The sequence below is a fragment of the Saccoglossus kowalevskii genome, chromosome 17 (assembly GCF_978046115.1).
Source record: "Saccoglossus kowalevskii chromosome 17, keSacKowa6.1, whole genome shotgun sequence".
Lineage (NCBI taxonomy): Eukaryota > Metazoa > Hemichordata > Enteropneusta > Harrimaniidae > Saccoglossus > Saccoglossus kowalevskii.
In genome coordinates this window covers 25,835,442-25,907,530 of record NC_140657.1, presented here as the reverse complement: position 1 = coordinate 25,907,530, position 72,089 = coordinate 25,835,442, and the positions used below count along the sequence as shown (strand labels likewise).

At 34.6% G+C, this 72,089-nt stretch overlaps 3 protein-coding genes across 4 annotated transcripts; all 3 read right to left on the bottom strand.

Annotated features, from left to right (window-relative positions):
• Window positions 1–23,961: 23,961 nt before the first annotated feature.
• Window positions 23,962–31,726, bottom strand: LOC102804445 (mucin-2-like). The gene is made up of 6 exons (XM_006815456.3): window positions 31,578–31,726; window positions 31,070–31,121; window positions 30,150–30,455; window positions 25,394–25,638; window positions 24,615–24,907; window positions 23,962–24,212 (listed from the first exon to the last, which is right to left on the bottom strand). Exons 1-6 carry the CDS (start codon window positions 31,647–31,649, stop codon window positions 24,203–24,205), a joined length of 978 nt encoding a protein of 325 aa, XP_006815519.2. The 5' UTR covers window positions 31,650–31,726; the 3' UTR covers window positions 23,962–24,202.
• Window positions 31,727–41,557: 9,831 nt separating this feature from the next.
• On the bottom strand, window positions 41,558–44,746 carry LOC146732775 (von Willebrand factor-like). The gene is made up of 6 exons (XM_085492537.1): window positions 44,566–44,746; window positions 43,815–43,872; window positions 43,278–43,580; window positions 42,850–43,094; window positions 42,280–42,572; window positions 41,558–42,153 (listed from the first exon to the last, which is right to left on the bottom strand). Exons 1-6 carry the CDS (start codon window positions 44,635–44,637, stop codon window positions 42,144–42,146), a joined length of 981 nt encoding a protein of 326 aa, XP_085348663.1. The 5' UTR covers window positions 44,638–44,746; the 3' UTR covers window positions 41,558–42,143.
• Window positions 44,747–49,784: 5,038 nt separating this feature from the next.
• On the bottom strand, window positions 49,785–59,365 carry LOC100375024 (zeta-crystallin-like). Of its 2 annotated transcripts, none has more exons than XM_085491766.1 (9): window positions 59,346–59,365; window positions 56,835–56,963; window positions 56,337–56,489; window positions 55,806–55,969; window positions 55,428–55,479; window positions 54,282–54,431; window positions 53,490–53,591; window positions 50,638–50,733; window positions 49,785–50,001 (listed from the first exon to the last, which is right to left on the bottom strand). In XM_085491766.1, exons 2-9 carry the CDS (start codon window positions 56,958–56,960, stop codon window positions 49,837–49,839), a joined length of 1,008 nt encoding a protein of 335 aa, XP_085347892.1. In that variant the 5' UTR covers window positions 56,961–56,963; window positions 59,346–59,365; the 3' UTR covers window positions 49,785–49,836. The 2 variants fall into 2 exon arrangements, with proteins under 2 accessions (XP_085347892.1, XP_002733966.1); XM_002733920.4 differs by having other exon boundaries at window positions 59,284–59,360.
• Between the last annotated feature and the right edge of the window lie 12,724 nt (window positions 59,366–72,089).

Here is a 72,089-nt window from a genome sequence, read left to right as displayed (position 1 = left end):
GCAAAGGTATGTAGTCAGTTAGTAGTCATGTATTTAATCTGTTTGAGCCAGATTAAAATAATAAATAAACCATTTAATAAAAGATGCGTTTCCTAGCAACGACGTTTCCAATGACGTGACTGGGTTTAAATGACACCATTCACATAATATCTGTCTATCTGTAATCACTTGTCACTAGTAATACGAATTTTACTGATGAACGACTTTTGTTTATTTGAATAACGTTGCCTAAACCTGTTTGCGTTTGTGTTATTAAACACTATAACGAACCCCGATTACGTGAAAGGCTTAAAAAGACGCCATTCACAGGGGCGTTATCTGTTTATCTGTAATCGTGCGTCACTAATAATCCGAATTTTGACGTAGAGCTATATATAGCTCACTGACAAATGTGTTTATTTGAATAATGTTGCTTACACCTGCTTACGTTACTTTGACATGTTGTCGTTTTATCAGAACGATGTACGATGATTAAGGTTTGATAACGCGCGCGTAATTATGTTTGTGGTCTGTCAGTATATCCAAGCTGAGAACAAAATGTAATCAGGTGTAACAAATGTTAGATTAATATCATGCCACACTATGAACCAACTAGGCATCAAACCACAAACTTGTTCTGTGATTAACGTGTAATGACTCAAAAGCCTTTAACTCATTTAACCCTGGTCCATTATTCTTAATCTAAATATGGAGTATTTCTTAATAAACTTGTTATTATAATATCCTTTGATTTGAATTATTAGATCCCAGCTGAATATATGAATGCGCATTTGGAAACTGAACTCCCTGACCACCAACAATATTTGCTGAAGGCATATCTAAAAACAAAAGCGTTGGTTGAAGATACAAGGGAAAATAAGAAAGTGGTGCAGAAATTGTTAGAGAAGTGTGAAACACAGGTGGAAAATATAAAAAAGATTGAGAAGAGTTGCTCAAAGCTAGAAACCAACATACCACAAATAATGCAAAATTCACATCGAGGCAGCTCAGCTTGTGATGAATTTGACAAGGAACAAATAATGATTGTAGAGATGAATAACAAGCTAACCACACTCAGTACTGAATTCGTCGCACACGAGGGGAGTATTGCTGTACTCAATGGTCAAATTGAAAGAGATGCACATGTTGTACAGGCCACGGAGAGAGAACGCAATAAAACCAGAAGTCGGATAGAGTCTCTCGAAAGAAAAATCAAATCCAAAGACCGTATCATTGCGCTGAAAGATGTAACTCTAGCTGAGCAAGATCTGCGAATACAGTCTCTGGACATGGTTTCATACGATGGTGTATTGGTATGGAAAATTTCCGACTTCAATCGCAAGAGAAACGACGCTATATCTGGGCGTACTACATCCATCTATTCGCCTTGCTTCTTTACCAGTCGCCAAGGTTACAAGATGTGTGCCCGGATATATCTGAATGGAGATGGAATGGGCAAAGGAAATCATGTTTCTCTTTTCTTTGTCATCATGCGGGGAGAATATGATGGGATGCTGAGATGGCCATTCAGGCAAAAGGTTAGATAGAACCTAATAATATCCCTCATACACCCCTTGTTGGGCCATTTTCAGCTATGGAGCATGGTCGAGGTTAGGGTTTACAATATGGAAAACGAACTACCCGTTCTTTTATTGCTATAGGCGTTACCTTTGATAAGAGTTGCTGAATATAATCAGATGAGGGTTTTCTCATGAAATGCTATGTCTAATTAAGATACTGAATTTCACCAATTTGACTTCAATATATGAATACAGACTAATACACTAACTTTGAATAACAATGGTATCCGATTTCTTAAGGGGATCACTTCACTTACAGATTGCACATTATAAGCACATCCACCGGAGGCTTAATGAGTCAGTGTGCCTGTGTGTGTTTTACATCTCTCGTCGTTCTTCTTAAATTACAGTTACAGTCGATTAAAGTTATACGTATATCATTGGACTTGTCATCATGTACTTCTTGGGAACAAAATTATAGATATTGATTCATCATAGTATACATACATAAGTATGGTGGATGTTGTAAACGCTTCTAATCATTGAAATGTTCTTCTTGATAGTTAATCTTAATTTTTAACATATCAATAATATTTTAAAAATCAGTAAAATTAGGGTAGATATATTTCAATATACAATACAGGTACCTTATTTAGTTTATTACAATACTATGTGAAAAAGGAGAAGTGAAACACAATTCAATGCCCCAGTTTCAATGCCTTCAATGAAATTAATGTCTGAAAAATAACACAAAGGGTCACATTTGTTGATGCAACAATGCACATTTGTTGATTTGTTGTTATCGCGACTAAAAAAAGAGGTATTGTGATGCATAAATCGCATCATTTTAAACAGTAAAATACGTTTTGTAACCCAGTGACACGAATCTTCACTAGGCTAGTCTTGCACCAAATTTTGTAGCTTGTAATCGAATTACTCCTGCATCTGATTCAGGAACAGGGTCTGTGTTCGCGGGTAATTCCGGCAAATTGAAATTGCCGCCAGTCCTACCACTTTGTTTTCTTTTAAAAACTGAGTGCATCATCTTATATATGTACGAATATGATTTGACTTTCATGACAGGCCTAGCCACCCAGTATTTTCTGTTCTTGGGGAAAACGATGTAATATCTCAGTTGCCCATCATTTTCGCCAGATTTAACTGATGCCTGTTTTCTTTCCCAGAATTAGGTTCCTTATCTAATGCATTCGCGCCACCATCCCGTAAGCGATACACATGGAAACAATTAGCATGAATATAAATAACTGAGATTGACATACTGACAAAGTTAATATATGTGTAACTAAATAAAAACAATTTGATACACACATAACTAAAAATTCACAATAATTTTTAAATTGAAATACAAACTGGTTTGCTATGAAGAATGTTGACGCTTGGGGCAGTATTTTGTTAACAAAGAATGACATACTTTCAGGTTTCCGATGTGGCAGAATTCTGTCAGCTTTCCCGCTGCTTCCAATGTATTTTTGTCCATCGCCACATCCTTCAGTGATGCGTGGACATTTATGAAAGTTTCCCACTCGATTCCCATTTGCTGTGTGGTTCAAAACTAATATCTACTTCTCTTTGAGTACTTCCTCGCATTTGTAACACGAAGCCGTCAGGTTATGGATATCGATTGGACCCATCAAGATTTTAACAGTGTTATCTTCCTACTAAAATCCCAAAGTTTTTTTACCCCTGATTTTGCTAAATGTCAAATTGGTGCGATATTTTTGGGTAATATTTCTTCATTGGCTTTAATTTGAATGTGGCAATCAGTTTAGTTAGTGTTCATATTTATGTTGTGATGAACGATTATATCCAGGGTTGACACGAAACTTCATAGCGACGGAATTTGCTACTCGTGTTATCTGGGTAACAGTAAAGTCAACGATGTTGTCACTGTCGATGTCCATAAAACTATAAGCGCTGTATTTGTCGCTAAATCCTGAATCACAATGACTATCACCTGCAAGTTTCACAATGTCGTTCTTCCCTATTTCGTATTTCATGCGATGTGATTCATTTTACCAGAAATAGTTGATAAAAGGAAACAAATATTTGCGCTGAATGCTGAAATATGTTTTTCACTCATAACCAGAAGTCATTTTGCCAAACGAGCTGTAATATACCCGGAACTTTGTTATCAAGCACTGCTTCTCATATTTTTGGCATCTATGTAAACATTTTGACAATACAAGCTTTGAAAACCATGATTTTCAGTTGTTGTTGAATGTTGATAGTTGTATTCATCTCAAAATCATCGTACTCACCTTCAGTCTGTGTATCTGTCTCATCGCGGAATTTCCTGTCACACACGTCAAAATGATTTGACAAGGATGTAATGAGTTCGTCGTCGTGTCAAATTGTATCGTCATCACTTTCCGCCATTATAAGATGCACATTCCTCTGTGAAGTCTTTACTATATTTCATGACGTGCAAATCATGAATCGGGGCATCATTCTCTATTTTCATTGACATATTTCCAGTTTCTACCATCCGAGTTTACTTTGATTGAATATCCTACATGTTGTAGACTAGATGCCATATATGATGGAAAGACTTTGAAAAGTCCTCGAATATTAGATATAAAAACATTCAGTATAAACGTGGTGGTGTTACTAACTGTAACTAACCAATCAGTGACGACACACAACCATGCGCCAATAGTTGCATACCAATTCACTAGTCCGTTCTTGGGTATACGCGGAATGGCTGGATTCCAGGCTAAACATGTTGCAGCCTGGAAGTAAACTAGCGGTCCCGGTATGTATACCGTAATGTGTATTGTTAGCTCATTGACCTAATTATACCACAATGTTATCAGTTCACATTGTAAATGTTGAACTCAATAACAATACCAGTGCCTTGCACAACCACCTGACTACCCCACTCATACTTGATGGTTGATATCTTGGTGAAGTAATCACGGTTGTTGTGTCGCATATCCTCATTTGTCAACAGTACTTGGTGAGTTTACGGTGTTTTATTATAAAATTATCGATGATTATATTATTCAAGCACAACAATATAAAACGTAGTTTACAGATCACTGTTTATAAACACACACAAAGTGTTAATGTAGGTTTCTTAAGCGACCACGGAACACGTCGTTAGGTTATACAGTTTTTGTTTTCGGATATGTCGGAAATAAATTTTAACAATGGAGAAAGCTCATCAGCCTTTGTTCAGCGTCTGTAGTGTTGGTCAACAAGATCACCGTTTTCGAGGTAGTCCGTTTGATACGTTCAGTTTAAATAGCGGAAATCTGCTGTCGTTCTTTCGCTGAACTTAAAGAACTGATATACTAAGTTGCCCCGTGTTATACTTTCGGCGTAAATTGACGAGCATCTCAGAGGTTGTTGTTGTTTTACGTTCAATTTGCACCTGCCCAATAGAGAGTCTGGCCGAAATTTTCTACTTGAAAGCTCGGTACAAGTCGAATTCACAGATTCAAAATTCAAAAGAACATATTGTTATGAACAGTGCGTAGTGTTTAAGGAACTTTGACTCGCTTGGCTGATAACATTTACAAACAGAGATACCAGTGAATAGTTTTTATGTCACGATATTATTGACTGTATGGCATAACAAGCGCGTAACCAACGTACGACGATGAAGCTGAGTAGCGTCTATACGGACATATATCACTAGCCAAATGCGGCGGCACGAAATGTTACATTGAGGGACGAGATCTGCTCACCAACCTTGCACCAAAGGCACGACGTTACTAGGGGGTCCGGGGGTATGCTCCCCCTTAAACATTTTGAAATCCAGATGATGTGAAACGCCATTTCCTGCATTTCGAGGGGCAAATTTTGTGACACAAAGGGTTTCAGCTCGATTTTGGAATGGAAGGGCGACGCCCCCTAACATTTTTTCGAGGGAGCGCCGCCCCTGTGCCGCCGCCACAGCTAGCTTAATAACACTGCAAAAAGAGCAACAATGATAATATGTTTTCTGAATTTGTCTTTCTGTGATATACGGACCAGTTGTCACTGTAAATCAACAGGTCCATAGTACGTGTTTTTGTATTGATTTTTCTACTAAACTACACATTCAAGATTTGATCGGACTTTGATCGCAGCTATGTTAGAAGCTGGCTATAGAATGACGAGAATGACAAAACTCTACAGAACGCTGTGAAAACAACAGTAGAATATTTCACAAAACTGTTCTTAGGGTCTGCGTTTAGACGAACTGTTGAGATTTTTCTGAACAGTCTAAAAGTATAGGTCCATGAATGAGCTGTTGAACTTATTAATAGTATTTAGTTGAATAATGCCTATTGTGATGTCATGATAACAGAAATAAACAAATTCGATTTTAAATGGCTCGCTGGTTTCCGACGTCCTTTGTGAAAGACAAGTTTGATAATTATAGGAGGTTGGAATAACATATGTTTTAAAATCATCGAAACTTAAGATATTCAAAACTTGATAATAATGATAAAACTCTTGCACGTTTAAATTTACGGTGTTTACGGGAAAAAACGCGACACTGCGCAAATATTGGTGGTCTTAAAACCTATTGGTCATTTTCTATTTAGGATAGTCACCAGCTCCTAACATTGTTAAACTGCCTTCCTGGGTAGAGAAATAACAATTTGATTCCCTTTGTGACGCAAATAAAAGTTAGATATAAAATACCGATCGTCCCAATCAACGCATTGTTCGAAACAAAACATGAAAACAAATTATTGCTAAAATAAGATGAAGTAAAGAAGATATTACTGAACTGAATACCTGTGCACGTAATAAGCTAATCACGGTAACATATGACTTATTGGAGTGTATCTAAAAGGGTGATGGTTGGCGTCATTCCAGTGAACCAGTGCCAACGTTTACATGCACACAGTTGATTAACAATTAGTACTCAACCTCGGCATCGACTTTCACGTTCAGCAAACATAAAACTGCCCGTGAACAACGATCATGATGATGAAGATTTTTTCTCAATTTAACATATAACGGTTATCTTTAAGGAAAGTTTCCTAGTGGCTCATGAGTAAACGCACTAATTCCAGTGTTGTTCACACCTGGTGCTCATTATAACATTATTCTTTTGCATTCGATTATTTTATTTCATCGAAACTAAATCGTGCGTCATGACTAATTATATGATTCCCTAATAGTAGGATTTTTTCTCATGTAATCGATTGATTTAAGCATGCACACATTTGTTATTCCCAATTAAATGAACGATCGCAAGCAACGAATTATTATCATGGGTTACTACACAAATATGAACGAATTGTTGGCAGTATATTTGCAGTTATTTGTTCTTAGCTAGAAAGGCAGATTAGGGAAAACAGTGTCGTCCAAATGTCTTATAATTCACAAGTACATCACGTGACAGATAGTGGTAAAACACAGTGTTTTCAATAGCCGGAATTGACAAATTGGAATTCAAATTGACCGTCAGGTAATTCCCGAGACAAACATTGGTCCGGTATATGCACTACCGTATTCAACTATATCTCAGGTTGGTCCTCCAGCCACGTCGTAACTTCCTAAATCAAGGTTGCATCATCTGGGAAACGCTTTCCTTTCAAAAACAACTTCATGGTTGGGAAGAGATGAAAGTCAGAGGGTGCAAGGTCAAAAAATTAAGTAGGATGGGGGAAGATTTCATAGTCACACGCCCGTGCTCCTGATCTGGCGACATGCGAGTTGTGGACCGGAGCATTGTCCTGCAGGAGGAGGATACCTTTGCTGATCTTGCCCCGCCTCTTGATTTTCTTAATTTCATCAAAAGAAAATCTGTCATCACTACTCCGTCCTGGTCCCAGAAGACTGTGAGCATGACCTTGCCAATGGCGGGCTGCACCCTTGCCTTCTTTGGAGGTGGTGGGTCCAAGTGCTTCTACTGCATTGAATGGGCTTTGGTCTCTGGATCATATTGATGAATCCAAATTTCACCCTGTGTAATCAGGCTTTTTTAAAAACTTTGACTCCTCTTCTTGGCACATCTACAAATTCATCCTCGAGCACTCGACGCGTTCCTGCTTCTGGAAAGGTGTGAGCAACCTGGGAATCCATCTGGCGGACGCCTATGCAAATTTGGCGAACAGTAATGCGTCGATTTTCGAAAATGGCTGCCTCAACTTGACGGACAGATGCCTCATCAATGGCAGAAGAGGGACGACCAGATCTTGGAGCTGTTTCCACAGACTTCCGACGTTTTACAAGGTCATATGACGGGGCATCAACACCATAAGTTTCTTTCATTTCATCAAAAGTCTAATTTGGTGTGCGTTCTTTCAAATACAAAAACCGGATCACTGCGCGACACTCAACTGGTTCCATTTCACATCTGACTCAGTTCAAACAACTGTAAATCAGAAACCACAATTAGTTCAGAGCTGTTTTTGCAACATAACCCATAGAGATGTAAATCATTACACATTTACCTAACATTTAAACGAACTAGTTTATCCACTTCAATGAATACCACCGGGGCCAAAAAGAAAGTTCACGGTGAACAGGTTTATCTGTGCTCCGATCATAACATAATCCAGCATGATTCAATGTCCCTACATTCCATTACATGATATAATAACACTAGTGTTTATATCAAATCGTATCCACTAATTGTAAAATATAATGTGTATTGAAGGTGTTTAATATCAAGTGTGTCATATCAAATTATTATATTCACTATCAATTCATATTTCTTAGGCTACCAGTTTATTATCTCATGTTTTTGTCATTCTTTACAGTGAGATATTTCCCATTTATTGACGGTTCTTTTGTTTATACCTGTATTATTTGTGTTTCTTACATATTTCTCTGTGACCGTTGAAACGCCATAAATGAAATAGGTGGTATGCAAAATAATCAAATTCTATCATTATAATGTTATTGTTAAGTTTTCTATATTTTCTTTGCTTTTCCTTAGCTAAACTACCATCAATTTCAAGATGACTGGCTATTCGAAACTTATTTTTAGGAATCCAATTAGCGACAAATACGTGTGCACATACTGCAAATTGATATTACGTGATGCAGTGCAAACATTCTGTGGCCATCGATACTGTAACGGTTGTGTGGAAGATATTTTAAGGTGATAGTCTTTTTTGCGGGTAACATATTTGTTGTGGTTGTTTACAATAAAAACAGGAACAATTCATTAACGTTTTGTTAATATAGTAGTGTGTTTTTTAGAAAAAAAAAACGGCTCACAAATTGTAGCTGTAGTGTGTGTACAGCTATATATAGTTAATCGAATGCTATAACTTTACGTTAATGCATGCATGCAAATGTTGTCTTGGTAAAATGATAACAAGTGTAGAAACACATGTAATATTGCTTGGTATCTAAATTAGTAAATTTCTTCGCTCTGTTTTATTTTCTCAGCAAGCCTGGAAACCATGGCTGTCAGGCATGTAGTGATGAGCACGACGAGAACTATGTAATAACATCAGAAGAGGTTATATGAATAATATATCTAATCACACTGGATTTGCATTGCCTAAGAATGATTTAAATTTATTATTATCAAATGATAATGATTAGATATTAGTCGCGGCTGCACAGAGATAAATGTGGTGTCTCAGAGATGTGAATGATCGATAATATCACGAGTAGTATTTCTGAAATTTCTAATACTATTACGTATTGATTCAAAAATATTTAAGCTAGTTTATGGAAAGCAATGCCACCTTTCGTTTACATGGCAACGCGAATATAGCGTAGTACTTCGGTGTAAACTTCTATTATAGAACTTAACACGCCAATCATTCAATGTTATTTAGTAACTTTTTTGCGACAAAACGTTTCCTTGTATTTTTCCTATAAAATTGTGTCGTTTAACCAGATATATTGAAATTAAATCGTTAATTAATTGTTTTCACCCAAATCGATTTAACTCGTTAGATCTTTCGAGACAGAGCAATCAAGCGTGAATTAAGTACCATGTATGTGGAGTGTTACAATGATAAATGCATGTGGAAAGGCAACTTTGCAGATTATGAGGTATGATGTATTCTCTGTTTATTGGGTACGGTGTATTGTCTGTTCAGTTGCGAGTCTTGATATTCCTACTACTGTTTTACTATGAAAAATAAATATCCATATTTAACATATCAATCGTTAGTTAAATTAGAACATGTTATCCTTGAACCTAATTAAATTACATGGTAAAAAATTATACTTACGGTCATCTCACTTAGAATCATTTCGAGGTGTGTGACTGGCAGTTTATTTTGTGTTTCAATCGTGAATGCGCCGTGATGGTTATTAGAAGTAATTTAGCCAGTCATCTTGAAAATGAGTGTTTGATGCGTATTGTACTCTGCCAATACTGCAAAGAGGAGACTGTTTTCAAGAAGCTCGAAGTAAGTATATACATCCACAAATTACATTGAATCATAGTTTAGTACAATACTGCAACTTAAGAGTTGAATTTAAATTTCATTTTACTCAGTTGTTAATGAAGTCAGATTGTTGAGGTAAACTACTACTTTCTGTAATTTGGTGTCATATCCACTGTAAGCCACATTTCGTATTTTACGTTTAGTAATGTGTTTGTGATGCAAATCCATAGAATAATCACTACGTACATTTCTATAAATACTAACGCCAATGGTTGTTATTTTTGTGACGAAAATGCTAATGCGTGACAGGATGTTTTCTAATTCATGCGTTACATGCGTTTTCCATTTTCAATATAGCGATCTAGCTATTTTTTCTGCTGATATGCACTGGCTCGGAAGATGAATTCTGATTGGCTAAAAAAAACAAAAGACTTGTGGCGTTGAATGCACGTTCATTCTCAGTAATGTTATGCAAATTAGAAATTCAAACTAGCTAATCATTTACAACCTTCCGAGCCAGTGCAGATTAGCCCTATTTTTTTGTAAACGCATTTTCAAGAGTTTATTTCATTGTGTGATGTCATTAGGTGAAGTATGTTCGAATAATACTCACATAAAACTGAGTGTACGAGGTTGTCAACTAAATATTACTTGTCCGTGCGAGGGGAACGCCTTGTACTTGAAATCGGCAGAAAGATATTTGTTGATAATACTAGTTATTTTCATAGCACAATGTGAAAAATTTTCTTTTGTTTTAATTTGAACTTGAGTGATCATAATATGGTTAGGAGAGAGATTTTTAAGTTGTTATGTTATGTATTGGAATGATAATAACAATGATTACATACAACCATGAATTGTTTTTTTAGAAACATCACATGAATGAGTGTCCGCAATATTCTGTAAAATGTCAGCATTGTGGACTTGCTGATTTTTTGCGAGAAGAGGTGAGACCAAGGAGTGCATTCAACAATCCCACAGACTTGATTTGAAATTATGTCAATTTAGAAAGGATAGCCTTAATAACTATATGTATAATTTTATTCTGTAGTCATTTGAAATATATTGTACTGATTATTTGACAAACTGCGGATAAACTGTGTAAAAACACTGATTATTACTTTGGTTATTGTTATTTTTCATAGTTAAAACAACATCAAGACCCAACTAATGGAGACTGTGAAATGAAAATAATACCTTGCACTTACAACGCCATCGGATGTGAAGCAATGGTATGTAGTCATTCCACAGTAGGTGTTTAACTTCAGTATGACATAAACATGTTAATTATAGTTATTCGAATCAAATACATAATGTTAGGGTGATGACTGACTTTTTTCCCCGGAATTCCACAACTCGGTAAGTTCACACTTCTTTTGCAACAATTAATACACCGTCTCTAATAGTAGCGCTCCCTGGTAACAAAGAACGTATATGGTTTAAAAAACATCATTGACACAGACGATATTTGTTTTTCTGTAATCGCCCGCCATTAATAATCCGAATTTTGAAATAGAGCTATTTATAGCTTACGGGCAAACGACAATAGTAAGGTATGTTAGCATATCCATGTTAAAAACAAACAGCGGGTGTAACAAATATTGGATGTTAATCATGCTACAATACAAACAAGATAGGCATCATATCACAAAACTGTTCTGTGATTCACGTGTGATAACCCAAAAGATCCTGGTTAATCATGCATACATCAAAATCTGGAAATAGTTACTAAACTTGTTATCATAATATTATTTACATTTATGATTTACATTTTTAGATTCCAGCTGAATGTATGAATGCGCATCTGGAAACTGAACAGCCTGATCACCAACAATATTTGCTGAAGGCATATCTAAAAACAAATGCATTGGTTAAAGATACAAGAGAAAATACAAAAGTGGTGCAGCAACTGTTAGAGAAGTGTGAAACACAGGTGGAAAAAATAGAAAAGATTGAGAAGAGTTGCTCAAAGCTAGAAACCGACATACCACAAATTCTGCAAAATGCATATCGAGGCAGCTCGGTTCGAGGTGAATTTGACAAGGAACAAATAAAACAGAAAGATAGGATGATTGTAGAGATAAATAACAAGCTAACCACACTCAGCACTGAATTTGTCGCAAACGAGGCGAATATCGCTGTACTCAATGGTCAAATTGAAACAGATGCACATGTTGTACAGGCCATGGAGAGAGAACGCAATAAAACCAAAGATCGGATAGAGTCTCTCGAAAGAAAAATCAAATCCCAAGACCGTATCATTGCACTGAAAGATGTAACTCTAGCTGAGCAAGATCTGCGAATACAGTCACTAGAGATGGCTTCATACGATGGTGTATTGGTATGGAAAATTTCCGACTTCAATCGCAAGAGAAACGCCGCCATATCTGGGCGTACTACATCTATCTATTCGCCTTGCTTCTTTACCAGTCGCCAAGGTTACAAGATGTGTGCTCGAATATATCTGAATGGAGATGGAATGGGCAAAGGAAACCATGTGTCCCTTTTCTTTGTCATCATGCGGGGAGAATATGATCAGTTGCTAAGATGGCCATTCAGGCAAAAGGTCAGTTAAAAGTTAAAAATATCCCTCATATCCATCTTGTTGGGTCATTTGCAGGTATGGAGCATGGTCGTGGTTAGGGTTTACAATATGGAAAACGAACTAACCAGTCTGTCATTGCTGTGTAAACTATTTTTTTAGATTTCTGACTATGATCAGATGATGAGGGTTTTCCCTGAAATATTCTGTCAAATTAAGATACTGAATTTCACCAATTTGACCTCAATTTTATTAATACAGAAGAGGGTTAAACTAATAACATTTAATAACAATGGTATCCGATCCGCAATGATTTCACAAGGGGGTTAATTTCCTTACAGATTGCACATTAGATGCAAATCTATCAGTGTACCTGTGTGGGTTTCACATCTCTCACCGTCTTTTACAGTAATGTGTGTGTTACAGTCGATTAAAGTTATATGTATATCATTGGACTTATCATCTCGCACTTCTTGGAAACAAAAATAGTTTTAAAACACAAGTTGTCAATCTTCATTTGGGAACGCTTCATAGAACCACAGGACACATTCAGTGTTTTGTGTTTTTAATAGTTTCAACAATATATTAATTTACAGCGTAAACTTCTAGGTCACAATATATATTTGAACATATCTATCTAACCTATTTATGAATATGTATAGACTTTGAATCATCATAGTATACATCCATAAGTATGGTCGATGTGTAAACGCTTGTAAATATTGAAATGTCTTTCTAAGTAGTAATCTCAATTTTTAACATATCAATCATATTTAATCATAAGTAAAAATTAGTAATTTAAAGCCGTTGGGTAGATATATGTCAATATAGAACACTGGTACCTTATTTAGTATATTACAATACTGTGTGAAGAACCAGAAGTGCAATACAATTCAATGCCCCAGCTTCAAGGAAATTAATGTCTGAAAAATAACACAAAGATCCACATTTGTTGATGAAATTCATTTACATTATATGACAAGTACTGTGAATAATGAATGGCATGTCGGTCATTACTGAATGAAATATAAATTCGTTTTAACATAAATACCGTTCACTATTTTGTTCAATTTTATGAAACAGTCCCAATCATAATTTTCATTTGTGGAAAGTTAGAGCTTCAATGCCCCGGCTGAACAACTTCATCAGAAAATATATATTTGTAACCAAATGCTAGCATGTGTGTATGTTATGTTTACAAGAATGGGCACACGTGTTGCACTATCCCCGAATAGGAAAATTATCTAATTCACTGCATTTTCTTCTTCTGTTTCCATTTTTTCACGCAGGTGACTTTAATGCTGCTTGACCAGAATCACAGAGAGCATGTTATTGATGCATTCCGCCCTGATCCGACTTCAAACAGCTTCAAGAAACCTACTGGTGACATGAACATCGCTAGTGGATGTCCTCTGTTTATGCCGCTTAGTCAGCTGAATAGTTGTCGCCATTCCTATGTCAAAGATGATTGTATGTTCATAAAGATTATCGTGGATACCGTAGATATAAATTGACTTTGATTTGCATAGTGTTACAATTTTTTGTCCAGCACATTACGATTTTGATTTTGCTTTGTGGTTTTATTATACGGAACAGACTAGTTTTTTTCACATCATTCGAAATCTTGTTTACATAATTACTACACTAGTTACAATGCCCACATTTGTAATCTTGATTAAGGCAGATATTTGGGTCACTTTTACGGTACTAGTTTTTGAATCAAAAGCCATAGTCAAAAATATACCTTACTAATCAGATGACTAGATTCATACTGAACGTGTATATATAATACATCGTTTTATGTGCAAATAATTAGATGTGAAATAATACAGTTGTAATTGTTTCATCACCATGGCATCATTATTATGGACGATGTAAGATACGATTACCCGATGTAAGATACGATTTAGTTTAATGTATCGATTGTGTCACATTGTATTACCCACATTTAATTGTTTACTGCAAGTTGGGAATGTAAACCATTATTTTGTAATAGATAATAATGTGACTTGCGTCAATCAATTAATTAACTACACCAGTAACTAACTCTGTAGTTGCATATTTCTCTTAATATTTTTTTTGATTAAGGTAGTAATTTGAAACTCAGATTTTTTTCACATGGATAATTAAATTATATAAATGTAAAATATATGTAGATATGTGAAAAATATTCAGTGGTAAACAATGTATGATTTGCATAAACTGGTGTATTATGTTAGCCAGAAATTGTGTCTGAACTTCACTAACGTGATACCGCTCAATATATTAAATTAATTGTTTGACATTTCTTTTTTCTCATTTATGTCTACAGTTCAGTGCTTACATTTCAAATGTAAGATCATTGTATAGTCGCTTTAAAATAATTAATTTTACAATTATATAAATAATTTATGAATAAATTAACCTGATATAATTTAACCTGTATTATTGCCATTACCTTTAAATACATTGTCTTTGAATATATCAACAAATATATTATTGTTGATGCATGTAGAATTAGGATCGGTGACTTAATTCACATTACCTTTACCTAACTGGCGGCGATATGCAATTCATTATGATAACAAAAAACATTTTAGTCTGCAGATCTTTGCTGTATGTGAACAGCATTTATAGAATGCAATCTACCATATCAATGAGCACATCTATTTTAATCTACTAGTAGATTCAAATCACTTAACAGGCAAATAAAAGTGCATGGCACATATGAGCGTTTTGATATTTAGGGCAGTATTTTAGTATTTTAGTATTTTAATTAGTATCGATTAGTTGATATACGCATTACCATTCAACGTACGATTCACGATGAGCTGTGCAATCCGTTACTGTCAGATCATTTGCTAATCGAGTGAGACATATAAAGGTGACATCATTCAATCTCACTTTTCAGAAATATTGGTAATGTATGCTCTATAAGCAATCCTTCCATCAATAATAATTGTCTAGGATATTTCCACCTGAACTTTAAATAAAGAAAAAAACAGAATCTTCTGTCTAAAATCTTGATGTTCTTTTCCGACTATTTAATTTATATTAACGGTTGGGTAAGTCAGTGTTTTTTTAAAACACGCTTAGTGCGAACATTCAAAGATACTGATTATACCAGTGTGAATTGGAACTGCCGCATGTATTATTATACAAATGTAAATTATTTTCTATACGGACACAATTTTACCTTACATTCATAAACGTGTTTGAATATCGGGAAAATGGTACTGTATAAATGTATTGCATATGCTCTTGCGCATTCTCCAAATATCTAAATTGCCATTCCACAGACCATATTCCCACCGTCATCGTCCAGAATATTAGCATGTTATATGAGTTAATATTTAGGGACATGACCCCAAACATCACTCCAGAGATTGGATATATCAGGACTACATCTCAGGTGCGAACATTACCGCGAATTAGATTTTTGTCGCTTGTGTAAGCCTTAGCGCAATACCTCATTAGTCATGTGATTGATGTATTTGTCTGCACTGTTTGCTGATATTATTCACGGAATTTCCCAAGCTGCATTTCAAATTAAGAGGATAACTATTTGAGACTTATTCATTATGCATATGGAGTACAGCACTCAATTTTCAAAACAAATTGACAGAAAAGCAAATTTGAATGAATCATAATTATTGTTAGAAATGTATTCACGAGTCCAGGCTTAAAGGTATCTTACCGTCGATTAATTTAGTACGTAATAGCATTAAAATAATAACACGAATAAAAATGCACTGACGAAATAACCAAATAAGTGGAAACATTTTAATGTTTGAACCCTGTTGTTACTTTGCAGGTGAAAACAAAGTCTGTATGGCTTTTCTTTTCTATTGTCAATGTAATAAATTATGTTTTAGTATATTACAAAAAGGAAGATTCCTGAATAAATAAATACAAATAAAGACGATCAAATAAAAATTATTTAAAACTTATTTAACACTTTTTAAGAGCTGTGGTAATCATGATCAGTGCCAGCGTTTCACAACTAGTGCAATAAATTATGCCATACATGGCATTTTCTATGCGATACCATGAAAACCGTACCAAAATGTTCATCCGGGCAACTGGCGATCGGCGGATCATTTTATGAGCTCAGAGGTCTTACATCATCCAATAGGCCTGGTTATTGCAGTATATCACTCGGACAGTAGTGTTATTAATTTGTTTATATTGTGTTGATGAGGCTATTATAGGTTTAACAAATTGATATTGATGACACGTGGTGATAAAATGTTAACGATCTTGTCTACTGAATGCTACAACATGAATCAAATTCAACGAATACGAGCCAGGTAGTCAACTAACTAAAAATGAGAATGTCTTAAAGTTCTAATAAAGGCAGCGTAATAGTTGGTGCCTTGTTTTAAGTTCTTTTTAGTAGTAAATGGCAAATAAATTATCAGTTTGTTTCACGTCTGTATCAACCACTGATAAAACTGCTATTGTTATACAAACAATGTGTAAATGTTTAACTTATAATATCAGTGCCTTACACGAGCTCCCTTCTATCTCAGTCACACCTGACGAGTGGCATCCACAGATGCTGTGTCGTATCTCCTGATTTGCCAACAGTTAACATAATTGGTGAGTTAGATTGTTTGTACCATACGAGTATCGATGGGTATAAGCTTAACACCAATGTAAAACGTATTTTAACATTACCAATCATTGCGTATTAATGTCGGTTCCAAATGGCGTGTAAATATCGCGAATCAACTAGCGTAAGCCGATTCTCTGACGCCAGAAACAATTCCATACTTATACAGGCATGAAGTCATAATCAGCAAGTTTATAAAAATTATCATGGATATAAATTGACTTTGATTTGCATAGTCTTATAATTCTAAAAAACCTTTGTTTGTCTAGCATATGATGATTTGAATTCATATGATGTAATTTACCTGTACTTATTGCAAATATTTCATGGGCCTGTTAGGTCATACAAGAGAGCTCTGGTCGCCATGTTGATTTGTTCCCTTGTAAATTAATGCTATAAAACACGGGTGAACTTTGAGTTCTCGTAAAATCAATACTTTAAGGCTATTTGAACAAGAATTCGGTTCGGGCAACTTGTGATCGTCCTATAGGCCCAATTAACATTACGAATCATTGCTTATTAGTACTAACGTAAGTGTCATTAGCGGTGATGTCGGCTCCAAATGGCGTGTAAATATCGCAAACTAACTAGCGTAAACCGATTCTCTGACACCGGATGTAAGTTCATACTCATAAAGGCATGGAGTCATAATCAGCAAGTTTATAATATATCATGGATACCGTGGATATAAATTGACTTCGATTTGCATAGTCTTACAACTCTAAAAACCAGACAGACTAGCTTTTTTGACATCATTCGAATTTTCTTATACATTCTAAGTATTAATAATCAGTACTAATATTGCAATACGTTTCAGAGTTATGAACAGTTGATCATACTCATATCATTCATAATTAGCAGTGCTCACATTTGTGTAATCTCGATTAAGGTAGATATTTGGGCCACTGTTGCAGTACTCAGATTTATAATCAAAAATCATCACCGAAAGTGTTTACGACCTTGCTAAATCAGATGGCTACATTCATACTGAACGTGTTATAATAATTAGAAACACAATAGACATGACGGAAATTAATGTTCAGTTCATTTTAGTCAACATAATCAGATGTGAAATTATACAATTGTAATTGATTTATGACACTGCAACAGCTGGGATATAACAGTGCCTACATTTTGGGTGTGAACATTACAGCCAATTAGATATTTGTCGCTTGTGTAAACCTTGACAAACTACCTCAGTGGCTGATGTATTTGTATGCACTGTATGCTGATATTATTCACTGAATTTCCCAAGCTGCATTGCAAGTTGTTAAATTAAAAAAAAATAAACATATTGGCTACGCATTTGGGAATGAACAGCCCTCGTTTAATTAATTTCCCCCATTGCAAGTTGTTAAAGAGAATAAATGTCTTGACAAATATACCACAAATAGATTTACCATATATTGTAAATTGTTCTTAATTTCTCCCATTACTGGTTGTGAAATCAACCTAATGGTTGTGCCGGTGATCTTGGATTTTTGATTGAAATGGGAGAATTCCTAAAATGATGTTAACTGCTGAATTCGAATTCTCAATCATCAATTACACGGACAGACTCACTACGCCAAACTTATGGCAAAACTAAATTTGACTTCTGTTTCTTCCTTGTAATGAACTGTTTAATTCGTCACACTTTTTTTTATTTATTTAGCAGGGTGACGTTTTTTTAGCTTAAATTGATTTGAGTTTTTTATGGTAGCTCTGGGCGGACATCGAACCCCCTTCCATTGCAAGCTATTTGTTAACCTCGATAGCACGCTTGTGGTCCTCGAAACAAAGTTGGTCGCAGAATAGTGTTTATTGTGCGCTTCAATGTCCCATCATTGACTAAAATAAGAAAGTCAAAATGATTAGATTTGTTTTGGTGAATGTTTATTTAGTGTGATTCGAAAACATCAGCGTTTAAATTGGGTGACTGTGTGCCACGACGTAATACATGTCACCGTTTAACTGTACACGTTAACTTAAAGTTAAATTATATGATAATTAAATTTACGGTTACCTCACTTTGTGTTTAGAATCATTTCGATGTGTGTCCATCATGAATGCGATGAGATGGTTATCAGGAGTAACTTAGCCAGTCATCTTGAAAATGAGTGTTTGATGCGTATTGTACTATGCCAATACTGCAAAAAGGAGATTGTTTTCAAGGTGCTCGAAGTAAGTAAAACATATACATCCACAAATTACATTGATTCATAGTAGTTTAATACAAATATTGCAACTTAAGAGTTGACATTTTTTTAGTCAGTTGTTAATGAAGTCAGGGTGCTGAGGTCAATTACTATTTGATGTAATATCTACTGTAAGCCGTATTTTGGTATTTTGCTTTTAGTAATTACTTGAAATACTGACGCCAATGGTTGTTATTTTGGGGGAAATTTTTTTTATTGCATTGTGTGGTATCAATAGTTAAATTATATTCGATTATTGCGCGCATGAAACCGAAGCAGCTTAGCTCGTGATGGATTTGACAAGGAACAAATAAAACAGCAAGATAGAATGATTGTAGAAATGAATATCAAGCTAATCACACTCAGCACTAAATTCGTCGCACACGAGGGGAGTATTGCTGTACTCAATAGTCAAATTGAAAGGAATAAACACGGTGTACAGGCCATGGAGAGAGAACGCAAACAAGGTAGAGGTCTGATAGATTATCTTCAAAGCGAAATCAAATCTCAAGAACGTGTCATATCGCTGAAAGATGCAACTTTAGCTGTGTGTATTTGTATGGAAAATTGCCGACTTCAATCTCAAGAAAAAGGGCCATATTTGGACGTACTACATCTATCTATTCGCCTTGCTTCTTTACCAGTCGCCAAGGTTACAAGATGTGTGCCCGAATATATCTGGATGGAGATGTGATGGGCAAGGGAAGCCATGTGTCTCTTTCTTTGTCATCATGCGGGGAGCATGTGATGGGATGCTGAGATGGCCATTCAGACAAAAGGTTAGTTAAAAGCTTAGTATATCCCTCATAACCCTCTTTTCGGACCATTTTCAATTTGCCAATTTGACTTTAATTTGATAAATAAAAAGGAGGGCTAAACTAATAGCACTGAATAACCATGGTATCCGATCCGATTTCGCAAGTGGGTTACTTCCCTTACAGATTGCACATTAGAAGCGAAACTACCAGAGGCTCAATGAACCAGTGTACCTGTGTGGGATTTACATCTCTCGACGTCCTTTTTAAATTACTATTACATTCGATTACAGTTATATGTGAATCATTGGTCTTACCATCTCGTTATTTTTAAAACTTTATTTGGGAATGCTTCATAGAATCACGGGACACATTTGGTGTTTTGCGATTTTAAAAGTTTCAACAATATATTAATTCACAGCGTAAACTTCTAGGTCACAAGATATATTTGAACATATCTATTGCAACCTATTTAAGATTATTTATAGATATTGAATCATGATAATATACATTACATAGGTATGGCCGATGCTGTAAACGCTTTTAAATATTGAAATGTCTTTCTAGAAAGTAATTTTAATTTATAAAATATCAATGCGATGTTTATGTACGAATCAATAAACAGACTGCTTCTAGAAGACAGTTCACATTTCTTGGAATTCGTACTGCGAATAATAATAATATTACTGCGACTTATTGATCAGAACTGAATAAAATATAAATTCGTTTTAACATGGATACTGATCACACTCTTGTTCATTGTTATGGAACAATCTCGATGTTAATATTATACGTCCACCTTCAATGTCATTATAACTAACAGTCCTGCTCAGTACATGCTACCCACTGGGTACTTCAATGCCCCTGAACAACTTCATAAGAAAATATACGCTTATGGCCAAATGCTAGCATATGCGTATGTCATCGTTGCAATAGCTGGTTTACAAGAATGCGCACATGTGTTGCATTATCCCCAATCGGAAAATGATCTAATTCACTGCATTTCATTTCTTCTGTTTCTATTTTTCACGCAGGTGACTTTAATGCTGCTTGACTAAAATCACGGAGAGCATGTGATTGGTGCATTTCGCCCTGACCCGACTTCAAACAGCTTTAAGAAGCCTACTGGTGACATGAACATCGCTAGTGGACGTCCTCTGTTTATGCCGCTTAGCCAGCTGGATAATAGCCGCTACTCCTATGTTGAAGATGATTGCATGTTTATAAAAATTATTGTGGATACCGTGGATAAAAATTGACTTTCATTTGTTTAGTGTTACAATTCAAAAAACATTTGTTTGTTTAGCATATGATGATTTCAATTTTGATTGGAGGTTGTATTTTAACGGGAGAGACTACGTTTTTCACATCATTCGAAATATTTCAATAATAATTATTACTAATATTGCAATACTTGTTGATCGTGTCCATAACATTCCTAATGAACATTGCCCACATTTGTGTAATCTCGATTAAGGTAAATAATTGTGCCACTCAATCAAGTCATAATCAAAGGTCTTAAACCTTGCTAATCAGATGGCTAGATTCAAACTGAACATAATACATAATTTATTTAGTGAAAATAATCAGATGTGAAATAATACAATTGTAATTGGTTTATCACAAGGCATCCACCAACACGCTTCATTATTATGGACTGCTTTCAACACGATGTAATATATGATTTATTTTAATGTGTCGACTTTGTCATCTTGTATTACCTGTTTATTGCAAGTTGGGAATCTGAAGTATTATTCTATAGATTCAATGTGGCTTGCATCAATCAATCAATCGACTACACCTGTAACTCTGTAGTTGCATATTTCTCTTAAGCACTTTGTATGATTAACGTAGTAATCTAAAACTCAGTTTTGCAAACCATATGTGATTTTTCACACGGACAATCAAACTATATTATAGTGAAAGATATTTAGATGAATGTGTGATTTTCATAAACTATTATATTATATTAGCCAGCAATTTTGTCTGAACTTCACTAACGCCATACCGCTTCATATATTAAATTTATTGTTTGACATTTCTTTTTTCTCATTTATTCTACAGATTAGTGCTTACATTTCAAATGTAAGACCATTTGTATTATTAGTATTTGTGATCAGTATAGTTGCATTAAAATAATTAATTGTACCATTATATGAATAACTTTAATACAATGATATAATTTAACCTATAAATTATTATTCCCACTATAACCTTTAAATACGTTATTATAGAATATATCAAAAACCCATATTGTTTCTTGGTGTGTGTAGAATTATTGGTTTAAGATCGGTGACTTGATTCACATTACTTTTATTTAACTGGCGACGGTATGCAATTCAATACGAGTTTTGATGTATGTGAACAACATTTATGAAATGCAAGTTACCATATCACTGAGTCAGTGTATTAATAATCAATTCACTGTATTTTTTCTCTCTATTTTATCATTTGTCACTTCTGGATTTACCCTTCTTTATATTTACATTGGAGTATATGGACGACTAATTGTTTTGAATGGTATTTGTTTCTATGAAAGCGGCGATACATTTATTTATTAGATTGTTCTGTATTCTGTGATTGAAGAATGTAATGTCTATAACTTTGAGTATGTTTGAACATGTTTTGTCAGCTTACGGTATAGATACAGGTTCGTGGGCTTATTCTTTTCATACCCAGTCTAGTCTAATATTCACGCAAAACATGGGCACATTTTGTTTGTTCTCTTGGTGCCGATATGCCATATATTTTTCGCATTGTGGTCGAAACTAAAAAAACAAAACGTTTTCACACTTATTTGAAAGGCATTTCAAGACTGAAGTAAACGATTTTTTTTTTGCTATACGGAAATGTAATGCTACGATCACCGTAATATTGCCAGCTGATTACAGCTATGCAATGCGAAAACACTGCTACTGTCGCTATGATCGGAACCTTATTTTTCAGTGTCAAAATTAAAATATATCCTGGAAATTATATCAAATGTGGCAAGTAGATGCTGTTTTTAAACATTGCGGAAAAAATAATTCACCTAAGCATGTAACGGTCGCGATGTCAAAAAGTGTGTTGCACTACCGTCGTCATATTTCTATGGATTCGTCTCATTTTATCGGCCCTTTCGTCTGTAGTTGAATGAAAGCTACCGCAATGTATAGTATCTTTCAAGCGACTTCAATTCGAATTTATTTTGTGTTTGTTATAATGGTTCAGTAGTAAAAACTGCGAATAACCGCTGTGTAGTAAACAATCCTAAAATATGCTGTAAAACACATTGAACTTTATTGCATTTTGCTTCACTTTTATAGGATCTCGCTCCGGCTCATTTCAGTCTGACTGAAATGAAATAATGTTGAACTTTGCAAGGTCTGTTGCACTGGGTATGCAAAAAATAGTCTGATTTATAAATAAACCGTGGCGATCGCTATGTTTATATAACCATATTGCTATCACATCGAATTTACGTAATCCCCTAAACCCTCCCCTCAATAGCATTGATAGCACGACGCCATTACAGTTTTAATTTCGCAGATGATTTTTTGTTTTTTTTCTCTCACATTGTAAATATTTAACTTTTTTTGTATTTACGTGACGATTGAACATCAACAAGCGTTGTGTTCAGTCGTAATGTGATGCACATAAAAACAAACTCAAAATAGCGTGTAATGAGCATAACCCCACAGTGACTAGTTGTAAATGTCATATACACAGTACGCACATTATAAAACAACATACATACGAACCTATATGAAATGTTTATGGTCCAATACAAACCATACACAATTAAGATTGTCCTCGAAGCAATTTATCCAGCAAAGACAATCACTGTGTAGAATTGAATATTATTACAGACAACGAATATACATAATTAAAACGCTAAACATGGAACTCGATCTCATTGCTATGGCAAGCGCCTTGCTAATGCAGACATACATACTCCTCTTCCAGTCACTGTCCTAACGGAAACAGTTCCAATTAGCTTGTACTAACCCGTCTCCTTGGTCGTGGTAATATAAACTGTACATGATTAGATATTAAATGTTTGTAATACACGTAATATACAAGACAAGTGGTATTTTTAGCATTTGCATTTAATAATGAATATATTATATTAGTTATACAAGCATAGCCAGTTGAATAGGATATTTCGAATAAAACAAGTAAAGCCTACTCCCTAAAGGTTTAAATAGTTCTGGACATATCGTTCATACTTATATTTGCTAAGATGCGTATTGTTATTCGTCGGCCATCCGTACTTATGTAAATAAATTATCACCGTGTGGTTCCATAACGGTTTCATTGTTCTTTATCGATCTATGGACAGCTGAAAAGGAATGGAAAATAACTTTAGTTTATTGTTCTAAGGCGCTTTAAAATACAACCGGTTCCCCGTACGAAACAAATGCAAATTGACTAGTAGTTCATTCGAATGCTGGTTCTAATGAAATGAAAAGGTAATTTGAAAAATTATGATTCTGTATTTATTCCAGCGTTTTCTCTCAGGTGTTTTATATTGTTTAAGGCTGAATATGTATCAACTAACAAGAATGCAATGGCACATAGAACAAAATTGGCAACAATCATCCAAATTCATCGGTTATTAAGTTCAGGGTTAAGGTATCTATCCCAACGGTTGCATAGACCGTTTGTGATAGTTGGTTGGAAATTATAGACCAATGTCATTGTGTTGTTTTATTTGGTTAACCGTAATAACGCCTGTGCTTACCTTCCCCCAACTGCCCAGCTATTACCAAACTCAACAACGTCTGATGTGCTCTTACCATCGGGCATGACAAAGTCGTTGTTTGGGTCACCATCAGCGTTGCCAAGCATTCCACACACGTTGCTAAACAGGTCTACATTTTCCAACCCAATAGTTATGCCGTGTAGACGTCTATTCCAGTTTAGCGATACAGAAGGCTGAGTCAAATATATTGTCACGTTACTACCACTGCGCGATACGAATCCTTCATTGTCACCAATGCGAGCGCTATGAGTAGTAAAGGCCTTTCCCTTTATCTGTAAAGAAAACAGCAATCGTGCCAGTTGTCAAAACTAGTAATATGCTTTATATCAATGTTTGTGTGTCATTGTGCCATACTTGATGTGTACGATACAATGACAAACAAGCACAATCATACACATACTTCCAAAATATTGTCAGCCTTATGTACGTTTACATTGACCTGATCAACTAAGGATTACATTAATGTGAACAGGAAATGTTATCCAGTAACCGAATTATGCATGATTTTAAAACTGTATATACTGTATATAACGTACTATTTCCCAAATACGACATAGGAATTAATTGGCACAGGATGTGCTCATATTTTTAACAGAAGTGTTCGAGTTGAACCTCATGAATGTGTATGAATTGTAGTTTGTGTCATTATTATGATCGTTTCATTGAGTTATATAATAAAGCAGTGAAAGAAAGAACACAAATATTTACAATGCAGGTGAAACTGGTGTTGATTTAGTCTGTGAATATGTTAAACTCACCAATACAGAATTGTCTTCATTTATACGAATCACTTGTGTTCCATAGTTAGTTATATTGAACGCTACCATCCTCGTTGGTGGTTCATACGGTGTGCTAGGATTTCTACCTCGGAAATCGGCGGTGACTTGAAAAGACGGGGCGTCCTTGTCGCATTCCTGTGTTAGCACATATGAACAGTGTCCATTGAAGTCAAATTTATGGCCATCAAATGTCACCATATGTGGGTCCCCGCTGCCTTGACCGCCTGAAAAGAAAAAGAAAAGTAATTCGGCACTGTATTTCAAAAGAATGTGAAAAAAACGGTGAAAAAAACATAGGTGTTACTAATGTATAGTATAAAGAGAACATTTAATGATTACATTATCATATTTTATTGAACAGCGTTCAATAACTCTCGTACTGTAGGTCTACACATTTGATAACCTGTATATCCCTGGTATCCATGTTGCAGCTTCTAAGAACGAAACCTCGGGAAGTAATTTGTCTGCCTGTCTTCAATACATCGCAGAGCGTTCCGGTTAAAATGCACAAAACATTGCTGTTTACGAACTACGGTGAACCTTTAGTTTACCATATTACAAATGACAATTTTTTTTCAAGGGCCATTGCAATATTCACTCTTCTGAGAGAATGTTGGAAACATAAGTGTTAATGTTGGTGTCAATTCCATGACCATCACAGGACGTATGGAGAAGCACATTTCTGTGTTCGAAGATGTTGGGGTTGGGAGTATTCAAAATACAAGAATAATCCCCGTTAAATGTTTGAAAGTTATCTTTGTGGTCGTCATATTAAAACAGAGGGGTTGTCGCGAGCGTGTCTTTGAAACTTGAGTCCCAAGTGGCAAACACAACAGATTCGAACACGTGTTGCGTGACAACCCCTCCGGTTTAAGACATAGCAAAGAAAAACATAGATCACAAGTGAAAGTAAAACAAATTGAGGTGCATGTCTATGTTATTGCACTCGCTAAAATTGCTTAAAGTATGTTCAAGAAAATGCAAGTCTGATGATCGGAATGAGGCACTAAAATCACATTACCATCCATCTCATGAATATGAATGCTTGTGGTGCCCTACAATAAATCTTTACATGGGACTTATAATTTTAACATATGTGTAATGTCCGAATTTGAGATTCTGTGATCATAGGCCTGATTCAAAAATGTCTAAGCATGTTCAAGTTATCACATTTTAAAAAAATACGATAGCCGCCCGTCAGCCATATTTGATCAAATTTCAAATTGAACTGACACGTACATGTATCCATTTATGACATGCCAAATATCAATGAAAATGATACATGGGTGACAGAGATATAGTAATATGGCCAAAACTAAAAACAGCCGTTATTCGGCCATCTTTGATCTGATTATGAAGCAAACTGACATGTATGATTTATGTGGCAAATACGAATGAAAATGGTACATAAATCTTGAAAATATAGTAGTAAGGCCAACAAGTCAGATGGATATCAATCGGCCATCCTTGATTCGATTTTTAAACAAATTGTCATGGTCATGTATTCTAACATTTATAAAGTATGTGCCAAATTTGAATGAAAACTGACAAAACATGTCCAAGATACAACATTTAAAAACAAAAGATGCCTGCCAGTCGGCCATCTTTGATCCAATTGCGAAAGAAATTGTCATGGACATGTATCCTCGCAAGTACCATGTTTGAATGAAAACTGACAAAGCATGTCCAAAGTACATCGTTTTCAAAAAACAAGATGGCTGCCAGTCGGCCATTTTGAATCGAATTGCTAAACCACTGAATGTGCATATATCCACATAAAGTACTAGACACATGCAAAGAATGAACGGAATCGCTCAGAAGAATTATGAAATATGACTCCAGACAGACGGACGCACAGACGAACGAACGTACGGCGACCGAATTATAAGTCCCCGTTTTCGGACTTCGTCCGAACGGAATCTAATTATACCTCTCAATAATATTTCAAGAAATATTGTGTAAAATGATGAACATCATAGGATAATGGCGTATTTTTTGTGATAGGAAAGGTTGATTTTGACCAATCAGATTGCCGGGATTGTTAATGCACAGTATAGATATAGCAACAATTATTATACGCCTTGCTCAGTAACCAGTGACACAGAGCAATACAATTATTTACGTTATTGCTATTGCTTGACCCTTGACCTCATCGCCTCGTCACCTGATAAATGAAATTACAGACTAAATAATCACGGAGTATAACAAAAAATAACCCCCAAAATGGTATCCTTACAATAAAACTAACATTGGAGTTATTTCAATGATGATGCATCACGAAATATCGTTTACATTATATTTGTTCAAGCTGGAATTTAATTTTCGTCTGACAAATTTTACCGCGGAAGATAGTATGCTTTCGTGAAATTTCTGTGTACTACAAATTTTGGTTGTTTCTGTATTTAGTCGAAATAAAAATCACGAAAATTAAACGAGGATGACAAGCATTACGGTTTGGTCTCTCTGCAATAGTTACAGCATTTTAATTCTAAATTGTATTACACAATTGATGTCACAGGAGAGGAAGAAACTCGTTACGTTATCCGCTGAGATGAAAGAACTACCGTCTACAAATACCGTAACTCAACTACCGACTACAACAACACAACATCACGACGAAGACGACGACGTTACTGAAGAAGTAATCAATATATTTCTAGTTGAACAGAACAAGTAGAACATCAAAAAAGAATAAGTATGTCGTACAAAGATTTTAACAATGGTTCGAAAACAGAAATGAGCTACGTCAGTGTTTTTAAATACCAGCAGTTGACCTGACTTCTACTTGCATTAGCATTTTATTACAATACAATTACACAAGACATTATTACATATGTACTGTAGTTTATTTTGATTTGTGTAGAAAATCAAAATCTTTGTTTCCACACGCCATATGCGGTGTATTCTGCTGTACTTTCAATCGCTTCGCTCGAAAAAGTACGGCCGCAGGATATATCGCATCACTCGCGAAAATAACTTCCATACGCAACGAAAGCCACGAGGGGGGTCTGGGGTTCTGTCATAATACGAAAGTGTGATGGATAACAATACGAGCCAGACACGTTTTCAACATCCGGAAATGCATTGAAAGACACCCAAGCAAGAGCAGTCGTTATATGCATTCGATAGCAAGAAACCCACAGCCGTTCTCGCAATTGTATGGCTAGCTCCAAAGCGAACGGATCTAAAAAACAAGGCAAGGGAAACGAGCCGAATAGATCAGATGCACTAAGCGAGACGGACAGAAATAAGTGGCGTGACAGTGGGTAACTCAATACAGGGCTCTACTTAATTTAAAGCATTAAACAGTCTTTTGGGGATATAAGTGGATGTGATGAACACCATTAGATGAGATGCGAACTCAAACAAACATGAAGCGAGAAAACAACACATTCAATACATCGAGTGGGACAATAAAACGCGCTCGGGACGAGTGAACATTCATTGGGCTTTTCCGCCAAAGCTATTCGCACTACCCCAAAATCCTGAAAAACACCTGGTCAATGGCAAGATGTAGCAGGGTAGACACTTAAAAAACAGCTGCCCCCCCCCCCTTCTATATCCAAATCTACAGTTCAAGGTAGTCCGAGGGCGAATTGTGGTTCAAGAAAACAGGCTCTTAGTGTTCACAGGATCCTGACCGGATCTTAAAGAGCTGAAATTAACGGGGGGGGGGGGACGAATCATAACGCCCATAAAACAATGTTACAGCATTACTACACTCAGTTTTCCCTTCAGCTCAAGCAAAACTAGCCGCAATGGCTACATCACTGCATGAAATAAGCAACAAAAACAAATTTCGGACATGATAACATGCGAGGGCCGCAATGAAGCCACCGTCATCACATCTTGGTTCTATCACGAATAAAAAAGATGTAAAGTCGACCAACGACAGGGGCGGATTTAAAGGGGCCGAGGGCCCTCCCCCCTATTTTTAACACCCCCCCCCACGGCATGGGTTTCGCGTCATCGGCGCTCGCTAACTAGGCCTTCGGCCAACTTATTGGCCCCACTATTCCAGAATCCTAGATCCGCCCCTGAACGAGTAATTTATTAAGAATTCATTACATTCATTTATGTGTCGTAGCGGGGGCAAATATATCCGACGTAATTGTACTGACACTGTCAATGATGCGCAGTTATCAACACTTACCGTAACCTCTGCTATAACAAAACGAAAGAGACTTTTCGTAATTTACGACGACGACAATAGAGGAATTTTGATTGTTTTCATTGAATATTTACTGTTCGTTCGTATTTGTGTGTTATTTTTCAGTTCTGGTATAAAAAATTAGTATTTATGGTTTTGCGTGTTAGCTTTCTCCATGACATTCTACCTGTTCAGTCGGGGTGTATATGAATCATGATCAGTGAAATATTTGTAAAGTTCTGACAACAGCAAATAAAGCTTTGATTATCGGTAATCTGGACCATCATGACCTCGTACATTGAAACAGCTGACTGTAGCCGGGGAAGCCGAGACGGCGGCATTATACTAGTATGCCAATCGGAGTTATATATTTGTGCCAATATCACGCGCAGACAAAAAAACGTGCATACCTAACTTTAGAGCGCTCTGTTCCGTGTGTTTTTTACGAATCCATAAAGACATCTTAAATGACTAAGAGTGATGCACGGAATGGCTACCAGCGCTATACATAGGTTAGCCAAAACAGCAAATAATTATAAATTTATGTAAAAACCTGGTAATAAATAGATGAGCATACTGACTTACATCTTCCAAGTAATTCATGGTTCAAAATTAATGAGAATGGATCTGTATAGATTATTCCAAACAAGGTGTTGGCATTGCCCGGAAGGGAGATTGTTTGACTAGACTCAAAAAAGCTTCCAGCGTGCAGCGTCAACTCTCCAGACCATAGAACTACGCCAGGATTACTCTCTGATTCGATTTCAGTAGATATTACAAGATCTGTTTCCAACGGTGCGCCCGTGTCAGTCACAATAAATACTAGTATCCGGATGACAACTTGCACGGCAGTGCATTGTAACCATTCAGGCACACAATGGAAGGTATAACCTGCAACAGATAATATAGTATTAGAATAACTCATTGCTTGGTCTAAAGAAAAAACTTCATTGCATTATTGAATGTCAAAACGATTAAGTTAGAATATGATATATAGTGTGTAAATGTGATAACGATATAAATCATTATATCTATAGATTGATATAAGGATATTGCCATGTCGAAAATGGGGGTCATCAAACTAATACAGTAATGACACAATGTTGTATGTTTTGTAACGTTTTTAATAATCGATGTATACCCCAATTTGGGTGTGGTAATTCATTCTTCTTTGGGTTTTTTCGATGTTTCAAATTCAGTATGTATATATACTTTGACTCGAATTTAACTGTATTCATAAATTATTCATAAAATCCTGGTTTTGGAAATAGTAGAACAAAGTAATGATTCATATTTTTTTTCAGTTGAAACTTGTGTATATTATTTAGTACATATTGTTCTGTATCTACGCAACAGAATATCTCAATATAGATTTATATACTAATTCCGACTTTAAATTACTTCTACTATTCCCAAAATTGCTATTAGACATCCACACAAGCGTTAATTATCATTTTAATAAAATATGTTTGACATATCTGTTCTAAACTGACTCATTAACTAACCTGCTCGTTTTTCTACTTGATGGGACTTCTGCGCCGTGAGTTCATTTTCTGCCTATATAATAATAATAAATTTATTCATAATACTGTAGGCCCCCGGCCTCAAGGAATACTCATTGTAATTACATAACATTGTAATTGTATATAATACAAAAGAAACGAGAGGATTCATAAATATAAGCTTACTTATACATAAATCTATGTAATTTTATTAAAGTAATCTAACTTTAACTTCAACAATATTTCTGTAACAATTACCCCGTACTTACCTTTGCATCCATAAAAGTAATTACAAAAGACACATACAAAACTGCTAAGTCTATACGTATATAAAAATAACAAAATAACAAAAGATGCACTGAATACAATATTAATCATTTCAATGTGTTCTGAAATAAACCAACTAGTTTGTAATCACATTACCTATGTTCAGTACTCAGCTACGCATTATACTGGCTTTACAATAAAATGCTTTAAAATAGACTTACTATACTTACTTATATATACTTACCTTGACATAGGCTGTTGCGAAACTATAGAGTAGTGCAAAAGCTAGAACTGCTAAAAAGCTTCGAAACAACATCTTGATTAGAAGAAAATCTTGCAATGTCTGGGATATTACCAGAAGCACGTACTTTCGAAAGGGTGATACTGCAAATTGCATGGGTATACTCGTTATATTGCACTCGGTGACAATAATTACTGTAACAGCTGCGCAAAACATGTGAATGTGTTAATTCTTGTATCAATAAATATATTTAAGCTGATACAGAATGTCAGTCATAATTTTGTTTTACGGTCTTGTGGGAACCTGACATAAATAGTCTTGGAATATACATTACAGTCTTATAGAGACTGTCACAAAATAATATGTGAGGTTGTATTTTCAAAAGTACAGAAACATTAGCTTTCCGTAATAAAGCAACTAAACTAAGGTAATTATTTCAATAACCAGCGTTTACGCGTGTCTATTAGAAATGTGAAAATGTAGTATATTTACAAAGCTCCGGTCTGCTGTTACCAATAACGAGAACTGATGTGCTTTCTTGCTGTTACTAAAAACACAGTTTCAATCAAACTGTAAAAATATATACTGTCATTTTAATAACAGTCCACTATGTTTTCAGCTACAGTAACATCCTCACTAACAACATTTACAGACATTTGTTTCACCATTTTAAATGGTCACTGCATTGACGAGACATATATTGTTATTATTACATCTAGTAGTTCTGATATTTAAAACATATTTGCTTCTAGTGTGCATGAGACATTCATGTAAATTCTAAATAAAGATGCATGAATTACTTTTCAATCAATTATTATAATACATTCTAAAAAACGACTTAGATAGGGAGCAAGAATTACAAAACCAAATACGCCAACTGACATTAAATATATAATTGCATTAAATACACAATATGAGAAACGACTGATACAGATGTATTATTTTAAAATATAAATCTATATTAGTGTTACCATTTGTATTCATACCTTACTATCGCATGTGACATAATATTCCTATGAATATAACTACACATTAGATATTTTCAAGCAAAATGAATGCGACACTTGAAATAACAAAGTGTGTTAAAGATAACATTACCTGAACAGGTTCCATAAATTGTGACCGCGTCCAACCTTTGTGCAAATAATGATGACATCAGATGGCTGTTCGATTTATTCCTTTTTTATCTTTCTGACTAAGAGGAATAATTCCTCTGACTTGATTTACAATGAATACTGAGGAATGGCATTGGGTATCTTAAACTATTCATGGCTTCATTTATTAAAGAAACGAATATATGAAGCCTGGAATAATTTAAAATCCCTTTGGTTATATATACCTTACCAATTATATACTAGATAAACGTGTTCCTCTTGTGTACAGACAATAGGAATTTTGACAGAAAAGGGTGTCTTGCTCGTCTCCATGGTAACATTATTCATGATATAAAGAAGTACCCTTGACTATGTAAGAACATTCAATATCGTATAATTTTGTTTTGAAGCGAGAAACCAAAACTGAAAATTAGGAAAAGATAACAAGCTGACTACGACACCAGATACCACACTAAGCAATATCTAAACAAATTACGTCACAGTTGTTCGCAATCACAGCCTGATTGTGTATGTTACTCCCAGCAGTTATTGCGATCTGCTTGATTGTCCTCTGGATGCGGTAGTTTCATGTTGTTGGAGCATATCTCACGATCACTGCATTTTTCACCGACGTACCACCCTAGAACTGCCATGACATCCAGGAGGAAATATGTAAGACAAAGATCTTATTTAAGAAGTGTTTCATGCGCGCGTTACTCAACCGTAATTATAGACAATGGCCCCACAAAATGAAGTGAGAAGATTCAATGTGCGTAGGAGAAGGAGTTAGTAGAAACAGAAACAACCTGTGATGAATGGTACTTCTGACTCACGGGTATTTCTAGATGTGTATGTAACGTTGAATATCGCTCTTGTTATATACATTTATATTATACATTCTTGTTAGAGATCAGTTCACATACTGTACAATGTGTGAGTAAACATGAGAGATTAGAAGAATATATGTTACTGAGCATTTGTTATTTAGCCTAACGACACGTTAATATATGTTGTTAATACGACTACAGAAAAAGAAATCTGTGTTGAGCGAAAATGATGCTGCAAATGAATCATGAATTACATAAGTGTTTTGCAGTTGGTTGAATTTGTTTTTGCGACATCGAAGGTGTTATCAAATATTATTATTTATTAATATTATTATTATACGATTTATTTCTTGTCATACTTTTCATGTCTTGATTCTCTCATTTCGAATTTATTCCACTGTCATGTAAAGTTTGTTGTCGGTTTATCAAGATATACATGGCATTTGTTTGAGCCGTTTTGGGATTTCCAAAATTATTCTAGTCATTCGCATAGCAACTAGCTTAACCGCGGCTCTTGGTGTAAGATAAAGTAAAGATGGCCGACAGATATAAATGACACTCAAGCGTGGTACATCAAGCGTGATAGTTCTCCCCCCGCGAAATATTTCTTTTCGACAATCAGGTGCGGTATTTATTTTGGCCATACATAACCATGAATGAATGAAGTTAGGTGAGATTTCATCGTAATTTCCAAGTAATTGTTAAAAGTGCCCAAAATGACTGTCAGTCATGGGTTTATGCAAAATCAAAGTATTACTCGAGATGCACGTCCAATCTATAGGTGTATTTATGTAAGGACTGTGAAAATATATACAACTTGGCCACAATGCAATACATTAGCGCGAATAAATCGTTATATGCGTTGATTTGTTATGGCGAACGCTCCTTTTAAAGCTTTATATTATGAAAATCAACACAGACATAATTGCAGTGTGTGCACACACGAAGACACAAGTGGTTTGGTCAGTGGCAACGGGGTGGAACGCCGTACTGAAGGGTGAATCCATAAACAAAGTTTCAATAGGGAACAACGAAATAGTGTTCACCGCGCCTGGTTGGCGTTGTAGTAGTAATGATGAACTACACTCAAGCAACACAGTCGAATTACAAATACAATTTCGCAATTTCACTGGCGCGCCAAAACTGTGAAAATCTAAAACTAAAATATTGTTTAATATAAAATAAAAAATAGTCCCGTTGTTGAGGGACTGTAGCTTAAGCAAGACATATATACATATGTTTTAAATGCAAATAGTCAATTGTTAAATGTCGCCGTGGCAGCACGCTTGCAAAAGCTGCGACAACGCCATTAGTGAGTGTATCCTGATTACCATAATTGGCAGATGTGATCACAAGGATGCATTATGTACAGGAAAAGATTCAACACTCTTCGAAGCATAACAATTAGAGCAGGTTTGTGATGAGCAATGTTCCATCTTTTCATCTGATTTCCCCCTGAACAATTATTGTTACTGTAAATGTAGATCTTAGTTATCTGTGTGACGATATGCAAACTACTTTAAAAATGGTGTATGGTGATGACAGGGTTTGTGTTTTTCATCATTTATTACATCCATACATTGTACAAAAAACGTGATGTAGCAAATATGCATGCTTATCTTTTGGCACTCGACGTGTAATTAAATTTAAAATAGTTACTACATCCGATTTGATTCTAAAATGTCCAATACATCTGGGGGCGTCCTTGTCAGATTTGTGTCAACAACAAGTAATGTTGTAAGAGTAATGTAACGTAATGATTTTTTGCAAAATAGCAAATTATTGTTTGTTACGGGACTGTTATCGCATTGAGTGAATACATGCTTTGTAACATAATAACATCTGATAACACTGCCCCGAGGTAAAAATGTGTTTCAACAGCTATATAATTCTGCAAGATTTCTGAGCAGTCGAACGGATATACTAATATTCAATGCATTCAATTTTAGCCACAACAAAACAACAGCCACTATCATAAATATTGGCCTTTAAATGTCACAGCGCCCACCCATAACTGTAAACAGTATAAACAATAACACATTAAAAGTTTACTTTAGAGGGCGCTGATTATTCCACCTCACAGAGCGCTTACACATGGCTTTACAGTTATATATGCATTCAGCAAATCACAATAGAGGGCGCTGACATAGCGCACTAATTGGTCCATAAAAAGGTAGGTAACCGCGATATTTTTCTAGGCGGTTCATTTATTTGTATTGTATAACTTTAAGTATTTAAAAAACAAATTACTGGAATAAGAATTCATTCGTTTTTATATCATGAACACTACTCATTATTCACCAGAAAATGACCAGTATTATTGTAAGGCGTCTGACTACAGGAATTATTGTTACTGTAAATGTAGGTTTTAATGAGCTGTGTGACGATATGCAAACTACTTTGAAAATGGTGTATGGCGATGACTGGGTTTGTGTTTTTTACCATTTATTTCAGTCACAATAAGCCTATAAACGTGTAATATGTTTCGTAATGAATGTATCACTGACCTATATGCGAACTGGCAAAAATGTTTGGTGACGTCTTTTACACATATTGTATTATTTTTAGTCACATTTGGAATCACAATATTCACTGATGGTAATGCGGCTGATATGCATATATTCATTATACAACATTCTAAATGATGTTTAATGACATCATATGAAGCCAACAACACTTTTTCCAAATTCATTATTTGTTTAGCAAATCTTGAGTCAGTGATCATTAATATTAGAGATGTAGTTAGATTAAGGAATTGCCCGGCCCATGTAAATCAAAATGAACATTGTATAACAATTTCAGAGGTCTATCATAAACGAAACATACTTTAAAAAAGTAGTCACTAGTAACAACCCGCATTGTCATGGTGACTGAATTTAGATAATCAATACAGCAACATTTAAATAATAAGTACAGCAATCTCACTATTCATATATCGATATGTTTCGTCTTAGCCTCGGTCAATGGTGCTCTCTTCGGTCGTCAAATCTATCTATTAACATTGGCCCGTATTCATATTTCTATATTAGTATATACGTATATTCATAAATTACATATAACTACATGCGTGTGATATGGTACCGGACTACTTTCAGAATCTACACGGTCAGGTTTGGTGCCACTGTACACAACTTGGTAATGTTTTGAAACATGTACAATATGGTATGGTACACAATTAAAAAGATACATTTAATGAGTAAAATTACTAATATTTTTTCAATGTTGCACAATTTGTGCATTTTTGTACGCCGAGATTTCCAGTACAGCCTTTCCCATCGTGTGCCGCCAGTTTGGCTACTCTGGTTCCTTGGTATGAGTTGTACTATCGTCAATAGAAATAATGACATAGCCAAAGAGTACACGATGGTGTTATTAGCAATTTGATTACATCGCTAAATCGTTTACACACAAAGCAATTGAAACGAATATACATGCAGTACACATAGAAAAGGCTGTATTTCTCAACAATCGATAGTTTTCGCATTGGATTGTGAAATTATAGAAGGTTAACGAAACAATTCAAAACATTACATTTGTGGAAATCTTCGTGGGTCACGTGACTAATGAAATTTACCTAACAGCACTAAGATTTGTATGTACAAGACTAGAGTCTCCAAATTAAGTTTGTAGGCTTGTATAAACTATTCCATCCACATGGACAAAGATATGAGAAATGCCAAGCTCCCAGCAGATCATTTCCAGAAGATCAATGTACACCTTACACAAAGGATAATCAGGAGTCTCATTGGTCGTGGGTTGGTATTTCAGAACACACTTTGTTGTATTTAAATCTGAAATACAGTCCATATTCGATGTAATTGAAGAAACTCGTGATTTCCCATGTCTTGATTTTTTAAGCAACTTATTTTTTTGGCTATTTCGATGGCCCACATCGATTTCTTAAAGTGTACCCAAGAACATCCCACACTTGCATTTGAAGCTCAGACTCAAATTGTAGTGATAACTCTGAGCCTTCTGCAATAATATGCTATGTGCATCTTTTAGGAGCTCAAATACAGTATGATTAGTGCAGTGAGTTGCTAACTCATCATCTTGAGCGTGTAAAATATCACATCGCACGTTTCTGGAAGAGGCCCCAGGTCTAAGTGGCTGTATATCTCTTTACTTAAACATGGCTAATGTTTGCTCCATCTTTCTGTGATTCAACTTTGTGTCTGACCATCCGACCACAGACTTGTGCAAGATTTTCACCAATTAGACAATAGCCATGAAGAGTAACTTTGGCATATTTACAAGGATTGTTGTCAGCTGCATGAATTATAATGCTAATGGAAACTAAATTCATCTATAAGTCTTCTTATGTCAGGGTTTTTTGAATTATTGTTGAATGATTTTTCCAGAAAAAAACCCTAACACATATGCACCACAAATTTGAGAAAGAAATGCATGTCACGAATGATTTTCGTTTATAATAAAGTAGTGTGTTTCTTTTTGGAATGTATATCTTTGATTGAATTTGCGCAATGCTGATAGCTGAATGATAGCAAACCGTAGGTAGGCTTGGTGATAATACACATCAACAGCGGAAATAACATGTGACACAACACGTAGCATCATAAAATCAGTAAGGTTTTTCTGCAATATATTTAGATCCTTGTTCTGGAATTCGTTCAGCTGCAATAATACCAGAACAACAATCATGTCTCCCTTGATTGTGTGTTTTTGCGTAGAGTGAAATTGCAGGAAACCTCGGAAAAGTTGAAATTGGCAGTAACCAAAATTAAAAAAAAATAAGTTAGGGTTAGGGTTAGTGCAAGGGCTAACCCTAACCCTTTCCTCCAATGTCGTTCATGATTGCAATGTAAGGCGAAACCCAGCCTCTTGGGGGCGTCAAATGCCATAGAAAGTCAAAATGGCCGCTGACGATATTTTATCATCCGCTGATTGGCTGATTTTATCACCTGACCACATGACCTTTGCTAACGAGTCAAGCGAGTATCCCGTATTTTCTCAATTTCGTTTGTAGAAAGGTCTTGAATCTTTCAATGATTTAAATTTTTGAATTGATTGAATTTGAATTAGATCGTATAACTTTTCATGCTCCCGAGGTTTCCATACTTTCCGAGGTTTTCATGTTTCCGAAGTTTCCGGCAATTGCACTCTACGGTTTTTTTTGTCTTCCATTCCATGTTATGCGAAACAGATAACGTACTTTTCTTTCACGTCACATCTTACTTATTATAATATTACACACAAGACTACATTTCTCTACAAAACAACTGCTAATGTTTTCAAACAATGTTCTGCAATGTTTACGAACTTTTACAGACGCCTGAAAAATACCTCTGTGAATCTGTGTGCACGCTCTGTGATAGGGAACACGATATTGCTCCACTTTACCTCATTGTCTTTGAATTTAATCTAACCAATGATAGTTAAAGTATTTCCAACATATTATTTTAGTTGCAAATAAAACATAAGATTTGTCTATGTGCCTTTTTGAACTAAAATTCTGTCAGACAGTGGTGTTGCCATAGCTTGGTATACCTGAAAGTGTACAAAGATCATGTTTGTTTGCTAATACAATATTATTGTAATTATTTTTAAGGACATTACCAAAGAGAGATAGGTTAACAGATAACTGGACTAGCTACTCAAAATACCCCCGACAATCAAACATTCGAGTTTTACTCAGTGATTCATGTATTATCATTTTTAAATTCTAATAAACTAAATTATAAAAGACTTCTTCTATATTACAAAAATGTGTTCTAAACTCGTTTTATACATTCACAGTACGATATCATGAACAAAAGTGTAAACAACTTATATTGCAATAATAGCTAATCCCTGATTGACAGTATTAATATTTTCACGAACCCTTTTTATAACTCTTCCTTCTGTTAGATCTATTAGTGAATAAAGTGTATATATGTTAGGTCACATATGTCACATAAAAATGCCAAAAAGGCTGCTCAAATTATATATATATCAAGTATATATACATCCCCTTAAACAATTAACCTTACGTGAATAAGATAAATGTAATTATAGAAAGAATTTTTACACGTTAAACATAATATGCACACCCGATACGGCTGGCGACACTGAATGATGGTAAGCGGTACACTTTAGGAGGTTGTTCCGAGCCCCAAAAAATTAATACAAAAACATTGTATCGGGATAATGACACATTAAAAGGCCTACAATACCAGATAATTGGTAAGCGTTTATATGCAGTACTGTGAACTTTAGCAGCACAGAATACCAGGTTCCATTTTAAATATAATGACGCCATCTCCCGTCAATACTAGCAACTTATACTGTAACAGCAAGGTACAAATGTTTTTGTGAGTCGCAATGGTTTCATTAGTTGTTTATTTCAGACCAACTGTCTGACTATTTCAGGGCAGTCACTGTAACGGTTCTCATTTTGGTCGTCCCATATGAGCTTGTGTTTAAATTATGAGAAGTATGAGGTTATTACGAAGATACCTCAATGTATGCACGAAGAAAGCACAGCAAGAGTATTGACCGACGCGCAGCGGAGGTCGACGCGACGCGTACTGTCTGATGAGTACTTTGTCGTCGTACTCCGTTTCCAAATAACTAAAACGGGATTTCCTGGCATTTGACATGTAATATAGTTAACAATACAGGTTGTATATGTATCAATATAGAAATCGGGGATGTATGTGTTTTCAGTCTTCTCGTGGAAGCAGGGATTATGTGGCAGTTGTGTATTTTACACGACTTGTGCTGGGGTTGCCAATGACTGGTACATTATTACTATGAAATTATATTTTCACCCCATTTCGTTGCTGAACGAGCCAGAATTAGCGCTAATTGCGTATTTCACGACGGGAACCACTCCATAGAATATACCAAAAAATAATAGTAATTTAAAATTTACTCAGGCCTTTACTGATATGTACAATAATTTTGTTCAGTTTAAATTCATGAATGAGAATGGGAATAATCTATATTCAGGGGTCAACTTATATTTGATAATTCACCCCGGTTTAAGAAGTTTAAAAGCGGGCGATATTTGCCTGGATATTGGGGCTGATGGTGTGAAATATTGTTCTGTAGTTGATCTCACAGATTAAATTATCTTACAGCTGATATTGTTTTCTTTCCATGTAATAACTTGTTTAAAATAAATGTTTGTTTTTTTTATTTTGGTTAAAATACCGAATAAACTGTCTTATAAATTATGCATATTTGCCCGATTATATGTATGAACACTTATAAATCATTTCCAGTGTAAATCAGACTAGAACACAGATACTCAACCACTCAGTCTTAATAGCACATGTCACAAGTTATGATATTCGTAACGTACTACTAAACAGAAAACTTGGCACGAATCGAAATCAAAGGAATATTGGCGAAGTTATACAGTGGCGTTTGACTGTGCGTTCAGTAAATAGTGCTTAACAAGATTTTGCGTTAGTCAAGTAGTCCCATCATTTCTTCGATAACAGGCAAAACAATCCTCCTAGAAATTTGTCTACGCTTCAAAAACTGTGCCTACGAGTATGATATGTATAATTCCCCGGTATACCACAGTTGCGAATCCACGTTTAATAGTATCCTTCTCTACCTAAGGCTCGGACGGATACGGCCGCTACAAAACAATCACATTTACTACGTAATATCATGCTATCCAGTCGGGAGTACTTTATTTTTCAATCGTGAAATGTTGTGATTGTGACAAATTCGGACACACCAAGAGTTCGTAATTATTTACCAACCCATTTAGTTTTATGTTTTAACCTTTTTTAACATCCATAGGACGAACTGATTCAATAATCGTTATTACTTTTTATGATCTACGAAGAAGCGCCACAAATTGGAAATTGAAGTCCCATTTGATTTAAATAACGTGGACATTGTTGGTTATGCAAATGAAGTAGTCCCGACGAATCCCATCTGAGTATGCACACAACCTACGTTCGGTTGCGTTCAGTCTGTCTTTATGACAGTGCAACGTCAGCCTCGTAAATCTGACAAAGAAAATAGTTAAAAAAATGGGAACACAAATCATAAAAAGAAAACCTATTTTAGCATGTTACCTAATGCGAACAAAAAATGCAAATTTCACGTATACCAGCAAGTTAAATTTAATATTAAATAAACATATACGTAATATTAATTACATAAACAGAAGTAGTTAATTCAGTACTAAGATTTGAAACAAAAATGTAGACATATTAAACCCGAAGTTAGTAATAAGTTACAGATAAATTACAGATTATGTCAAAATACTTGTTCGTGTGTTAAACAGTTAAGATTTGAGTTGCAGTAGAAAGTAATCAATTATTTATTTCTTATCCTTGACTCCCGAGTTATGTAATCACTATAAATTATCTGTGAAGTACCCTTGGATTGAAATGTTGTGTCACATGAAATATTTGCACCATATACGTATAGCAATGTATAACCATAATAGTGTATATGTCTTTAAGTTCTATCGAAAACTATAACGTAAATGGTTGAGATTAAATGAAGAAAACAATAACAATAACAACAGTAAAGCCCACTACGTAATAATTGCATTCGTCGGTGGGTATGTGTCGTTATATATCAAAGAAAGTTAAATTAACACCATCTAGAAATCTAAATATCTGTAATTGTATATCCAAGGTTTGGTTCCATAATGGTTGATTCATGACATATTTGTTCTATGGACAGCTAAAAAATAAAAGGACAATAATATTAGTACATTGCTTCAGGCGCTCTGAGATTGAACTAGTTTTTCATATGGTTCACTGATAGTCCAATAGATGTCACATTATGAATAAGAGGTGTTATGCTTACCTTCCTTTGACTTCCCAGCTATTACCAAACATATCAACATCGGATGTTCTGAATCCGTCTGGCATGACAAAATCGTTATGTGGATCGCCATCCGCATTTCCGAGCAGACCACATACGTTGCCAAACAAGTCGGCATCATCCAAGCCAATAGTTATACCGTGTATAACTCTGTTCCAATTCAGTGATACGGAAGGTTGGGTCAAGTATATTGTAACGTTACTACCACTACGCGATACAAATCCTTCATTGTCACCAATACGACCGCTATGAGTAGTCAAAGCTTTTCCCTTAATCTATGAAGAGAATTACTATCGTTTACATTTACGCTTCAGGTGTGTAAACTATTAAAAAAACTACTTATCGATCTTAGCGCTTTGTGTTATTATGTTAATGACAATTTCAAGGGATAATTGTAATATATCAATGTATCAAACGGTGTATGACATCCATATAGTATATTCCTCATGTTCAATACAAAACAACAGCAGCGGTGTTACTGTAACAGTAGAATGTTTAAGAAACACGTAGAAGTAGTATGAAGGGAAAGCTTATCCAAATATCAAAACTCACCAATACGGAATTGTCTTCATTTATACGAACCAATTGCTTTCCATAGTTAGTTATATTAAATGCTACCATTCTCGTCGGTGGCTCATATGGTGTATTAGGATTTTTACCTCGGAAATCGGCTGTGACTTGAAAAGACGGGTCGATATTGCCACACTCCTCTGATAGCACATAGGAGCAGTGACCATTGAAGGTAAATTTACGTCCATCAAATGTCATCATATGTGGATCGCCGGTGCCATGGCCACCTAAACAACATTTATAGATAAATTAAAAAGTACATTCAAAGAATGCAAATGGGAGACTTGATGTAACGGACATTCAGCGCCTTTTAAACATCACAGAATGTACATTGGGGATACAAAATAAATTCAAATTAAGATTAATCGAAAGCTTATTTATTTCTACACTTTTATAGTATACTGACTTACATTTCCCAAGAATTTCGTGGATTGCTTTGTGAAGAAATGGGTCAATAAAGTCAAGTCCAAACACAGTGCTGATTGTGCTCGTCAGATCGATGATGGGGGTACTGGCAGACATCTCGCCAGCAGGCAATACCATATCTCCGCTCCATAGAACTGTGTTATCACTCTCGTCGTCGATAGTGTACGGTGTAACAAGGTCATGTGTCAATGGTTCATCGTTGGCAGACGTAATGTATATTATAATCTGTATTGCAATGCGTATTTTAGTGCATTCTATCCATTCGATTTTACAGTTATAAGTGTCTCCTACAAATGATAATATAGTATGGGGACAAATCAGTCATTAGACATTCATATTGAACACAATAAACAACAAATTCGATGTGACCAAAACATGTTGTATTGGAAACAGTTTAAGCTATAGTTGACTTTCAATATAACGAATAACTCAAATCCAGTTTACCGAGCAGGACGCCTATTATTAATAAGTATAAAACAACACATTCAATGTGGAGGATAATGGTAAAATGACTAGCTGACCTGTCCGTTTTGCTACATGGTGGGCCCCATTCTCCGCAATTTCAGTTGACGGTGCCGTCTGTAAGTATGATACAAACTCAATAAAGACTGGTTTTGAGTTGGGTGAATATATGGTTACAATTTTACATAAATCATTTACAATTAGCAAAACTTTGTTGAACTTTAACGTTCAAATTCGTTGTATAACATACTGTAAAAGGATTAATTATTCACTGTGTTTTAATTTTGTTTATTTCGCTGACTGGAAAATGCGCTAAATTAAAACCCAGTGAATATGTAAAATTTAATATAGAATACATAATCATTAAAACCCACTGAATATGCCTGAAATGGTAAATCAGCAAAAAATAAACCCAGTAAAAATTACTCATTTTACAGTGGTTAACCAAAGTTCTTTATAGTATTTCTTAAGTGTTGGTGGTTCGTTTCACAAAACCCATCGTGGTTGTTTATGTCTCTTCTTTTGCGCAGATTAGCAGTGGGTCGATGATCAGTTCTGAAAACACGATCCGGATAAATACATGCAACAAGCATGTTTAATCACGGGCCACTCGTTGCCTTAACAATTCCTTGTAAATTATACTCTGACTAAAACTCATATCTATATGGGTTCATATAGCCACACTTTCTCGCAATGATTCTAACACACATTGTGTATGTAAAGTAGGTATTTACTAATTGTACGCACTGTTTCAGACGGGACTTTCAAGTTATACTTACTTTCAAACTGGACTTTCAAGTGTATACTTACCTTAACGGGAACAGTCGCCATACAAATCATTAGCGCAAATACAAGCAGCACAAAACAGCAACGGAACCACATCTTAATTGGAAATAAATCGTACAGCCACCGATCTATTAAGTGAACTACGCTCGAAAAAGTAATCGACACACGGTATTCCGAATGAGTGCTCGACACACGGTATTTTGAAAGAGTGAAAAAACTAACAGTATAGTCCTCATTATATTGCATTCGTCGTTTGCAAAATAACAAAGAAACATCTGCAAAAAACAAGTGGATTTAAAATATGCAAACAGATTATACTTAAGCTAGTTCCGCATTCTCGTCATTTCATTCATACTTTAACGGTACGCGTAATATTATTATAACATCTTTCCAAGCGTTCACGCGACATAAAACATAAACACAACACACAACAGTTTTGAAGACAAAATACCGATCTGCCGTATCATTGATACATATTGTCATTGTTAAGAAGTAAGGCGAAATTGCGATTCACAAGGATAAAAAATAGACATCGAACACTACTAAGAATACTGAAAATAGGCCACAAATATTGAATATGCTGAATATCTATGAAAAAAAATTATATTATTTCAGACGTACATATTCTTCTTTCACTGTAACATCTGGTATGAGACTTATTTCATCTATACGACTGTGAATACATTTAAATGTGCTCCAGCAAAATAGATATTATACATGAAAAAACAAAGTTTGCTTATGCTAAAATCCCCTAAACATGTGTCGCAACTATGACGACGTGCACAATTTTCTTTACAGCACATTTATTTATTAGTTTCAGTGTTAGTAAAGAAGACCTAATATAAATCAATTAATTACATTGCACTAGTTTATAGTAAACCTTCCAAAAGATTTTTTTTTTAAAAAAGCTTATTAATATTTTCTAAATTGGTTGAATTAGTGCGATACATCATAAGAGTACGAAGCGGTAATTGTCTAGGAAACGACGAACGTGAGATTAAATATAATCAATACGACTCGGCAAACGAGGAGATCGATTTTTGAAACCAGATTAAAAGCAAATTTATCAATTTAAAAATGGCAAAAAGCTGATGTTTATCCGAGAATTATAAGCATTGACGTGGGTGTGCAAACTGTAAATGGAGAGTCTACAGTCAATGCGAAGCTACTTACAAGATGTTGTATGATTGGCTACTCAAATCTAACACATAACAGTCGGCCAAACAGCGAGAAGCTGCAATTTCGTATATATACAAGGCAAAATTTGATACGTCGAAAAAAAACTGTTGACAAACAAAAATGACGCTACCAATATAGCCCGTGTAATATAAACAAATTGTATGGACTCAATGTAGATAACTTGCAAGCATAGATGATGGTAGATGAAATAAATTATCATATCTGGTTTAAAAAGGAGAATACTGTTTCGGAGTTTAACAATTGTTAAAATAACACGTTTTGTCTCGAAATAATACACAGAGCACCGCCTGTTGAATCTTGTGTTGACTGTATAGATGTTTGTGTTGACGTTTCTGCAAACAGTGCACTAATAAAAAAAAATACAGCCGTGTGGTAAAATTAATCTGTTAAATTCTAGCGAAATGGTTTATTAAATCGATTTGTGTTGAATTATTTCGAGTGACAACCTTTCAGCTAGCATGTGTTACTGTTTGTACACCCGACACAATGGTAGTGTCTCTATAAAATTATTAAACAAACAAAATTAGAAAAGGGGCTCGATTTTACTAGCACATTGTTCAGATGCAGTAACGGAATATTTCGACCTATATTTCAACAGTGCGTAGTTTGCACGCCTGTTTGCCATTGTCTCCTAATATCCTCCATACTGACGAACTTATACCGTACAAATTATTGAGTGTTAAGTGATGGTTCACGACACGGTTCTGGTATCAAAACTATTTATATATATATATATATGTAGAAAACGGTTATTATATAGGTTATATTTATAGTGTAATCACGTTTGAAAAAAATAAGATATATCGCCACCAAACTCCGAAATAAACGAAGCTATTCAGTGATCCCGACAAGAAATAAAATACTGGACTGTACGCTGACAATCATATTTCACAAAGCTGCTGTGTGGATTTCCATAAGAAACTCCAAGAAACCCACATCATTTACCGTGCACTTTCTTATCTCCCAGTACAATGGATGTGGCACGGCCATGTCTGATCTATGTCATTATTATAGCAGGAGAAGCAGGGTCACAAGAAGTCCTTTTTTTTCAGTAATACGTAACTATTCTCCAGCGGTCAACTAATCAATTAAGAATAGTATTACGCATAAATGCTAAGATGTATTGATTATATGTTGGTTTCATTAACATTGCAAAAATAATGAAAACACTCAATGCATCAGTATGCAATCCATTTTTACAATTACCTAATTACTCGTGTAATTACTATGAAAACATGATGTTAGGTCATTGTGTACTCGCTCCGTTGGCGATGTCACACGTCAATAGCGCTAAAATAGCTAAATCCAACGAAATACCATCATGATTGGCGATCTTTCGATTGGAGTGTGTTGTTGAACAGTGTGCGAGATACTCTCATCATTGTTTTTTTAATGACAAATTCCATTGATCATACTAATGAAAATTATTTCCAAAGTCAGCAGCATATTTATTTATTAATTAAGTTTAAACAACTTGTTGCACCTAAACCAATTAGCTTCGAATTATTGACAAATAAACACTATTCTTGGCGTATGAGAAATTATACCATAAAATCACTGATTATTTACTATTCTCACTATACTTACAATATCACGTAGCGAAGTGTCATCAGAACACATATGTTACGATCAATCAATTACAAGTATTCCATCTTTTACCGATAACTGTCAAGTTTAATTTCGAAGTATGCTTTTTTCTGCTGAATATCAATATGTAACTAGTTACTTGTAATTTTTCTAGAAATTCAATATACTGGACTATCTGGCTGAATATTTTAAATATCGTAGTCAAATATATTGTACCATATGAGGTGTATCAGATACGTAACCCTGATATTATTTTGGCCAGTGGAAATATTGTCGTACATGCTGATAGAAGAGATATATGACTGACTGCATGAATCAGCCTAGAAATGACAAAACCAATTATGGGGTTATACACAAAGACCTAACTACCGATGATTGGATTGTTAAAGATGTATAACTGTACGTATCGAATATATTACGTTGCATTTATTAATTTAGTTGAGTGTCATATGATCACCATATTTAATTGTGTAGGTAAATGTATCGTCGGCCGCATTGTAAATCTACGAGAACACGTACAATTATTGAATTGTACCACAAAAAAGTAAAAGTGAGAATTAAAAAAATCACTGTATATTTGCATATTAATCGTTAACCGCAGCATCTGTGTTTGTTATCTATGCAAGTACACTATCTAATTTGTAGATGCGTTGTGTAGTGCACTCAATGTATAGTTATTGGTGAATACAGCAGTTTCGTCAAATTTCCACGTGCTACTAAGATGTGTGTACAAGTCATTTCGATTCGGTCTATTTGACATTTCTGAAACAGATCATACCCATGAAATTAAACGAGTATATTAGATATAATATTTTCACATACTGGTAATTTCAAGAAGGGGATCGTAAAACATATCAACGAGCACGCGACAAATGAACGTACATATTAGTGTCTAGGGAAAAGATGTGCATATGCGTGTTCAGTTTGTTTTATTATTATTCTGGCCGTGTCACTTCGTTGAAGTATATGGAACATTGAGTCGTTTCGGACCAACACATTCTGGCAAGGTGAGTAAATAAATTGAGTTGAATAACTCGTACATGTTGTGTATCTTTCAAATCGCAAACAAATGTGAAATACCTATTTATGAATTGCAAACGTGCCATCACTGTATACTGTATAATTATGTTGATGTATTCCTATCATTCTCTTTTAGGTTTTTGCAGCGATGATTCGATAAAGGAGCGCAGGGTCAAATGGTATTTGCAATGACCATTATATAAGTACAATCAGTGCAAAAGTCATATCAAAGCACTACACGCAGTGTTATGATATTCTATTTTTGCTGTAAAATAAATGTATTTTGATAATGCCCAATTAGCTAGTGAGGCTTGCCCAGCTGCGGAATTAGAATAGACAGCATGTATTGTCATTGCTAATTAATATTCTTTTGTTCGTGCTTGTGCAAGACGAACGTGAACACGAATTCAGTCAGTTGTCACCCAGCTCCCGACCCGACCAGCCCAGCTCCCGCCCAGCCCAGCCCAGCCCAGCCCAGCTCCCGCCCAGCCCAGCCCAGCCCCGCCCCGCCCCGCCCCGCCCAGCCCCGCCCAGCCCCGCCCAGCCCCGCCCCGCCCCGCCCAGCCCCGCCCAGCCCCGATATAATTATAATGTGATGATATAATTTTTCTATTTTTAGCAAATATTTTTTGTCGTTTTTAGTCTAAAATTGTATTTTCAATTTCTGTGATAACAATTAATAGAATGGTGGTGACATAGCCATGATGGTGATATAGCAAAACCACCGAGATTAGAATATACTTATATCAGCTGTCACATTCAGCTAATTTACAATATCAATTTATTTTGCCGCATGCTTAGAGAGAGAATAGTTTGACTGCCAAGTCCTAGTCCACTACTTCAGTTATGTCTATTCTTGTGATAATTTTTATATTTGTATGCTTCCCCCAACATTCAAAACTTGTGAACTTTATGGATTTGGTTGCATGTTACAAGGTGTCAACCCTTAGCGAGTGTGCTGTAAACTCAATTTTATGAAATTGCATGCCTTCAGACTACACTTGTGATGGCACAATAGCATGTCAGTTAATACAGATCCAAATATGTTATGTTTCTCTGAATCATGCTCACTTTCTAAGGAAAATAAAATAATCCAAACCAAAAATCACCTTTATCTATGATTGATAATGGAGAAGGGCAATCTTAAATGTGAACTATATGAAAACGTGTCTCGCCTGAAGCTATAAACATGACCAACATCTACTGATTCTAAAGGTTCTAGCAACAGGATATATTTTACATGTATAATTCACACATCAAATTTTCATTGCATGATTTTTAGAGTTATACACTCATGTGGACTTTCAAGTTATACTGTGTACCAATCACTTGCAAGTCACTACTGAATGTAAAACATCAAGTCAAGTGTGGCAAGTCATGTTGAGTAACTAATGAGTAACTATCCTATCAGAGTAAATACAGACTTTAAAAACTGATTCTTGGTTATGTAAATTGATATCTGTATTTCTCATTGAATATTGGTGTTGATTACATGTTTAGAACGATTTTCCCATGTGATCCTTCTTTATGTTCGATGACTTCATGATGAGCTTCTACTACTTTCTCAAGTGGATATTCTTTACCTACCACAGGCTGTAAATATCCCTTGACAAACCCAGCATGCATTGCAGCTGTTATCTCTTTAAACTCCTCCTGTTAATACAAATGTAGCAAGTCACCAGAAGAGAAAAATAATATAATCTCAGAATTCAACATTTTGCAATACAATATGTCTAATAAGTATGAATAAATGTTCAATACATTAAAGTAAGTTTTATTGTTGATATCTGATCAAATATCTGTATCTATCGAATTTAATACTGATTAACAAGTGTTGCGCGTAATCTAAACAAAATTGTCAGATTTAAAGCTGGGGAGTCGTCATCTGTGCATGCGTCATATGGCCGTAGCGTGTCATCGTTTACAAACAAGCGTCTACCCATGAGCCTTTGCGTTTTAGCGTGTGTTGTTATAGTTGCTTGGGACTCAATTCCCGCACATGCGCAGGTGACGACCCTCCCGCTTTAAGGCGAATAGTTATTACCACATTTGATCTTGCACTTGGTCATGGATAATGAGTCAGTTCCACAACAACAGCGACAAGACAGCAATTTTTCATTACAAATTGGAACAAATTCATTTGAACATGTATGATATGAGGTATGTATAAAGTTTGATTGCAATCAGTAAAAAAAACGTCAAGGATATGGCTCCAAGACAACATTTTTTTAAATAAGATTTTTTCAAATTGATTAATATTTAACAATACAATTTAACATATTCACTAACCTTTGTAGTACTTCCTAAACTAACACCTATAATAGACGTTTCCTTTGTCATGGTTAGTCTGGCATCAATCTCAGTAGGTGCACGGTTACCAATTACCTAAATTAAATATATTACCTAAATCTATAAATGTATATGAACAGCCAAACTGAGTCACTATTGTTCAAATGAAATGATATAAGAATTTATAGGATGACGATTTGCAACTGTGATATTTATGTATAGTGATATCTGATAAAATATGTATTTATAAGATGAGGGTATGCAACTCTGGCATCTATGTATGGTTATAACGATATATTAAGAATTTAAGAGATATGGGTATGCAACTCTGGTATCTATGTATGGTGATGGGATATATCAAGGATTTACGAGATGACCTTACAATAGCCCCTTTGTAGATTATTATATTTCTCAAAACTAAGTTGAATTCATTGGGTTATACCGAAGGTTTCTGCATACCAAGTACAAGAGCAATTGTTAAAGTGAATGCTAAAAAATACCTTTTTTTACTAAAAATGACAAAAATATGCTCAACAAATAGAGATATTGGCACAAAATGAACAAATCTGATAGAAGATATGATTTATTATAAAAAAAATTATATTCATTAAATAGACAGTTTAAGACATTGTCATGAAATAAAACAATTTCTAAGAGGTGTTACATACTAAGAACCAAAGCAATCAAAAAGAAGTAATTGATTTCAAAAGTTGATGAATTCAAGAAGGAAGGCATTGGAAAATCACTTATATATGAACAGCTTAGATAGCGGCATTCAATGACTAAAAACTAGTACCAGCAGGTCTGTGCACTACCCGAGGGCATCCATGTACCAAGTTTTATTGAAATCTGACAAGTGGATCTGGTGGTCTTGGTGAAACAGACATGTACATATGTACTTACACATGTACATAGTAACCACAATGACTCCCAACTGAGTTTGTGCACAGGAATAATTTCAGACTGTGCAAATATGCTAGTAATAAATCTATAATCCAAGTATCAGCATATACTCGTAAGAAAACAAGTCATTGAAAATGACACAGTCTCTGTTAAATTTTTGAAAGTTCTCTTTGTGCTCGTCATATTAGAGCGGAGAGCTTGTCGCGAGCGTGTCCTTGAAACTTGAGTTCCAAGTGGCGTATACAACAGATTGTTTATTTACATCAAAACATGTGTTCCATGTTGTAGTAATATGGCCAAAAATGAAAACAGCCATTATTCGGCCACTTTTGATCTGATTATGAAACACACTGATATGTATGATGTATGTGCCAAATACGAATGAAAATGGTACATAAATTGTGGAAATATAGTAGTAAAGCCAAAATGTCAGATGGCTGTCAATCGGCCATCCTTGACCAGATTTTGAAACAAATTGTCATGGACATGCATCCTAACATGTATAAAATACATGTATGTGCCAAATTTGAATAAAAATTGACAGAGCACGTCCAAGATACCGCGTAAAAAATAAAAAACAAGATGCCTGCCAGTCGATCATCTTTGATCCAATTGTGAAATAAATCGTCATGGACATGTATCCTAACATGTATAATCTATGTACCAAGTTTGAATGACAACTGACAAAGCATGTCCAAAATACAACATTTTCAAAAAACAAGATGGCTGTCAGTCGTCCATTTTGAATCGAATCGCTGTACCACTGCATGTGCATATGTCCCATATAAGGTACTAGGCACATGCAAAGAATGAACGGAATCAGTCCACAGGATTCTGAAATATGACTCTGGACAGACTGACGCACTGACGGACAGACACACGGACGGACAGACTCAGGAACTCACAGACGATCGAGACATGTATCCTAACATGTATGATCTATGTACTAAATTTGAATGGAAACTGACAAAGCATGTTCAAAATACGACATTTTCAAAAAACAAGATGGCTGCCAGTCGGCCATCTTTGATCCAATTGTGAAATAAATCGTCATGAACATGTATCCTAACATGTATAATCTATGTCCCAAGTTTGAATGAAAACTGACAAAGCATGTCCAAAATACAACATTTTCAAAAAACAAGATGACTGCCAGTCAGCCATTTTGAATTGAATCGCTAAACCACTGCATGTGCATATGTCCCACATAAAGTACTAGGCACATGCAAAGAATGAACGGAATCGGCCCAAGAGGTTCTGAGATATGACTCTGGACGCACAGACGCACGAACAGAGACCGAATTATAAGTCCCCGTTTTCGGACTTCGTCCGAACGGGTACTAACTAGAATCTTGTATCATTAAGAGCAATACAAAGGCGGCGGCACAAAATCTTGCATGGGGAGGGCGAAATCTGCTCACAAACCTTGTGCCGAAGCGCGACCTTACTAGGGGGTCTGGGGGCATGCTTCAACTTCAAAATTTTGAAATCTAGACTGTCTGAAAGCTATTCCCTGCATTCTGAGGGACAAATTTGCTGACACAAAGGGTAAGGCCCCCGCCAACAGTTTTTTTTAAGGGGCGACCACCCATCTAACACCCACCCACGTGCCCCACCACTGCAATATCATCTAAATATAGTAATACCATACATCTAAACAATCCAAGTTTGAAGATAAGTACTGAAACAGAATATATTTACGTTTGTTAATTTGTGTAATGAATTGGTTATTTTCTCAGCCCAAGAAAACCCCAAAACATTTGTTTTCTCAAAATGTTCACCTCCAAAAACCTCAGCTAAATATTTAAAAAGCAAACTGGTTGAAATATTGTTGATTTAATGATAAGCCACACAATTACTACCTACACATATAAATTGGAGACGTTTCATTACATGAATACAATTTTGTTTACACAGATTTACAAGTAGAATTAACACTGATAACTTACGAGGACTCTCCCTTTGGGTGCCAGCATCTGTAAATCTTTCTGTAAATTGACATTAGCTAGCATTTCCAGGATGACATTCACTCCTTCTCCTTCAGTTTCATCCTACATATACATATACATATAGAAGAGAAATGATATATCATATTAACCAATATAATATATATATTATCTGATTATTGGAACTTATCTGAATCGGGAGACAACAGTACTTAAGCAAAGTTGATATGCAAATTAACTAATTATTATGCATGCATCTTGTAGTTTTTAAATACAGTGTCTGAATATTGAGGTTGTGTCATGAATTTATCAGCATGAAGTTTCCAAATCAGTTAATCAGTTTGTGGAATGTTGGTGCAACAAATGTGCATACACAGTTATAGGATTTTGACAAAATAACATCAAATAATTTAATGTAAGTGTAAGTAATAATTAAAGAAATTTGTCGCTAGTATTAATGGACTAATGCAGTGGAACTACTGGCTGAAAACTTAGGTGTCAACAAATTCAGACAATTTCACTGTACACTCAAGGAAATTTAATAATATAATCACACATTTTATCACCTGATTCCATTCAGCTTGTTATCTATCTTGTAAGTTTGTTTTTGGTGGCAACATTACAACTTTTGCAAACAAGCATTTATATCTATCTTTCATACTAACAAAGTATATAAAAAGACTTATGCAACAAAATATGGCAAGAGGTGGGATGGGGGGAGGGGTTATACATGGGCTGCAAGTTTTAAATATTGTTGGCCCAAAATAAACAATATTCTATGCGTTATAAGCTCACCATTATTTTCTGGACATAGTCTTTGTCATTGTGGTTGAAAGCCTTCATTGCACCGTGTTCCTTTATTAGTTTCAAACCATCAGCCGTTCCTGCAGTTCCAAATAAGTTCAAACCATAGGCACTGCCAAGTTGTAAAGCAGCAATGCCAACCTAATAGAGAGAAGTGGGGTATATGTGATAATATTTTAAATGGTGAAAAAATTTAAAATAGGATAAAAAAATAAGTTATGATTTCTGAGTCAATATAAATACTGAAAATATATGATGCACTAGTGTGTGTTACTGAATTAAGCATGACAGAATATCTAGCATCAATCTTAGACCAAAGTAGACATACAGTGTAATCAAAATATTACTATGGCCCTACCAGAAGTATTATGTGTTTTTTTTTATTATTATTTTATTGCTATTATACATCTGTCACCGTAACTCCATAAGTTACAGCGTGCCATAATTTCGCGGTATTGCACCGAGTATTTTCATCCTACTATAATAGGAAATACAAATTCCAAATATGGAACCATGATTACGTGTGTAAGCGTCCTCTAATAATAATACAAACAAACAGGGCTGCCCAAGCGCAAAGTTCTGTTTCCATATTCCCATGATGTATTTCTGAAGGAAGAGATGTATAATAAAAAGATTTATTATGAGGATACTGCAAAGTATGCACTCAGACAGTATGCGGTCGCTGTGTTGCGGCCTATACTCCTGCTACACTGTCTTTGAGCATACTTTGCGGTATCCTCGTATTAAGCTCATATTATTAATTATATTTATTATGGAAATGCAGCCTCTGATGAAATGAAATTCAAGCCTTCATATGTAACAATACCACAGCAATGGCTCTATCTCTTCATGTACTGTAAAGGACACACATACAAGTTAAGTGTAATTTCCCTTTTTTTTCGCTGATTGTTAAATGCGCTAAATCTTAGTGAATATGCAAAGTTACCCATTAAATATATTGTTTTCTTAATAAACCAGTGATTTTAAGACCTAGAAGATATGCTGGTAGTATACAAATATTTCTCAGTATTAAAGACTGTAGCTGTAGCAATGAGTAAGATACTTTTTGTCCATGAGCACACACTCTAATTGCATAATTCTCTGTTTCTTCATATAGAAAATAATGTTTGTACTTACAGCACCACTAGCACCATGTACAAGAACTGTTTCACTAGCCTTACAGTTGCCCCTGTAAAATAAGACGAGTGAAATTAGATTAGTATAAATATTCTTTTACCAGAAAAAAAATCATATATGTTCTGTTATTTCTGTGAGGGCTGAGAACAAAAACAGTTCTTCCTGAAAAACATTGGCTGAAAAACAAACTGCACCAACAAACTATCTAGTGACTATTATATTGACTTGCTGATTAATATGATTATCCCGAATTGGGTTTTGTGCATTCATTATTCACAATTATACCAAATCTTTTCACAACTACTTAAAATGTAGTCATATTATTTGCACACACATTATAACCTTACAATCCCTAACATATAATGATTCAGTCCTTACCGCTGAAAGAGTGACCTGAATGCTGTATAGTATGGGACCCCTATTGACGCTCCTTGTTGAAAACTAAGAGTATCGGCGAGTACGTGAACATCATCCTCTGCGGCTACTCCATACTCTGCGTAAGAGCCACTGCTACATTTTGATGTGTAAACTCGGGTTCCGGACTGAAATGAAATGGATTGATATATATATATATATATATATATGTATATATATATTATTTATTTATTTTATTATTTAGTTATTTATTTATATGTAGTAGATTTTAGATATCTAACTTGTTATGTTTATTTTAACACCTTTATTACATTTCATAAACCAAAATAGATATGTAATTCATTCTATAAGGTTGTAATAAAGAATTATCTTATCTTATATAGTGAAATATGATACAGAAGATGAATACTCATATATTTAATAGTATGGACAATTTTTTTAGCAGTTCCCTGAAATAATACACATAAAAGAAACAATTTCTAGTTTTCAATTTTATACAATACAGTTTTAAACAAAATGAGTTAAGTTTAGCACCTTAAATTTTGTGGCTTCGGGTCCAGTTTTCTCAATGATACCTGATGCATCACTGCCCGGTGTAAAAGGCAATGTTAAAAGGAGAGGATAGTTACCAGAACGTCTATATGTGTCCACAGGATTGACACCAGCAGATGCAATCTTAATCAGAACCTGTATTTAAAAATGTAATTAGCAATTAATTAGGCAAATATATTAGAATAACAGTTTTCTGGGGGAGAGAGAATAAAAGACATAAAATATCTTATTGACATTTATTGAAACAAACCATACTGACCAGAAAACAACATCCAGTTGTGCATGAAATGTTTTTTGTGTTGTAATTATTATAGTAGAAGCAGGCAGTAGGAAATAAATCTTTCCAAGTTCACTTATTTGTCTATTTCAGTTCCTGGTAAATATATTATTATAATGGCCTCTGGCGAGTTAATTAACAATGTATGATTTGATCATCATGTACTTCTTAAATTATTATCTTTTCAAATGAATGGTTCAAACCTGTTTTCCTGTAGGAACTGGGATTGCTACATCACTGAGCACTTTCAGTACCTCTGGAGCACCAAACTCAGAAACTTTCACAGCACGCATAATTCTACCAACACCACTAGCAGCAGCTTTAGACATTTGCTATAAATAAAACAAGAAATTACATTACAAAATCCTTGTGAGCTCGCAAGTTTAAGAAATATATAAAGCTGGAACATGAGCAGTAAAGAGCTTGTCAAAGGTGTTGCTTGAGAACAGGATTCACTTAAAAAAAAAATGTCCATCAGTCAGCCATTTTGATCTGACAAAAAAAAAAATGTGCATTAAAGTCCCATAAATTTCAATGTACAAACTAAGTTTCATCAAAATTTGTCTGTGCAAGACTGAGATCAGATCTGGAATTGCAGAAAAGCTTGATTTGGATGAATTTGTCACATTAAAATCAACAGCCATCTTGAATCACCACATGATTATATGAGCATTATGATGCATGGTCGATGTATATCCAAAATGATTGGTCGCGGAATATCTGATATATAGCTTTGGAACTGAATTTGTCAGGTAGCCATTTTAAATCTGATTTGAAAAATATAATGTGCATCAAGGTTCCATAATGTCTAATGTTTTTACTAAGTTCCTATGAATTCTATCCAAACCGGACCATGACCCAGTATACTCAAATCATATCACAAAATCTATAGACATGTGTAAGTATACATGATGTATTTATGAGTTTTGAATGCAATCGGTCAAGGCATGTATGAGAAATAGGTGGAAACTATTTATATATATATATATGCCAAAAACTTTATTTTTCAATTTTGTTTCTTGATACAAAGAACCAACAACTTGTATATAGTTGATGACCAAACTGAATTATAATAATTTATCATAAAATTAAAAATTAGTTTTTTGCAGCACACATTACACTTACAGTATTCATTCAATGAAAAACGCATGTGATAACAATCAGTGCACATGCATATTTAAATCATTTCATTGTTTTATTGAATGAATATCTTGTTTGCTGCAAAAATTTTATTTTTAATTCATGATGAATCATAATCAACAATTAACAGAGTATGAAATAACTGTATTAAAAATTACATAGTATAACACAATGTTACAGTTGGTAAAAATAAATGACAGAATATTTTCAAGGTCAAGATCCAGTTTAATAAGATCTGATCAACAAATGTCCCAACAACGGAGGTACTAAGGACAAACGTAATTCACATTTGTTTTTTGCAAACCTGGTGTTAAAAGAATAAGGGAGCCGCAGACATAATGGAGATTTCATTTCATTCATTCATTCATTACGTGTTTAGAAATTTGCAGCATTTTACATTTTGTTTGATTTTTACAGTGTCAGTGATTAGTTATTTTTCAGAATGTATTACTTTATTGTACTTTTCATCAAAACCTCAAATAAAAGGTACGATAGCGATAAACATTCTATTCTATTCTATTCTATTCTATTCTATTCTATTCTATTCTATTCTATTCTATCTGTATATTATATTATCACATAACCATTGTGTAAACCCAGCAATGTGTACATCAGCCTGTGTGCTGGGAAAAAGCTCCTTAAGCCACACCCCCCCCCCACCCCAATCCCTAATCTAAACCATATAATCTTAACACTGCAGCCCACTGATACAATTTCATATGCCCCTCCAGATAACAATAAATCTCATGAAGAGAGGCATATACAATTAAAATACAGTTATGGGTGAGGGGACTCCGGGGGTGGGGGGTGGGGGGGTCTACTTCCATAGAAGTGCAATACGGGTACGGTATGACTGGGGTGTCATTCATTTCACGTTATTTTGTTTAGAAGTGGGTAGCCATTTATCAATGGTTTGGTTTAGAAATGTGTAGCATTTATTTACTTTTTCACAGATCCTTATATTCAAAGCCAAATACTGGAAAAGGCTGAATAAAATGCATTGCCCAAATGCACTCACTGGTTGCAGAAGTTGTGAGCTGGGTGTTTTTTTTCGCTGAAAGCACTTGTGATTAGAAGTGGGTATATAAATAGAAAAAAAAATGGTTTAGAAGTGAGTATGGTTTTCGAGAGGTGGGCTTCACACCTATACCCACTTAATGTGAAAGTAGCCCCCCCCCCCCCCGGGGGGACTCTACTAAGACACTCTTGCCCGTCAAACAGTTCTGTGGCCAAGAGATGAATATACACATTGTGCTATTGGAAATGCAAATGACTCTAGCATTTAATATGATTGAGGAGTGTGGCCAATCAAAATAAATAACATACTAAGTCAGTTATGAATGTAATACGGCTGAACTTTGATTCTATACAAACACTGAAACAGTTACAATTTCAATTTTAGCGATTGATAAACTTTGACCTGACGTTTCTCATTTTATTCAGCCACGCTTCTGGATTATTTAGAGTAACACTAGCAATTAGCGGGTCAGGCGATCATCGATACAAACTTACGGTAGCGGGTCCAAGTCCAAGTGCATTGCAGCACTCGTGCAGCAACACCAATACACACTCACCTTTAAACTCTAGTGGACGTGTGCCCTCTATCGGTGAACTTTGTTGGTGAACGTACTCACTGAGGGCGCTTTATCCCAATCCGTCGTACTTCCACGGAGGTATTATAATACCTCCATGGTATTACCAACACAACAAACTCATTATATTTATATATATAAATCAAGTGCGTTAGGCAAAAGTGCTGGATCAGTGATACATTCTGCTTTGAAAGACTTAAAAAATAATATTCATATTAAATATACACACACTAGACACTACGCCATTATATCTATATGTAATTTCCTTACCAATATGACACGTATTAGATAAATTGAGAAAGTCGTAAGTTATCAATAACACATGAGTACAAGAGAGTTGTAAAACATATTTAACAGCGCCGCCATCGATGAATTATGCGCGCTTCCACTTCGCGATTGCGTGCGCGTCTGTGTTCCGCTATAAATGAGAAACTTCCGCTAAACTATAAAATAGACGTCTTCGTTTTATTTACTATGTTTTGGAATAACATTTTTATTTATGTTTAATGGTCTCAATTGTCGTGATTGGAATGATATTATTCAATGTTCTGGTATTTCAAGTTTACAGTCGTTCTGAGAATTATTCGGACAGTCAGTTAGCAAAATGACTTGCAACTTTGCAAAACACTTTCGTCTTTGCCCAATCTAGACTTGTCGGCGCCACTTGATTGACGGGCGCGTGGTATGGGATTACTATTTCATAGGGGTTGTCGGCAGGGTGATTTGCAAGTATTATCTAGCTTGCGTTTACAGCAACCATTCTTTATTTTTTATATTTAAATTGTAATTATTTTCAGTAATTTTAAAAATCACAAGTTAGGTGTTACGGTAATTAAATTTGTCGAAAAATGTCAACCCCTCGCTCATTTTAGTCAGTTGAAAAAGTGATTAGCTCAAGGAAGGCACTTTTGATTTGACAAAGTCCATCAAACCGGTATAATCGAGTTTTTCGTCCGTGTATCCCTGACGTACTCTCCCACTTTGGTATAAAATTTGAATTGGATACATAATGCACCAGTAATGTAAAAATAACTTTTAGTTTGGCCTAAAACTGTCGCGAAACTGCAGCAAGTCCAGCTAAAAAACTTTACTTTGAGCCTTCCCGCCAACGACGAGTTCATTGATACGTGGGGTTACTCAACACTTGGGAGTTGTTTGTAAATGGTCAGATGGTTATAAAAATTTAAAATAATACTTTGAATGCATATACAACATATGACCTGTTAATATGTGGTAACTAGCGCGTGTCGTTTTGAGAACAGCGTTTTACCCGCATCTAGCAAGATAATGGAATGATCCCAATTGTGGGCGTGTCAATACAACGACGCCAAGTCTAGATTGGAAAAGACCCAAGTGTTTTGCAAAGTTCCAAGATATATTGCTAACTGACTGTCCGAATAATTCTCAGATTCTCTGTAAATATAAATTTGGGGAGCTCTCGAGTCAATCATTATTAAATTTTAGATCTGTCTGAAGACGACTGTTGTTTTGCATTACTTCAATGATGAAGTTTTATTTTAGCTTGAAACTATAATACAGAGAAAATTGTGGTAAGTACACAATCTCTTAATGGAGAAATGTTTACTATGTGCCAAGAAACCTATGCAGGATTAAAGGAAACAAGTATTGAGTACTAGATGTGATATTAGATGAGATACAAAGTCACATGCCACACTTAAACAACGCTGCGTATGGTTTCAAAACGAAGTAGACGCATAACTCCAAATCTGAGGTGCCCTCAAACATACTGCATTTCTGATTTTCCTATGTTTTGCAAAATATTTGCTTCCCATCATGTTTCCTCCAAATGTAGATATTACAGTACGCAACAAATGTAGACGAAAATAACCCATTTTGTACAGCAAATTTTTCTGTAGATGAATGTAGACTATTGTAGTTTACATGACCAAAAAGAATGCTTGTAAATGACATGGGCAATGTACATATGTATATACGTATATTGTAGTGACAACCCCGAAATTACATACTGTGAACATTAGACAACTAGTGGTATATGCAGGTCATGCAAACATTAGCTGATCAATTAGGGACTGGACATAAGTTTCAGGGTCATTTTATGTACGCATGCAAGCACCTCAATACCGCCAATTGCGCTCTAAACGATTTTCAGTTTATCTGTATGCAATAACAAATGAAAACAAATATAGGGGTTTGTACTCGAAGACATCTCATTCTTGGACAGAACTGTGTGAAAGAGTATATGGAATTGTTTTGAAAAAAAAAATGTGCGTCATGCATTTCATTAACAACCAAGAACATAGTTGCTGGTCTAATGAACTAGGTAAACAGCACTATCAAAATTCACGAAAGAGAAATTAAACTTAAAAAACTTTCCAACTTTGTGAAATATTGAGATATTAAACATGTTAGAAGATCCCTCGCTCTAGGAACAGACTAACACTCATTCACACGGGTTCCGTTTGAAGTGCTGTCATATATGACTTAAATGATATACATGGTTTGTGTTGATTGATTGCTTATGCAGTAAAAGAATGAAATCACTGCATCTGAAATTGAGACAAAGCATCAGCAATGTTATTACTTGTGCCCATGGTGCGAGTGACCAGGATATGGAAAATGCAGCTTTATGACAAATGTCATGAAAGGGATGTTGGTTACATTTCTCACTATCGCCATCAAATAGAACCCTATTGCCATGACATGAATCCCACCAAACTAAACTCGCGAAAAGTATTCAAATCATTTACCCGACGCAGGGCAACATTTTAACCAAAAGATTTTATCAAAGGTAATGAACATAGCGAAACCCAGTGAGCCCCTTGATAAGTGTTTTAATGCAATTGTCCTCTGCAATGTTCTTACCCAAACTAATAGACAACACCGTGTTGATCTGATATTCCCCAATCTGGTTGGTGCTTTTTTATTAGTATTATCTATGTGGCAGAGAAAAGCTATCAGTTGACATAGAAGGAAGGTACCAGTGGCTCCTGTATAACTGATTTGAAACTTGAGCATGGTATTAGCTGGCCCTTCTGAAAAGCCATGGCTCAGTCTGCGCATGAGCATACCTTATAGACATGAAGATTGAGATATTTTTTTTTAAAATCAATGCAGTGTATTGGTGTAGTATATACCATATGATACCACATGTTGTTTAGCGATATTAAAGAATATAATGGAGAACTTCTCGCTTGCACACCAACTGAAATTACAACTTAATTTGTTATGTTATCACGCCATTAGCAAATTTTAACTCCTGACCCAAAACATTTAGCATCTCATTAGTGGCTGTACACACTTACTATGAACCAATACGTAACAAGATTTGTTAGTATTAAATATTGCGTCAATTTGACCAAACCATTTTGATCACAAGGGTGACAGGACGTACTTTCACTTGAATGTTTTTCAAATCAATTCCTTTGCTATAAGCATAACAAATTACTAATCAGATACTTTACAGAACATACCTCTCCAAAAATTGTCCAAACCTATTTGAATACCCCATTCAAAAAGTATATGATTTGACAGAATACAATACATATGTTACTTTTATCCAATCATGTGCATCGTTTCAAAAACAACTATCATGTCACTCTTGCGACACATTTTTGATAGAGGGCGCAAGTCGAAAAACGCATACAGGGCCTGTTTCTTTAATAATCAAACAGAGTCTTGCCCCTGTGAATGTAGGTTAATTATGTGAGCACCCTCCCCCCGCGTGTGTTCAACCCATCTGACAAAATGAATGGTGAGGGTGGAATGGAAGGATCCTAACCACCAGGTAATCGATGGTGGTCAACCAGACTGGAACTTGCTTGTGTTTTATTGTTAAGTACACTGGGATGTCTAGATAGTTTCAGACATGCCTGTAAGACCAACGAAACACATCTAGTGTGCAGTGTTGTGTGTAGTACCTGAGCTCATTTTTGCAGCTGGTTTATGTCAATCACTATTTGTTTGTCTGAGAGGCAGAAGGCTGAATTGTACACATCTATTTCCATCCCTAGGTGAGTTAGACATCTGGTTATTCTTATTCGGAATTACCTTTGCTGACTACAAATCATATTGATCTCAGGAGTTTGAGTTAGAGTGTGAGTTAGAGTGTGTACTGATAAGTTTTTCACTGATGAAGAAACAATCCGTCAATGGATGGGTAGATGAAAATGTTGAAAATGAAGTTGGACTACCATGCCATCTACTGTGAATCTCAAAAGGGGTTGGCTGAGTGTGTATATATAGGTACGCATCCTTCAATGCAGGTTTGGCCTGACACACCATCTGACACACTGTTGTAATGTTGTCTGTGACCATCTGGAAAGACTGTGGGACAACAAATTGATTCAGATATGACAAAGTCTACCACTGCTCATTAGAATTAGGAACAGGTAAGCGTAAAAACAGGATCGGTGATCATGCAGATTGTGATCACTCCTTTCAACAGCTGACCGGCTACTTCTGTTTGGATTGCCTTTGCCTTGACAACTGTTGTTGATGTTTGTGTGGAGGGAAGGTGAAAAGATGTGATATCTGCAATTGACTACTGAGAATGAAAATCGGCCTGTAACTGATTTCCTACTCGTGACCGTATCTAGAATGCTACTGGAAACAACAGTTTCGGGAACGATTTTTCAGTTATAAATCAAAATGCCCGGATTATCATGACAGGTCGCCCTGATAGGGTCCAATGGATTAGATTTTGGTAGAGACTCGGATGTAGTTGCCATTGAAACAACAATTTAGGGAATTGTTTTTATTTAAAACTCAAATGATCATCGGATTTTCAAGAAATAATCACAAGGTTGTCCCTAAGCCATTACATTTTGATATCAATTATAGTAGCAAACAATTATATATATAAGAGATTTGGATCGGGTTGTCAGGGATACAGCAATTTCAGGAATGATCAACTATTTTATAACTCAAATATTATAAATAGATTATCATAACATTTTCAGAAGGGCACAATCGGTAAGAGGCTGCTTAAGATCTCAATCGAGATGCAATTTTCAATGACTAACTAAAACAGTTAATGAACAAAACTATTCAGTTTTTATTAAATAGGTGTTGCCCTTCAAACATTAACAAAGTGAATATATTTTCGAAAATCTTTAGATCTAGTTGCTTTAGGGATATTTTTCAAAGGTTCTGCAGACGGGGTCATCCGCAGAACAAACATACAAGACTCAATTTGGTCTTTCTATTCAAAAAGAAATTAGAAGCTTACGCAAAGTTGATTAATAGGATTGAGGTATAGGTATTAGTGAGAATATGTAATTTGTATCTACATGTACGGTGGCCAGCATGAAATGGGGCTGGGACCCACTGGGCATCCCTAAATCACCAAGACCATTTTGTTGACTGCTTACAAGGTACGTGTCCGATCCAATCTTCCTCTCCTAATTTTGACTCAATGCTGCCTCATAACAAATCTACCAATTTTCTGGAGAGCTGCTCCAATTTGGGAGCATGTTTTTCATTATTAAACTAATCACATCTATGAACCAAATTTCAATGAAATGTGATGATTATGCAATTAGTATGCTCGAATTTAAATCCAAAACTAATACATTGATCCCATGCACTTGTATCGTTTTTCAAAATAAATTGGGTGATTATTATGCAAATTAAGTAATTATTATGTCATTGATTTCAATCTCAAACTAATTTAATATGTGTATTGTTCCATGGCTAATATTGACCAAGTTTCATTATAATGTGATAATTAATTCCTATGCAAATTAAGGAATCATTATGGATAACAACCCAAAACTAATTAGTTGCACTGTCTGTTTATGTGCCAAGATTCATTGACAAGTTAAGTACTTGAGACATCGCTGGAAAATCTGAAAAATTATGATGAATTGTTATACAAATTAGTTAATTAATATGCACTGATTTTTACACAAAACTTATCAGGTCTGTGCACAGTCCTAGAGCATCTAAGTATTAAGTTTTATTGGAATGTAATGATAAGTACTTGAATATCAGTGGAAAAGTCGAAAATGTACTAATCATGCAAATTAGGTAATTATTAGATATGGGTATTAGCCAAAAACTGTGCATTGTCCTATGACATCTATGTACCTACGTTCATTGCAATGCAACGATTAGTACTTGAGGTCTCAGTGGAAAAGCAAAAATTGACTAATCATTAATGCAATTAATTATGCATGGTTTTTACCTAAAACTAATCATTAAAAGGTTTCATTAAAATAAAATCAGTGGAACAGCTAAAAATTAGCTAATTATCATGCAAATTAGGTAATTAATAAGCATGGATTTAAGCCCAGAGTATGTATGCTTCAAGTTTCATCAAAAATCAACATGTTGTTCTTGAGATATCAGTGAAACAGGCAGACCCACAATCATCACAATAATTAAAACAATATACAACTAATTTAAAGTAATGAAAGGTTTATTGCAAAAATATGCATTTTTTAAAATATTTATAAATACATGTTTATTACTACATCTACAGTACAAGGCTTTTCTAACACCACATTGGGTGAACTAGCACTGATGATCAAAGAGGATCTTCAAGGGTTGTTAGTTGTCATGCACGCATGCGCAAGATATATTGGTCTCCTATAAACAAAGATGACGATTTTGATTGTTACACACACCTTGTATGTACAAACTGAGAGGTTACCAAGCTTTAATTAGATAATTTATTGGTATTTGGAAAGTATCAAAAGAGTGGCCAGCAGTAATTAGTGCAAGTGGCGTCCAAGGAAAAACTCATACTCATGATTTCATTAAAAAAGCGCATTGGATTGTGGGAAAATCAATGTTTATCAACACAAATGTCGCACATGTGCGGCTCAAAGACTATCGGCCTTTAACATTTTTTCTACATACTTCATCTGCAAATTTTCTCTGCAATGTTTGTCACTGGGGCAGTCACTGTTTTAGATGTATTGCACTGCTTTTGAACCATAAATTTGCCAAAAAAATGTACACTTCTCATAATCACATGTTCGTAATTATATACTTTCATAAGGTTGCAAAATCGAAAATCAAGTCTTCATATGATGAGATATTAATCAAAATGTACAACAGTATACTCCAAACCAGAGAATTAAACAACCAAATAATGATGCTAAATTAAGAAACATATAATTTTATGCTTAAATAACCTAGTAACACAGTTGAGAAACTCCCTAGTGTAAAAGCTATTGCTCTAAAAATTAAAAAAAGCTTCAAATGGGTTTCAGTTCTCTTCCATAAATACGTACAAACGTCCACTGGCATTGCCACCAACTAGAAGATTTCTAGTTGGATGAAAAGCATTGATGCAACAAACAGAACACAGATGGTCTTCATCTAGAAAGTTGTGAATGTTGTGACCCCAATCATTGTATATCTGGATCTAATAAAAAAAAAGAGAAGAGGAAACAATTTTTCAAATCTCAATTTAATATAATAATATTTGTCTTTTTTCCAATTATTGCAGTAGCACAATCACAGGGCAAATTTTAAAAAGGAATTGTAAATTAGGAACTATGAATTAGGAATAGTGTTAATAATGATATATGCCATAATGGTAGGAATGCAGCCCTGTCATGAAGTCCCAAAATTGAAATAGGTTATAATGTGGCAAAGCGCACAGTTACTATTCGTTATGTGGAATGAGTAGGATCTTCTTTCGCACATTCCCAGTCACCAACATATTGTCATAAAACCTGGATAGTTGAGACAAATATTTATACGAGATGATTTAACTTCTTGAAAGAACAAGCTGCTTTAAGATTGGCTTGACTGTTAGGTGTTAGGGTTGTGTAACCAATCATCTTAAGTCACACCTACATTGTACATGTAGTATTCAGGAGCTAGCAAAACAATGGTCTGATCCGCATGTCACCATTCAATTACAGGAAACCAATCAATCATGCCCTCATTCTAAAACAACTGCTGATTGGTCATTTGGCTATTATTCATGAATGAATCAATTACAGGCTTCGTCAGTGTATTTTGCCAAAGTATCTTTGGTGTGTAATGAAAAATCAATCAAAGCTTTGGAAAAACTCATTTTCTGAGGATATCCGCAATGATGATTAATACATTTCAGTTTAGCATAAGCATAATTAGGTCACATGACCACATTTGGTCATTTACGGTCACTCATATTTCTTGTGAAATGTCTCCAATATAGCACTAGCTGCATGTCCTTATCTGCAACACTGCTTTTGGATATTAGTTATGCATATTTAAGTCACATGACCCCATTTATTCAAAGATTTGAACACTGAAGTAATCAGATTTGTGGATTATCAAAAAGCACGTATGTACCAAGTTTAATACAAATTTGATGAGTAGTATTCAAGATAACTGGAATACATATAAATTGCTTAATTTATGTAATTAGATAGGTGAGAATGTACCAATGTTCAAATATAAAGACATGCTTATTTATTTCTAACATAAATATTATTGTTTATATTATATTTATTATTGATAAACCAGACTTGATACAGTTTATGATTGATTCTTCAAAGACAGTCCAATTAACACTTTTGAATGCCAAAATCAACATTTTAAAACAAACCCATTACATTTACTCATTTTTCAACAAGATCTGTAGCCATTTAGTCCAAATATTGAAGAAGAAATTATAGAGAAATACATCCAAAAAAATGGCAAAAAATATAATTTGAAAAAGTTAAACATAAAATGGAGCTTTCTATTACTAGTTTCAAAACCCAAAAAAATTATAATTGTCATTCCTGATATCATGTGATCTCACCTTTCTAGGTCGGCTCAAAGCGCCAATAATGATGGCGTCTTCTCTACTAGGGTGCCATACAGCTCGGAATGGTGTAAGCCAGCGTCCTGTCTGGTTGTTATGCCTACAGAACAGAGGATTAACAAATTACTGTAAAATGACTAATTTTCACTGGGTTTAAATTTTGCTGATTTACAATTTCAGGCATATTCAGTGGGTTTTAAATTCACGGTTTTATCATTTTGATAATGTGTTCTATACTAAATTTTACATATTCACTGGGTTTTAATTTAGCACATTTATCAGTCAGCAAAATAAGCAAAATTAAAACCCAGTGAATAATTTTAAAGTAACTGAGGTGATATTTTGACATTGTACATAGTAAAATAATACTTTACCTCACACACAATTGATATCGATTGAAACTTTTGGGCTTTACTTATTTTTTGCCTCAAGTAATGTAAACGTTTCAATCAATATATTGCAATCAATTGGGTATGAGGTAAGTATTGCTTAACTCAGTAAAATTCAATCAAAAATATGGCTGAGATAAGCACACCACAACATGCAACGACCATCGCCTTATCATTCAATTCTCATTCATACATGAAAGTATACATGTGAACAAAAATTTAGTTTTGAACAAAAACCATTAACTTCCTATTATCAGTAGACTACATTTTACTGATTAAAATCTGATTACTTCAGATCACCAATAAATATCTGATCACAAGTAAACATAAGATAACCAGTAAATATCTGATTACAAGTAAACATAAGATAACCAGTAAATATCTGATTACAAGTAAACATAAGATAACCAGTGCATATCTGATTACAAGTAAACATAAGATAACCAGTGAATATCTGATTACAAGTAAACACAAGATAATCTGTGAATATCTGATTACAAGTAAACATTAGATAACAAGTAAATATCTGATAACAAGTAAACATAAGATAACCAGTGAATATCTGATTACAAGTAAACATAAGATAACCAGTGAATATCTGATTACAAGTAAACATAAGATAACCAGTAAATATCGGATCACAAGTAAACATAAGATAACCAGTAAATATCTGATTACAAGTAAACAAGATAACCAGTAAATATCTTATTACAAGTAAACATAAGATAACCAGTAAATATCTGATTACAAGTAAACATAAGATTACCAGTAAATATGTGATTACAAGTAAACATAAGATAGCCAGTAAATATCTGATAACAAGTAAACATAAGATAACCAGTGAATATCTGATTACAAGTAAACAAGATAACCAGTAAATATCAGATCACAAGTAAAGATAAGATTACTAGTGAATATATCTGATTACAAGTAAACAAGATAACCAGTAAATATCTTATTACAAGTAAACATAAGATAACCAGTAAATATCTGATTACAAGTAAACATAAGATTACCAGTAAATATGTGATTACAAGTAAACATAAGATAGCCAGTAAATATCTGATTACAAGTAAACATAAGATAACCAGTAAATATCTGATTACAAGTAAACATAAGATAACCAGTGCATATCTGATTACAAGTAAACATAAGATAACCAGTGAATATCTGATTACAAGTAAACATAAGATAATCTGTGAATATCTGATTACAAGTAAACATTAGATAACAAGTAAATATCTGATAACAAGTAAACATAAGATAACCAGTGAATATCTGATTACAAGTAAACATATGATTACAAGTAAACATAAGATAACCAGTGAATATCTGATTACAAGTAAACATAAGATAACCAGTAAATATCGGATCACAAGTAAACATAAGATAACCAGTAAATATCTGATTACAAGTAAACAAGATAACCAGTAAATATCTTATTACAAGTAAACATAAGATAACCAGTAAATATCTGATTACAAGTAAACATAAGATTACCAGTAAATATGTGATTACAAGTAAACATAAGATAGCCAGTAAATATCTGATAACAAGTAAACATAAGATAACCAGTGAATATCTGATTACAAGTAAACAAGATAACCAGTAAATATCAGATCACAAGTAAAGATAAGATTACTAGTGAATATATCTGATTACAAGTAAACAAGATAACCAGTAAATATCTTATTACAAGTAAACATAAGATAACCAGTAAATATCTGATTACAAGTAAACATAAGATTACCAGTAAATATGTGATTACAAGTAAACATAAGATAGCCAGTAAATATCTGATTACAAGTAAACAAGATAACCAGTAAATATCAGATCACAAGTAAAGATAAGATAACCAGTGAATATCTGATTACAAGTAAACATAAGATAACCAGTAAATATCGGATCACAAGTAAACATAAGATAACCAGTAAATATCTGATTACAAGTAAACATAAGATAGCCAGTAAATATCTGATTACAAGTAAACAAGATAACCAGTAAATATCTTATTACAAGTAAACATAAAATAACCAGTAAATATCTGATTACAAGTAAACATAAGATTACCAGTAAATATGCGATTACAAATAAACATAAGATAGCCAGTAAATATCTGATTACAAGTAAACAAGATAACCAGTAAATATCAGATCACAAGTAAAGATAAGATTACTAGTGAATATATCTTATTACAAGTAAACATAAAATAACCAGTAAATATCGGATCACAAGTAAACATAAGATAACCAGTGAATATATGATTACAAGTAAACATAAGATAACCAGTAAATATCTAATTACAAGTAAACAAGATAACCAGTAAATATCAGAGCACAAGTAAACATAAGATAACCAGTGGATATCTGATTACAAGTAAACAAGATAATCAGTAAATATCTGATCATAAGTAAACATAAGATAGCCAGTAAATATCTGATTACAAGTAAACATAAAATTACCAGTAAATATCTAATTACAAGTAAACATAAGATAACCAGTGAATATCTGATCACAAGTAAACATAAGATAACCAATAAATATCTGATTACAAGTAAACATAAGATAACCAGTGAATATCTGATTACAAGTAAACATAAGATAACCAGTAAATATCTGATTACAAGTAAACATAAGATAACCAGTAAATATCTGATTACAAGTAAACATAAGATAACCAGTAAATATCTGATTACAAGTAAACATAAGATACATGTAACCAGTAAAAATCTGATTACAACATAAGATAACCAGTGAATATCTGATTACAAGTAAACATAAGATAACAAGTAAATATCTGATAACAAGTAAACATAAGATAACCAGTGAATATCTGATTACAAGTAAACAAGATAACAGTAAATATCTGATTACAAGTAAACATAAGATAACCAGTGAATATCTGATTACAAGTAAACATAAGATAACCAGTAAATATCTGATTACAAGTAAACATAAGATAGCCAGTAAATATCTGATTACAAGTAAACAAGATAACCAGTAAATATCTTATTACAAGTAAACATAAGATAACCAGTAAATATCTGATTACAAGTAAACATAAGATTACCAGTAAATATGTGATTACAAATAAACATAAGATAGCCAGTAAATATCTGATTACAAGTAAACAAGATAACCAGTAAATATCAGATCACAAGTAAAGATAAGATTACTAGTGAATATATCTTATTACAAGTAAACATAAGATAACCAGTAAATATATGATTACAAGTAAACATAAGATAACCAGTGAATATTTGATTACAAGTAAACATAAGATAACCAGTAAATATCTAATTACAAGTAAACAAGATAACCAGTAAATATCAGAGCACAACTAAACATATGATAACCAGTGAATATCTGATTACAAGAAAACACAAGATAACCAGTAAATATCTGATCACAAGTAAACATAAGATAACCAGTGAATATCTGATTACAAGAAAACACAAGATAACCAGTAAATATCTGTTCACAAGAAAACATAAGATAACCAGTGAAATATCTGATCACAAGTAAACATAAGATAACCAGTAAATATCCGATTACAAGTGAACATAAGATAACCAATAAATATCTGATTACAACTAAACATAAGAT

Coding starts and splice junctions, on each gene's coding strand:
- LOC102804445 (XM_006815456.3), bottom strand. CDS start 31,649: ATGTTGTTTCGAAGCTTTTTAGCAGTTCTAGCTTTTGCACTACTCTAT. Junction 30,456..31,069: donor TCAAGTAGAAAAACGAGCAG/GTTAGTTAATGA, acceptor TATCTGTTGCAG/GTTATACCTTCCATTGTGTG. Junction 25,639..30,149: donor CCATGAATTACTTGGAAGAT/GTAAGTCAGTAT, acceptor TTTTCTTTTCAG/GCGGTCAAGGCAGCGGGGAC.
- LOC146732775 (XM_085492537.1), bottom strand. CDS start 44,637: ATGTGGTTCCGTTGCTGTTTTGTGCTGCTTGTATTTGCGCTAATGATT. Junction 43,095..43,277: donor CCACGAAATTCTTGGGAAAT/GTAAGTCAGTAT, acceptor AATGTTGTTTAG/GTGGCCATGGCACCGGCGAT. Junction 42,573..42,849: donor ATGAAGACAATTCCGTATTG/GTGAGTTTTGAT, acceptor TTCTCTTCATAG/ATTAAGGGAAAAGCTTTGAC.
- LOC100375024 (XM_085491766.1), bottom strand. CDS start 56,960: ATGTCTAAAGCTGCTGCTAGTGGTGTTGGTAGAATTATGCGTGCTGTG. Junction 55,480..55,805: donor TTCAGGTCACTCTTTCAGCG/GTAAGGACTGAA, acceptor CTTATTTTACAG/GGGCAACTGTAAGGCTAGTG. Junction 53,592..54,281: donor ACTATGTCCAGAAAATAATG/GTGAGCTTATAA, acceptor ATGTATATGTAG/GATGAAACTGAAGGAGAAGG.